General features: G+C 32.5%; 3 protein-coding genes and 1 non-coding gene across 6 annotated transcripts; 3 read left to right on the top strand and 1 right to left on the bottom strand.

Annotated features, from left to right (window-relative positions):
- Positions 1-941: 941 nt before the first annotated feature.
- On the top strand, positions 942-1,991 carry LOC107915337 (pathogenesis-related protein STH-2). The gene is made up of 2 exons (XM_016844503.2): positions 942-1,400; positions 1,478-1,991. The coding sequence occupies exons 1-2, from the start codon at positions 1,220-1,222 to the stop codon at positions 1,774-1,776; spliced, it is 480 nt and encodes a 159-aa protein (XP_016699992.1). The 5' UTR covers positions 942-1,219; the 3' UTR covers positions 1,777-1,991.
- A 27,683-nt stretch (positions 1,992-29,674) lies between these two features.
- Positions 29,675-30,377, bottom strand: LOC121228104 (pentatricopeptide repeat-containing protein At2g17525, mitochondrial-like). The gene is made up of 2 exons (XM_041111245.1): positions 30,137-30,377; positions 29,675-29,970 (listed from the first exon to the last, which is right to left on the bottom strand). The coding sequence occupies exons 1-2, from the start codon at positions 30,375-30,377 to the stop codon at positions 29,675-29,677; spliced, it is 537 nt and encodes a 178-aa protein (XP_040967179.1).
- Positions 30,378-32,122: 1,745 nt separating this feature from the next.
- On the top strand, positions 32,123-32,283 carry LOC121228431 (U1 spliceosomal RNA). Its single transcript, XR_005926007.1, has one exon. It is a non-coding gene; the product is annotated as a U1 spliceosomal RNA (small nuclear RNA).
- A 1,154-nt stretch (positions 32,284-33,437) lies between these two features.
- Positions 33,438-37,575, top strand: LOC121228212 (leucine-rich repeat extensin-like protein 5). Of its 3 annotated transcripts, none has more exons than XM_041111516.1 (4): positions 33,494-33,665; positions 33,819-34,003; positions 35,196-35,480; positions 36,057-37,575. In XM_041111516.1, exons 2-4 carry the CDS (start codon positions 33,839-33,841, stop codon positions 37,263-37,265), a joined length of 1,659 nt encoding a protein of 552 aa, XP_040967450.1. In that variant the 5' UTR covers positions 33,494-33,665; positions 33,819-33,838; the 3' UTR covers positions 37,266-37,575. The 3 variants fall into 3 exon arrangements, with proteins under 3 accessions (XP_040967449.1, XP_040967450.1, XP_040967451.1); XM_041111517.1 differs by having other exon boundaries at positions 33,812-34,003; XM_041111515.1 differs by having other exon boundaries at positions 33,438-34,003.
- Positions 37,576-72,089: the final 34,514 nt, after the last annotated feature.

Raw genomic sequence — 72,089 nt, 5'->3', positions numbered from 1 at the left:
TTTAATTAAAAATCTATTTTCATCCCATTTAGAAATCCAAGTTGACATCTAAAATCTAGTTAGACTACCACATAGGATTACCATTAGAGAGATAACTAAACTTAACGGTAGAGTGATCACTTCGTAACAAAATAGTAACATAAGTGACTAAAACGTAACATTTCAAACATAAGTGACTAAAATGTAATCTGAGGCAAACAAAAGTGACTATTTTTGTAGATTACCTTATTAAAATAATAAAGTAGTTAATTAAAGTTGCATTCATTTTATTATATTGAAAATTCATTGACTTATAAACATTACATCTTAAAAAGAATTGCAACTTTTAGGAATTCCTCGGTTAAATGCCACTTCTCACTATCATCCAACTTTCGAAGGTTCGATTGAAATGGAGTTATTTCTAAATTCAAATGTGATTGATCCTATGAAGCATTAATTGACTGTGGTTTTTAGGGATCATATTGGGATTAATGATAATGATTCTTTGGAGGTTGGTGACCTGGCGAATTCTAAATATGGTATTTCAATTTGAAAACTACGTTGGACAGTTGGGAAAGCAGGCACTGTTATGAGGAAAGGTTGGGTTCTTAATAATACCATTAAATATCGTGGTGAGCGTTTTAAGACTGTTAAAAATACCAAGGTCTCTCTTTCAGATTCAATAAACTCTATGGTAACTTTAATAAATTCCCAAATTCATATCGAGTCTAATAAAGTAGTGGCAATTCCGAATAGCAAACACCAGAGTATTGGAACTGCTTCTGAGCAGTAGAGTTGGAATGATAACTTGGTTATTTTTCTAAGAAGTGTTATTGCAATGTCATTTTCATTATATTAAAAAAAAATACAACTAACCCATTAAATTTTGAATTTAAAAAAAATAATAATTAATGAATGCTGATAAAAATCGTCAATGCATCAAATTAATTTAATTGAATCCTAAGTATATCTGTCAACACAATAGGTTGAACATGAATAAGTAGAACACAATCTGCTACAAAATTTGGAGTCATCAATGGGATGCTTATTTTGACTAGCATCAATTCATTGAAAATTAGATTTAATCCAATTAAAAAATGAGAATAATAAAGTTCTTAAGCTTCAAGTTAAATCTATAAATAGCATGTTAGGCCTCCACTATCCCACATCTCAAACATTCATTTAGTCATCCCTTTCTTCTCTTCCTTCAACTCAAAAACTCCCAAGTAATATTAGAATCATGGGTGTTGTCACTTATAACTATGAGTCTACCTCTCCAGTCGCCCCTGCCAGGCTTTTCAAGGCTTTTTCTCTTGAAGCTGACAAGGTTTGGCCCAAGGCTGCTCCTCAGGCAGTCAAGAGTGTTGAGGTTGAAGCTAATCCTGGCCCTGGAAGTATCGTAAAGATCAACTTTGCTGAAGGTTAGTTCTTTAATTGCTCTTTTCTGTAAATGTGTTTTTATGAGAGTATGTTTGATAACAAGTATTTATTTGTGTAGGCCTTCCATTCCAATATATGAAGCACCAGATTGGAGGACATGACGACAAGAATTTGTCATACAGTTATAGTTTGATCGAAGGTGGACCTTTGGGGGACAAGCTTGAGAAAATCAGCTATGACAACAAGTTTGAGGCAGCTGCAGGTGGAGGAAGCCTTTGCAAGAGCTCGATGAAATTTTACACTGTTGGCGACTATGTGATCACTGAAGATGAGATCAAGGCTCAAATCAAAGGGAGTGAAGGAGTTTACAAGGCTGTTGAAGCTTACCTCTTGGCTAACCCTGATGCCTGCAACTAAGATATATGTTGGTTGCTTTGAATTCTCATAACTTGAATTTAAAGAATGGCGTGCTTTTGGTATTTTCCTTTTTAGTCTTAAAACTTAAACCGTCTTCCGATTGTCTTAATAAAAATGGCTGTGGTGATTGATCTTTGATCATCTTTGATATATGATGAAATAAAATAAATATATAAACTAGGAAAAAATTTACCTAGTATATATTTTATAGTTTACATGAAACAGATTACAAATTGTTCTTCCTTTTGGGTTTTCCCTCTAATTAAATACAACTTGCATTTTCTCTCCCATGAAATATAGTTGTTATTTTATTGCAACATGACTTTTAAGGGTATATAATTTTTATATGTATCCATGGAATGAAAATAAAAAGGCTGAATGCATCATTTGCCTTTGAAGTATTCAATTTTTTCCAATTTTTATATAACTATTTGTTGAGTAATTTTCTGTGTGTCTCGTTAAAGGAAACATTCGAGTATTTATACATAGGACTGACACTCTAGCTATACGTCTCGTGTGTATCCATCTGATAGGATCTGACTAGGTCGTAGGTAAGCGACTCAAAATTTATCTGGGTCTCGAGTCTATGACTATTATTGAGTGACACTATTCAAAATTTAAAATCTATTTTATTATACAATTCACCTGAAAGCATTAACCCCATTTAAAAAATAATGACCTTTTCCTTTTCTAACCAATCAAAAGCGTCACATGACACAAGTAAAACACTTAAAAATATATAAATTTAAAAAAATTATAAAAAATTATAAAATAATGTAAAAACTTATAAAAAAACTATAAAAATTAATTTTAACTTTTTTTTTACAAAAAACAAAGTATCACAAAATACTTTATACTATATCATGGATTGCATTTGAACTTTTTTTACAAAAAATTAATTTGTTATTATACCTTATATGTACACCAAAATAAACATTAACGGTGCAATTTGAACGGAGAGATTATTTTTTTCACTCATCTAAGTACAGAAACTAATTTAACCATTTTTTCAATAAAAAACTAAAATACAATCCATGATATAGTATAAGAAGTTTTATAGTACTTTTACCTACTTGCCTTCGAAAAAAAAAATCTGTTCTCAAAGTTAGTTTGGGCAGCTAGAATTTCTACAAGGCCCAACATATTTTTTATTTTACGGCCTAAAATTGTTTATCCTAAATCCAGGGCCAAATTAAGAAAATATACATAGAAAACATCAAATAATAGAAATAAACATCTTTTAGGTCTAAGTTCATACTAAATTACTAAAAAAGTTATTTTTTAAAAAATTTACAGAAATAAGCTGACTTTTTAAAAATTTACGAGAATGGGCCGATTCATGAGTCTATATAAACACATTGTCTATATATCACAATTTAAGGAAGCAATCTCGTATTGTCTAGAAACTAGCTGCAAACCTATTCATGAGTCTATATATACACATATCTCACGTTCAACATTGCTTAAGAAAATAAGAGATTGCTAGAAGCGTTTTACTAAAATCGGCTCATTCCTGTAAATTTTTGAAAAATCAATCTATTTTTGTAATTTTTTCAAAAATGGTTTTTTTTGGTAATTTAGTCCTAAGCTCAACGCCAAGTATGATTCTCGTTTCCTATTCAAAATCGAATCTACGTGCAAAAACACTATTTAAATTCACATATTCATTGTTTCATATCTAACTAGTTCATACAATAACTACATATATATTTGCAATTTGATCCATATGTTTTATATATGCTTCACACCATATATAAGTTGGTCCAAACTAATGGTAAAACTAACAAAATGATTTAATTGATACAATATTAATATTTTGAGGAATTAATTAGAGTATCTTGAAGTTCAAGGACTAATTTTAAATTTGGGCCACATTTAGGGGTATGTAGTGCAATAATAATTACACTATGAAGACTCAATTAGAATGTTTGAAGTTGATAAAAAACTTTTTAAAAAAATAAAGGGTTGGATTTTATTCTAATTTTTTTCCTTTTTCGTGCAATATCAAGTTACAAATTGAAAGAGGGAAATTACATCAACAAAGTTTGAACCCTAATTATTAAGATATCAATAAAGAGATTTGAGGTAATTATTTTTAAATATGTTTAATTTTAAACAAATTTTTGAAACTCAAATTTCAATCCAGATAAAAATTTGAGTTATCTATCTACAAATAATCAATCCTTACCAAAATTTATAAAACATAAATAAACATATACGATGTTAATAGTAAGCATAAACTCAACCTTAATATGATACAATCCAGTTCAAGAACACTTCTAAAAGCAATATATATATATATATATAATTAATTAAGAGGAAGAGTGGAGGAAGTCTGCACCGATAAAGAAATGAAGATGGGATTCCATTTTGGCTTCACCTCAATCCTGTAGGAGGGGTTGAAGATAAGATAATAATGGGCAAGCCAAACATAATTTTAAGCAAATAAATTTATAATTTGTCCTTATTATTATTTTCTGCGTGAACAATTACATGCCTCAACGTTTAGCTTTATGGAGAAAATTTGGGGCTCATTTTAAGCGCACGGTACCTAAAAATGGTAATATACATTATATAAAAATATGAAATTGACATGTCGTGGGTGTTATTCGGGTTTTCGTTCTTTGTATATTGTATTAATTGAATTGTACATTATAATTAATCGAGCATATATATATATATATTATAGTTATAATTGTAATGCTTTTGTATTAATAGAAGTTTTTAAAAAATAAATTTAAATTTAATTCAGGTGAAAATAAATAAATATACTAAATATTATTTGGGTAAGTTACAAAAAATGTCACTAAACTATTAATAAGTTTACATTTTGATTATTCAACTTGAAAAAAGTTACAAAATGGTCGCTGAACTATTCAAAAGTTTTCATTTAAGTCATTGAACCATTCGAAAGATTTTATTTAAGTCATTGGGCTATTAAGTATTTTTTCTTTTTTTAAATTCCAGTTAGTGAGCTTCAAGTGACTATTCGATAATCGGTATAGTGTACATATCTTGGATCCAAGTCGAGCTAGCAACCAATGTCAGTGATCGAAGAAGAAATTCTTTGGATTTTGGTTCGCAGATTTTTTATGTTTAAAATTGTTTTATGAAACAAAAAAAAAACTAATTTGTAGAAGAGAATGGAAAGGAAAACTTTTGAATAATTCACGACCATTTTGTAATTTTTTTAAGCTAAATGATTAAAACATAAAGTTACTAATAGTGTAGTGACTTTAGATAAAATTTACCCATATTATTTTTAAAAAAAAACAATGAGACAAACTAATTTGAGAATTTTGAAATTCTAAGTCCTATGGTGCATAATATCATGTATGAATTCAAATTTATTTCAACTTAGAGTAATATATGTATGGGTAAACTACATATATGGTCATTTTTGTTTATCTCAGATTACAATTTAATTATTTATGTTTAAAATATTACATTTTAGTCACTTATATTATTATAATGTAACATTTTAGTCACTAAACCGTTATATGTACGAGTTTTGTTTAGAAATAATGATCATTCATTATATCTACTTAAATAAAATGTTTTATTATAATTTTACGTGTAACATTAAAATAATAATTATTATATAAGTGCAGTGGATAAATTCGAAATTGGGTTGTATCAAATTATTGGAGCTTTATTAATTTGCTTTTTGATCTTTCAATTCAAAAAGACCCCTAAATTTGATCAATCACTATTGAGGGTCAACTATAAAGTTAATTCAAAAGCTGCTATCACTTCAGTGAAAAAAAAACATTGCATCTTCTCTCCTTTTTTCTTTTCATTCCCAAATCAAAATTTCCATCATTTTCTAATTTAATCCCTACAAGTGTTTAAACTGGATGATAACAACAAATCAACTCACTATTAAACCAAATTTGTAATTATTTGTTTAACGTGGAAATTAGATCAAGATGCCCCAAATTCAATTCCGTCCATGGATTGAAAAATGAATTAAAATTGAACACCAATTGCAAGAGATTCCAGCTAATTTTTGGAATTAAATTAACTTTTTTTTATGACAGTTGGGTCCCTTTCTGTTGATATAGATACTTTTAAGCAAACCCATAAAAAAACCAGAATTTTATAGTGTATAGATTAAATGTTTAAGGGTGAAATTTTCAGTGATTGCTTCCATAAGTTTTTTTTTTAAATAGTTGAATAAGGATATGGTTTTGGCCCCAAAAAAGGTAAAATTGTCATTTAGTCTCTTCAAAATTTTATGAAATTACATGTTAGTATAATATTAAAATTGTACTTTGAACTCTCTCTCTTAAAGAATATGATTTATTCATGATTCCTTAAAGTAATTTTCTGACTTTACCTTTGACTTTATCCTGATTTACAGTATAAAATAAGTGAATAATGACATGTTTAAAATAAAACATATAGCAACTAAGTTAAATATTACTTGAAAACAAAAGAAATAAAAAAAAACATGGTACACTATTTAAATAGTTCTTAGTTGAGCACTTTAAAAAAAATTAATTTTTATTTAATTCTTTTGAAAGGTTTAATATTTATTTAACTATTTTAAAAGGTAACACAATTTGAGCATTTAACCTTATTATGTTAAAATGAGCGAGGGAATCAATATCATTATTTTTTGCACAGCCGGTTTGGTATTGCAAGTAGTGGCGGAAGGTGGCGATAGCCGATGGATGAGGCCATCAGCGGGCAAGAGTAAATGTAACTTGGGCTATTTTTGCTAGTGATGAATATATGGGATGGGTTGTTGTGGTGTGTAATGGTGAAGGTAATTTTGTCCTGTGTATATCTGATTTTATGAAAAGTAGATTAGACCCTTTTGTAGTTCGAGATTTAGGCAACCTATGAGTGCTTATTTTGGTTCCAAGATGATATTATCCTCCAAATTGATAGTTAATATCTTTAGTTAATTTTCTCTTTGGATCTTGTGAATGCTTCTAATTCAGGCATTTTAATCAAAGATTGTCACCACATTGTCTCTAGATTTTAATTTCTATCTTTTTGTTGGATTTGTAGGAATGCTAATAAAGTAGTTCACTCGTTAGAACGGGTGACTTTATTGCAAGCAAACTACTTTAATTGTGTTCTTCGTCTTGTTTCTAATATTGATATTATTTCCACTGATAAGTTTAGTAGCATTGATGATAATGCAAGGAGTTAGATTTGAGTGTAATGGGTAGGCCTATCAACCGAGGTTAAATATACTTCTTGTTTTATCTCTCTTTTATTTACTCTCTCTTTGATATTTTCCTACATAAATAATTGATTGAGTAATGTTAAAAGTTAATCAAATTGTAATTTCGTAAGTATATTTAAGATATTTATAAATTTAATAATTTTTTTATATATATTTTATTGATTAATTCTTTGGCCAGAGAATGGAACCCATATCATTCTTTTTTTGATACAATGAGTAACAACTATGTGGTTGTAAATGATGACGTGTATATATGCAAAAGAGCTGAGAAAGTTACCCATTCCACGTTGATCACCGAAAGGAGCGCCTTCAAGAAAACAAATCAACATCCCAATCAACACGGAAAGCGACCAATCATACTACCAATGCCACATAACAATAATAATAATAATAATAATAATAAAGGGTAAACTATAAAAATAGTAACTTTTCTTTCACTTGGATTACATTTTAGTCACTAGGTATTAATTATCATAAACGATGTAACGGTAGGCTAACGCCGCACATTAAATCATTATTTCAAATGAAAATTTTAGATTAAATTATACAATTGATTTCTTTTTTTTTGAGCAATTTAATTTTTTTCTTTTACGTTAAGAGAGATGGAGAAGGGAAGGAAAATAGAGGGAGAAGCAGAAGAGAATGAAAAATAAAGAAAGAAAAAGGAAAAGTTAAAATAACATAAAAGAAAAAAATAAATTGCTTAAAATGAAAAAATATAGGGACTAATTGTATAATTTAACCTAAAATTTTTGTTTGAAATGATGATTTAAAGTGTCATTTTAGCTTACCGTTACACTATTAACAGAAATTAACGGCTTAGTGACTAAAATGTTACAACACATTAATGTAAGTGACTAAAACGTAACATTTCAAATATAAGTGACTAAAGTATAACCTAAGAGAAATAAAAGTAATTGTTTTGATAGTTTACCTTAAAAATAATGTGAAAGCTGGAAAAGTAGTTAGAATGGTGTGACAAACTTGTAAAATTCCTTTCTTTTGGGATTTTATAGTCTTTAAGTAGAAAAAAGTAGTTGATTGCATTTATGATTTTTGAGCTGCAATCTATTTTATTTTATATTATCGAATTCAAATATATATTTCTTAAAGCTAAATTCAAATATCTAAATTTATTAATTTTGAAATTAAAATAGATTCAATATTGTTAGGTTTCATCGATATTTTTTAGTAGTTTCACACTGAACAATTAGATAGGATTCGCACTAAAAACTCTAGTGAAAACCCTTATTAATTAGCAACTTGCTTGACAAGTAGGTTCGTTTATTAACTACCATATCAGGTCTTAACCATTATGTCTCATTTAAGATGACTCGAGTTACATCATAGTATCACCTTATCTAGGCCTATAGCGCCAGACCACTTGCCTCTAATCCACTAATACTGACTCACCACATGATTCTTTAGGATAGAGGATGACCAATTATCTCAATCCTTCCCACCAGATCTCAACTTCCTTCTCATTCTTCCTTTCACAACTCCAACCTTTTTATTCATCTGCCCTTTGTCCCATTTTAAATAGAATGAACCGATCATCTTCGTCTCTCACTTTATATATCAACAAATATTATTTGAGTCAAAATGATTCAAATATGAACTTTTAAAAAATTCAATTAAATAATATAAAGATATCTATTTTTTACCTTCTATTACCATCCATTCATTTAAATGGATTGATGATGGTGAGTGGGGAATGGAATATAGTTTGATGATGTGGATGTAAAGTGTGAACCAAATTACATATATTAATGTATAAAAGAGCAGTAATACAACAATGGTTTTGCAAGTAAGTAATGTAGCTTAAAAAAAGTGGGCTTATTCAGCAAATCATAAGCTAAAATGGATGTTGAAGTGTCAAAGTCCAAAGTGGGATGAAAAAACAAACCAAAACCCCTAAAGCAGCTTCAATAGTTTTTCATTAGACTTGGATATGAAGATTAGGTTGCCAACAAATTTCCTATCTTTAGCTCATCTCTCACTTGGCTTTGCCTATGGTAGTTAAGCACGAGATGCAAATTCAACCATATCACTATTTGTTGCGAGTATTAGCTTAACAAATTTGGGTTAAATTTTTATTTCTAAATTTAGGTTCAATAAGAGATTCTTTAATATTCGGTAATCATATTGATTCTTGATTAAATTTTGAATTGAATCGAGTTAAACCCTTAAATGAGAAAAAAAAAAAAACTCTCCCAACATTAATTTTTTTTTTATTTATAAAATTCGAATCTAAAATCTTACTTAAATTTGGGTTGGATTTTCATTTCTAAATTTGGGTTTATATTATTTTCAAAGATATAATATTCAATAATTACATTGATTACTGATTAAATTTGAAATCGGATTGAATTAAACCCTTACATGGAAGGCAAAATCCTCTCAATTTTATTCTTTTATCTATAAAACTCGAACCCAAAATCTTTCTTAAAAACACAAATCGGCATTGTCCAAATTCAAACATGAAATTAATGTGAACCAAGACTTATAAAAAATCAATAGATAACATTAAGCAATCAATTTTGGAGAAAAGGAACTCAATTTAGGTAAGTGGTGCATATGAAAACAAGGGGCTTTTTTTTCACATGATTAGTACTAATAAACACTGAAAAACATCATAGTTCATATCTTCCTCTTCTTCCTTATAAGGATGTAGTAAAGGCCAAAAAGGTCAAAATAATAAAAATTCTTCATCAAGTTAAAAAAAATTGAAGCTTTTTTCTTTTATCGGTGAGCAGTGACCAAAGTCTCAATGAACCTTAACCCATCAAACCTCGGTGCAAATTTCTCGGTTGGAGCTGGTTTCTTGTTTGCAGAATTTTCATGCTCTTTCTTCTCCTGCACCATGACTAATTTTTTTTCTTGAGAATTAATTAAGAGGGACGAGAAAAAAAAAGAGATTAATAACAAAGAAATAATTTAAAAATCTGAAAGATCAGAAGTTTAATTTTCAAATTATGCTAATATAGAAGCCAAATTAAGACAAAATATTGAAAATAGTAAAGTTAGTTATTGAAATCATGAATTCTTGTCATTATTTTCTTGGCAACCAAACAGTGGCGGGAAAATATTAGTAAAAGAAATAAGAAAAACCCAGTAAAGAAGGGTAAAAGAATAAAAAGACCCAGAGTTGAGTTAAAGGAATTTACCTCACTGGAAAGCTGAAAATTGGAGTTACAAGTGAAACTGGAGGAAGCAGAAGCAGAGGCAGCGACGACAGAGGCAGCGAAGAGCCCTGATTTCTTCATGGTTGACGATAAGCTAAAGCAATTTGATCCAAAGAATTATGGAGAAGCTGAAAGAAAATAATAATAATAATAATAATAATAATAAAAGAGTAAAGATTCTTGAATGGGAAATTTGAAGAAAAAAACTGAAAAAGTGAGAAATTTTTTGCGGAAAAATTGGTGTTTGACGGCAAATATATATAGTGGAAGGGACTGCCATTGCCGATTGGTTAATGCAATTTTCCAACATTTACGCGGCAAACTCACCCACCTTCCCTTTCTTTTAGATATTGCAATTACTTTCTTACCCCTACTTTTATTATTATTTAAAATTTTTATACCTATTTTTTTTATTTTTTTAAGATTGTTTTTGGTTTAAATGTTTTAAAAAAATCTAGTGAAATAATTAAAAAAATAGTAAAATTACTAATTAAAAAAAAACTAAATTCAAATCTTCAAATGATGACAAGCTGTTAAATAGTGGTTACATGGTAGTTGACTACAAGGTTGACCAGAAGGTTGACATGAAAATATTCTAAAAAAAATTATAGCCAATTGTGAAAATCACTGAAAGTTGTCGAAAATTATAAGCATATTATATAAATTATAAAATATTATTTAAAATTCAAAACTTGTTAAAAATAATTAGAAACTGTTATAATATTATAAAAAAATAAAAAAAATAATACTACTGTTTGTTATCTCACCACGTTAGGCTACATTATATCTTAGTGTATTCTTATCAAATTTCCCCACATCATCTCTCTTCGACCAAAATTATTACTTGCAATTTACTTAACTCATCTTCACTCAAACCATTCCTTCTACACTTAACATAAATCTAAACACCATCAAACTTCAAGCTCCCATTTGCTTATTACCAAAATCAAGAAGTCTAGATTTGCAAAATAACCACAAATATCTATAATTTTTAAGAAAATTTATATTTTTTATAGTTTTAATAATTTTTTATACTTTTTATAATTTTTTTCTATAATTTCATATATTTTATATTTTCTAAGTTTATAATATTTTAACAAATTTCTATAATTTTATACAAATTTTATAATATTTTAATAGTTTTTAAAGCTTAATCTCGTAAAATAATTTAAAATTTTGATTTTGGTTTAGTAATGTAATTAAAAAATAAACCCACCATGTTAATGTCCACATTATTATTTTTTCATATTAAACATCACATTAGCGGTCATGTTATCACTTACCAGAGTTCATTAAGTCTTTGACAAATTTTATAATTTAAATTTAGTATTTAATTTTTTAATTAAGTTTTTTTAAAGAAATAATTTAATTTGCGATTCATGATGTTGGACATTTTCTAAATATTTTTAGGTGGGATGCTTCTAACTTTTTATCAATACGTGTAATTAATTTGGCTGTCTACTTGCACTTTTGGTAAATCATACTTTCTTAATTCACTTTATTACCTTTCTTTTCAAAAAGTTAAAGAAAGAAACAAATGTTATTAATTCATAGTTTATAATTTTCTAATATTATTTCTCATTAATGCAATCTCATTTTTAAATTTTATAGACGACATCACTGAAAGGAAAAATCATAAATTCTGTAAGAATTTTTTTATAAATTGTAAAATAAACATGAAGAATATATTAGTTTTACAATAAGTATTTTATTGATAAGGTAAAATTATTGTCTTCTTTCATTATTATTGACTCTAATGTGAAAGTGCCTCTAGATGCTTGAACAAGCAAAAATATGGTTACCGAAAACTTTTACGGCATAGTGCATGGTCCAAATTTTAACATGCACAAAAATACTTTAACAGTTACTATTTCACTTGTTTAGGCATCAAGAGTCACCTTTCAACTTTTTTTTTTTAAGTTAAAAGATAAAACTTTGAAGGCACATTGCTCACGACACCCAACAAGAATAATACTTTTACATTATTAAATAATATTTTAATACATTAAACCCTAAATCTCATAATAAAATGTAAAATGTATTTTATATTCATTATATATTGTTGTCGTATAAATGTATCATAGTACAAGTAAACAAATATATTTAAAATAATTTAAGATGTTATGAGTAGAATAACTATAACTATAAGTAATCTTTGCAAAGTGTAATTAGATTGATAATTAGAATATATTAACATAATTTGAGGAAATTTGGAGAGAACTCACGTATCTTGATTTTAGAAAATTAAAAAGAATGATAAAATGTCAAAATAAAATAAGTTTAAAAAGAAAATCTATACGAGAGTCAACTTTAAGATTCTCATAAAATAAGATAATTTATTTTATTATTTTCATTTAAAGAAAAACGTGAAAAATGGCAGTTTCGTAATAGAAAGATGAAATCAAGTATGTTATTTGCATCCACGTTGATGTTTTCAAGATAATGTCCTGATAGGCTGATGATTTCGAGAAACAGTCAATTATTGCAAGACACGTGTATGGTCCAGATCATATTGCAGAATCCTCCAAAGTTATCCCAATTCGCACGGCAGTTATTGAGTAAAATTCCACTACAGTCCCTAAAAATATCTATTTTTCTGACGTTTAAAATACAAGAAAAAGACTTGTAAACGAAAATCCGTAGATTGAGTTTGGTATCTGGAAGGGGTATTGTTGTACAATCGCAAATGCATGATACCCGAGTTCATGATTTTTCATGAGAGCGGTTATAATTACAGACAGAAAAGGTCATTCAACCACTGCGTCCCTGACACGTGTCCTGCAACTAGTTTTGTCAACCCATTTATTTATATGTATCTTGTATTACCCTTTTTCTTTACAAATGTATCAATATTAAAAATAAAAATTTCAATTAACAAATAACATCTAGGTTAAAACACAGGGTAAATTCTATAAATGATCACCATCTTTTATAAGTTTTCATTTTAGACATTCAAATTTTCCTTCTATCATTTCAGGCACTTCGGTTACTATCTATTTTCATTTTAATCACTCTATGATTTTTTTGTTAATAGAAGTTCTAGCTTGTATTTTTATAATTAATAAATAATTTTTAGAATTTCCACGTGTGGAAAATTAACCTTCGAAAAAAAAGTTTTTCTTCACCTCAAACAAAAATGACTTTCAACTTGATGATCTTCTTTGATGACTAGTCACACCAAAACTCTCATATCTTCCTTCTATTTTCAAGTCTCATATTGGTTTTGCGTAAATTGGCCACAAACTCTTCAAATTTCACCTTCAAACTAAGAGGTAATGTCTCCCGATCTCCTTTCTCAATCGTCTGATTGCCTCAGAGGTAATGTCTCCCTATCTCCTTTCTCAATCGTCTGATTGCCTCAGTCTAAGTGTTAAATGTAACACCCCTTACCCGTATCCAACACCGGAATAGGGTACAAGGCATTACCAAAACACATACACTTGTAAACGTATTTAACCGAGTTATAAAATTTCATCAAAATTAAAACTTTCAAAATAATTAACATGTTTCTATAACTTTTTACAATATATCCTCAAAATATTATAATCATAATAATTAGGGCCTGCGAGACCCGATACATACTCATGCAATTTAATGCTTCATTTCCATTTCATTCAATTCGCAATTTCTCATGCTCATAATTTAAATCATATCACTAGCAATTTCCATTTAATTCACGTACAATTCAATGACATCAAATTCAAAACTAATACGTATTTACCATTTAACTCAATGTTTATTGATTATACCATTCAATAACACATTTATGAAATTCTCAATTTAGCAATGAAAATATCACTTTAGTTTGAATAACAACATCGTCCTGATATAAATACACTACCACTTATCCATTTACTTTAATTCTTTTGGGCGCATTTGTCACTTACCATCCTTAATCAAATTAGGGAACGGTCACGGAAAATTGAGTACTTCACTTTCACTTTGCCATAGTATAACTATGGTCTTACGTATGATCACTTATCACTTATCCCTGATCAGATAAGTGTAGCCACCTATCACTTTGTTTCTTGATCAGATAAGTGTAGCCACTTATCACTTTGTCTCTTGATCAGATAAGTGTAGCTAAAGCTATCACTTATCACTTTTCACTTGTCACTTGATCAGATAAGTGTAGCCGAAGCTATCACTTATCACTTTGTCACTTGATCAAATAAGTATAGCCGAAGCTATTACTTATCACTTTCCACTTGTCACTTGATCAGATAAGTGTAGCTAAAGCTACCACTTATCACTTTGTCACTTGATCAGAAGTACTCAAATCCGGCGTTCCGCTCAATTTGATCATTTATTCATATATCAGGCTTACCAACATGTGTTAATTCATAAACCATTCATGGTATTATTTCATGCCAAATCATATACTGAATATACCATACACACATACTATGAAACTTTATTTTCACACATGAGCTTAAACCATGACCAATAATGCACAAAAATAAGCATCATTCATATTTCATCGTTTATGAGTTATAATCAAACATATGACCATTTATACACGAATCATTCATGTATTTCCCCATTTTCCTCCTCCTCCTCTCCATTCCATATCCTTAATGTGTATAACACACTTAAACAACATTAACCATAATTTCAATATTCACTAACATGTATATTCAAAGTTGTTTATCCGAGTCAGAGTCACTAAATTATTTTTATCCGGAGCTACAGAGCTCCAAATTAAGATCCGTTAATTTTCCCTGAAACTAGACTCACATATCTTCATACCATAAAATTTTCATAATTTTTGGTTCAGCCAAATAGTACAGTTTATTCTTTAAAGTTTCCCCTGTTTCGCTGTCTGACAGTTCCGACCACTCTTCACTAAAAATTAATTATCTCATTGTACAGAATTCGGATGATGTTTTAGCTTGTTTCTTCTAAAAATAGACTCATTAAGGATTCTAACCATATAGACTATAACTCATAATAATTTTTTTACAATTTTTAATGATTTTCCAAAGTCAGAACAGGGGAACCCGAATTCATTCTGACCTTGTCTCACAAAATCTATTATATCTCATGATTTACAATTCCATTGCTCACATCATTTCTTTTATAAGAAACTAGACTCAATAAGTTTGAGTTTCATATTTTATTCATCCTCTAATTCAATCTCTACAATTTTTGGTGATTTTTCAAAGTTACACTACTGCTGCTGTCCAAAACTGCTTTAGTGCAAAATGTTGATTTCCATTTTGCCCCAAATTTCACAGTTTATACAATTCGGTCCTTTCTCAATTAACCCCTAAATTAATCTAATTTTCTCAATTAGTACTTTACTAGACATTATAAGTTGTTACACAACTATTGAAATTCAGAATTTCCACATATAACTCTATCTTCAAACTCTTTTACTATTAGGTCCCAAACATTCACTTTCTATTCAATTCTTTCAATAAAATCAGCATATGAACAATTTAAAGCTCTAATTTCATGCTAAATCATCATATACTTCCAGCACATATTCATATCAACTTTCAACTTCTTTCATAAAATCAAAAACTAATGGATTTAACAAGTGGGCCTAGTTGTAAAAGTCATAAAAATACAAAAATTTCAAGAAATAGTCAAGAATTGAACTTACTTGTAATAAAAATATGAAGAACCAGCTTGAAGAAGCCCTTCCATGGTGTTTTAGCTGATGAGAATTCAGAAAAATGAAGAGAAATCTGGATAATTCCACTTGGGTCCTAACTTTATTAAGCAAAATTTGCAATTTTCCAATTTTGCCCTTAATTCTCCTTACTTTCTTGCTGATTTCATGCCTCTGCCGTCCAGCCCAAATAGACCTTGGGTCTATTTTCCTTTTAAGCCCTCTTCCTTTTATCATTTAAGCTATTTAATCATTTCCCAAAATTTTGCATTTGTTACAATTTAGTCCTTTTTGTTCAATTAATTATCGGAACTTTAAAATTTCTTAACGAAACTTTAATACTAACTTTTTAACACTCCATAAATATTTATAAAAATATTTATGGCTCAGTTTAAAATCCCCGAGGTCTTGATACCTCATTTCGATTCTAATTATTTTAATATTTATTTCTAGTGCACTATTCACTATTTCAAAAATTTTCCTAACTTCATATTTAACTTATACTTACTAAATTAATAATATTTTCTACCCATTTGTCGAATTTAGTGATCTCGAATCACCGTTCCGACACCTTTGAAAATTCAAGCCATTACATTTTTTTTTCGTCGGATTTGTGGTCCCCAAACCACTGTTCCGACTAAGCCTAAAATCGAGCTATTACATTAAACCCCCATCTAGATTTGGAAGGAGACCACCTGTAACGACCCGAAGTTTACGAGTATCGAAAATTCGTATTTTGGGTTACTGTTTTCGTAAAACGGATTATAAATATTTATTAGAAATATTTACGAAGTTAGTTGTGAGGTTAATTAGATTTTGGCTAGGTGAATTAGCTTGAATTAAGGTTAATTTAGTGTAAGGACTAGATTGAATATAGGGTAAAAGTTGAATTATAGAATCAAGAAAAGTTGAAGGACTAAATTAGCAATTAAGCCATAGGTGCCAAATGTATGGTAAAAATTAAATACATGTGTAATAATATTATACATACATTTGTAATACATGTATGTATTTTCTTATTATTTAAGTTAATTCACTAAAATATAATATAATAATATAATAAAACATAACATAAAATAAAAAAATAAAAAAAAACAAAGATAAAGAACATAAACAGAATAGCAAACGAAAACAGAGGAAAAAGAAAAGAAAGAAAGACGGGAAAATTTGGGTTTTAAGGTTTCAAGCTTAAGTGGTAAGTCAATATAGCCATTTTTCTTGTAATTTTGATGTTTTTGGAATCCTAAAACAAAATATTACTTGATTTATCTGGAAATTTTGAAAGCTAGTTGATCTTTAGATGTGGGTTATGGTGAATTAATTGAGGAATTAGGGTTTGAATTGATAGAATTTCAAGTTAGAATTGAGAAAATGATTGAATTGTAAAGTAAATCATAAGTTTTATATAGTAGGGACTAAATTGAAAGAAATTCAAAATTAAGGTTTTATGGTGAAATTAGAGAGTTAAATTTAGTTTTAAGTGATAAATTGAATGAAAAATAAAGAATAAATTGTAAAGAAATAAAGTTAGTATTGGTTAGTGATTAAATTGAAAACTATGCAAGAGTTGAGTATAAATTGAAATGTTCAATTTCAAATTGTAGTGTATTGATAAATTTTAATTGTTTTAATTCTGTAACTATCGTTGAGTCGGAAAATACGGTTTGTATTTCTATAATTCGAAAACTAAAATTATTTGTTGTATTTATTATTATGTATGGTAAGTGAAATTGAGGTGAGTTTGATATATTGACATTGAATTGAATTATTTTGTGAAAGTATGTGTATGATTGAAAAGTGTATTGAATTGGAATTGATTGAAACTGTATATTGATTGGAAATTGAATTATGTATTGAAATACCCTATTAACAATGTCGGGCTAAGTCGGATATAGTTGGCATGCCATAGGATTAGAAGTGTTCAGAGATACTTCGACTTCGAGTCGATGAGGCACTATGTGTCGTATTATTATTGATTCGGATAAATCCGATGAGGTACTGAATATCGTATTGTTTTACTTCATCATGGCTGATGAGGCACTGAGTGTCGTACTGGTGTGTTTGGGTTGGATCCGCGTATCCGTCAGTGTCCAAGTCGTGTTAATAGAGATATATGAATGATATTGAATAAGAAAGGAATATTAATATTGAAATTGAAATTGATAAATTTATTGTGAAATGCTATTAAATAGTAATTGTGAGATTGAAATAGAAATACGATGATTGAAAGTGATATTAATAATGAGTTTATAAAATTGATTATTTATTATGATTATTATTATGTATGATTATGTATATAAATATTATAAATTTTTGTTTAATAAGTATTCGGATTATAGAAATACCACTGAGTGTATGATTATGTATTCTCTGAGCATTCAACTAAGTCCCGATTTGTTTTAAATATATATATTGGGCCCCGAGGACCTGTAAAAGGGACAATATGATTAAATTATAACGTGCGGGCAAATTAATTTATTTAATGTTTGTAATTGATTTGAATTGCCCGGTAATGCTCCATAACCCTATTCCAGCGACGGATAAGGGTTGGTGTTACACCACTGTAGACTCCGATTCTATTAGATGAATCTCTTCTTTTCTCTTTATATTTTAACATCACCCATTTAATTGTAATTCAAAGGCTTTTTAATGCGGCCAAATTCTCCATATTTTTGGAGAGGGAAGAAAGTGATCCTGTGTATAATGATTTAGGAACATTGATTTTCTAAATTCTTATAATCACTATGTGGTGTGGTATGTTATAATGGGGGTAAATGTGGGGACATTAAGGATTGAACCTAAGCTGTCATGCCACAATACAAATACTCTTGTCAGTAGATCAGGAAGTTATTGACACTTACACATATATTTTACATACGATGAGATTTGAATATGTCATCTTAAAGTTGTCAAAATTTTAATATTATTATTAAGAAAAGGTCTCATTCGCACATTATAAATATAATTGAATTTAATTATCTACTAAAAGTTAAGTTGAATTTAAAGAGTGGGCATTAAATAATATTTAAATTCAATTATATCCATAACTAAATATTTAGTGCTTATTTAGATTTATTTATATTTTTAAAAAAAGTTTTAACATTTTTTTAATTTATATATTTAGTGTTTACACTCTAATATTAGACATTTATATTTCTTCTTTGTTATATCAATTTTTATGTTATTTTAATTTTATACCAATGAAATATTACATCTCTGTTTTTTTTTTTAAATACCAACATATGGGAAGGTTTTAAAAGATAATATTGTCGAAAGATATTTCGATTTTATTGTCTAATAATATAATTTGATTTTATTACATTATTATTGTCTAATATTTGTCACTCATCATTAGAGATATAAAGCATTTATAAAGTATTAACAAATGTTGAATCTAAGTTATATTGTACTTTTACAATAATTTCAGTAGTTAGAGATGATATTGTTAGAAAAAGTAATCATATACCCTAAAAGGATTAACTTTCATGGATCGTAAAACAAATATAAATGATATATTAAGTATTTTAGATTATGTTATTAAAGTTGAAACTTTAATTTTTTAAATATTTTAAGTTTGAATTTTATCTGTGTAAATTATATGTTGATCCAGGGGTGAAACCAAGGGGGTTGGTATGGACCCCACCCCCTTAAAATGAATTTTTTTTATTTAGGCATTTTTGAAATTTTTAAAATTTTAAATTAATAAAGATAAAATTATACTTTATCCCCTAAAAATAAAAAAAATTGATTTAATCTTTAAAAAATATAAAGATAAAGGTTATTAAAATGATAAAATTATAATTAAATTTTGACCCTCTTAAAAATTTTTCTCTTAAAAATTTTTCTGACTTTATCTCTACGTGGATCTCTCCTAACTTATCATGATTTAGATTTCATACATATAACTATAAATCATGTCCTAATTTATTCAAACGTAGAATATTTTATGGGTCTTGCCCATAATGAATTGTCACTATAGTAGTGTACAAATAACTAATGATTTTTTTATCCAACAAATAAATCCATTTATTAAGAAAGGCAGATTACAATAGGAATGGACCCAGAGTCTAAAAACTACAAAGTGAAAGCCTAAAAACACACATCAAGGAAACCTAATAATCCTCTGTTGCTGCCGCCACATTCCAAGGAGGGGGGAGAGAACGTCGAGAACCGTGAGCGGCACCGAAACTGGCGGAGTCCTACTCCAGATGAGGTTGAGACGGGTTAATTTAAAAGAAGTAATAAGAATTGATAACCACATAAGAAAATATAAAAGCACATATGTCCACTAATGTCGGCCAATGACGATTAAAAAGAATGTATTTAAAAAAAAAATTGTGGAGAATAATTTAAGACTTAAATACATATAAATGCTGATTTTTTTTAAAATTATTTGAATAGACCGATTTTTGAAAAAAATTACAGAAATAGACCGATTTTATAAAAATAGATTCGGATAGAAGTATTTTCAAGTGAAATGCAGAAAAATGCTTTTAGTTAGATGCATTTTCAACGTATTGACAAACTGGATACGTTTTCTGTCACATCAACACTAAAAGTGGTAGCACTAATATTTTTTTCTTATTTCTCGGTGTCACCTATTAATGTGGAAATAAAATTTACAAAACAAATCTTTTTATAGACTCAAAGTCTCATTTCTCTTGTTTTCTTAAGCGATATGAGATATGAATATATATAAACTCATAATCCATTTGTAATTTGTTCCTAATCAATGTAGAATTGCTTACTTTTTTTTATCGAAATGAGGATATTCATCACTAATAATAATGATTAATTTTTTAATTGCGAGTGTTCTTTAAAGAATTAAAAAATTGATCATAAAATATGTTTTATTCTCATGAACAAAAATCAAACTTTCGTAATAGTGTGATTAAGAGAGGAAATGAATAATATAGTTTGTGGTTAATGATTAGCAAAACCTTAATTATGTAAAGGGTATTAGCAGAATTATTGTGAAGGTAATGTTGGCCCATCGCACATGTGATGTGGTTTGATTAGACGATCCAATTGCTGGCAACGGTTGTTGGGTTGTCTAGAGAGACCGACTTGCAATCGTCCTTCACTATCATAATAATTAAAGCCTCATAATAATTAAATTTTACTAGTAATTGTATCATGAAAACAACGCATTTAAGATACGTTTAAAAAATAATATTTAATAATAATGAAAATAAAAGTATCAAATTAATAACACATATTTAATACGTACACAATATTTAATTTAATTATGAAAAATAAATTAGAGGATAGATTTGTACATTACTCTCAAAAAGCTAGTGTAATATGTATTTAAATCATTTCGTTTTTAGAATTATTTCTTATTGAATCTTTTAGAGTCCAAAAAAATGAACTTATTAAGTTGTAACACTTATATTTAACCAAGCTAGCAATAGTTTAACTGATTGAAGATATTTTTAGCTAATTCAATCCACTTACCTTTAGTGAAACTCTTATATAATATTATACCACGACTCATTTTCACTTTCACATGCTTCAAGAAAATTTATCATTCTCATGGCATTCTTTCTTTCCTCCTTTCGAATTTATTGAGTATTTTTTGTTACAATCTATAATTAAATTCTAGTTTTTTGTTTTATAATGAAAGAGCTTGTTAAATCATGAATATATGCTATACAACGAAATATCTTTAAAGACGATATCCAACATGCCTCAAACTATTCAACTTGTATTCTTAATTCATTAAATTGATGAATACTTACAACAATACTAACTTATAATTTTATATATTTTAAAGAATTGAAACTATAGTTTCCAATTTTTAGGAGCTAATTAAGGCGCTTGCCACCACCCACCGCGCCTGACCTACTCCTTTTAACCCTCACATCCAAACCACAAGTTTAAGTGCTACTAATAGCAAAGATGTAACTATAAAATGAAAGGTTGCGCCCATTCCAACAATGCATCCCAAATGTCAACTCTCTAACTCACATTGCATTTATGTATAATCTACCCTACACATAAGACACAGAATAAGTGGTCTATAGTTTCTGTTTGAACTTACTTTATTCCTTAGCATTGCAAATCGGTCCTTACTAATGCAGTTTGTTTAACACAGCCATCCAAGCATGTCATAATATATTCCTTCAAAAAAATCATGTCACGAGATGTTAAAAGGACACCATAGCAGTTGGTACCATTGGTCCCTCTCCTGTTTGTGTCTGACTAACATTTCATTTACCTACTATAACACCAAAAGCTTTGGAATCCAAGTCTGTATATTTAGATAGTTTTCCCGTTAGTATTTTTGTTAATTTTACTTGTTTACGTCAATATCAAACCTACAAAAATTTATTTATTTGTTTACTCCAATATGAAAAAAATGTGAAACAAGAAAGAGAGTTAAAGTTTAAGATGCTCACTTGTATGTTGGAAATCTATAAGTTCCAAGTTTTGGTTTAGCAATTCTACCATCTTCAAGATATAATGAACAGATGTTGGTTTAGAGAAATATGTTTTGAATTGATTTTCATTAATTTAGGAAACAAAGTTATACAATCTTTAGGTTAAATGGACTTGAATTTCGTAACTATTATCACATTAGAGACTAATTTTTTTTTTAAAGTTAGACCCTGAATTTAGGCCCTAAATTTGGAAATTGTTTTCTATTTGAGACTTGAATTTTTTTTACCCAAGTTAGTACATGATATTTACTTAAAAACCTTAAAGTTCAAGCCTAATATGGGAATAATTGCAAGTTCAATGGCTAGCTTGGACAAAAAAGTTTAAGCCCTTATGTGAAAACAATTGCCTAAATTAAGACTTAACATGAAAATAATTGTCAAATTCAAGCCTTAAATAGTGATTCAATCTTAAATAATTGGAAAGAAAATGTATAGAAGATTTTAGTGAAAATATCAACTAATTAATTGGAAAAAAATAACGGATGAAATTTATCTGAACTTTCTCTCACATAAAGTGACAATCATTCTCAATACCCTTTTGGATGGCCAATTATCTCTAGCCAGTGAGGTGAGCTTAAAATTTAAACACATAAACCCTATTTTTTTTAATAGCTCATCTCAACTCATAAATAATAAGATAATGCGCATTAACGCACTCAAATCCATGTCTTCCTGCATTGACAACAATGTCCATACTAATCGAGCTAAGACTCAATTAACTAAAAAGAACAAAATGCATAAAATTACTCAATATTTTAATTTAAAAATAAAAATATTAACTAATTAAAATTTATTAAATATATATATCGTGATCTATTATTATAATAATAAGGTTACGTTTGGTTCGCTGTATTGGATTAGCGGTGTATTGGGTTGGATTAGAGGTGTAATGGAATAGAGGTGTAATAGCAAATCAACTGTTTGGTTGAATGTAATGGAATAGAGGCGTAATAGTAAAACTGTGTTTGGTTGAATGTAATAGAGGTGTAATAGCATAATGGAGAAAACTAAAATGACCAGAATACCCTTAGCATAAATTTGTTTTGGTAAATGATTATTGTTATTGTTATTTAAATTTTAATAAGATTATTTATTATCAAAATAAATAATTTAATCATATTTAAACATAATTATTATTTAATATATTTTAATTAAAATATATAATTTAATAAAATTCTTAATAATTAGCAGAAATTTGTTTTGGTAAATTATTTTATTTAAATTTTAATAAGATTAATATCAATAATAAATAATTTAATCATATTTAAACATAATTATTATAAATATATTTTAATTAAAATATATAATTTAATAAAATTCTGCTTAATTAATATTCTTATATGAATTTACTCAAACCATATTATTAAATATGATACTGTAAAATATAAAATAACATAATTATTGTTAAATATAATATAATTAAAATATATTATTTAATAAAATTCTTAATAATTAATATTCTTATATGAATTTACTCAAATCATAATATATGATTATAACTAATATGATTTAATTAAATATATGATTTAATAAAATTTAAAATTATTATAACTAATATGATTATAGTTTATGAATTTGTATAATTTAAAATAATAATTATTACATATAATTTAATAATAATATATAATTTCATAAAATTCTTGATAATAAAAATTTTCTTATATGAATTTATACAATTTAAAATAATTAATATTAATATAATTATATAGTGATATATAATTTCATAAAATTCTTAATAATAAAATGTTCTTATATGAATTTACTAAAATCAATATATAACTTGAGAATTATATTATGCATAAACATAATTAACTTATATTAAGAAAAGGTTAGATGAAAATGAAATTGTACATTAAAATCCATATGTTATATAGTTTTACAACATCAAAAAGTTTGAACATTGATATTTAATGGTAAGAAAGAAATCTCCTAACCCATTCCAATCGGGCAACTGAAGGTAAACTAAAGAAAACGATCATTTGAGTTGGATGGTCGGGAATTTTACTCAATGCATCATGTCGTTGATCGTCGGTTAAACCTTCAATTGACCATAAGGCTGAATATAAATTTGAAGCTCTCTCTTCCATATGTTGTTCTGACTTCTGCTGAACTACCACCTCGGAGGCAAAACTCCTACTGATTTGATCGCCAACGGCCTGGATTTTCTCCCCGAACAAAGTGGCAACCTCATTAAATGAAGAAAACATATTATCACGAGCATCAGATTTCTTCTTTCTCTTGTTTGAAGATGAGGAACCCCCTTGGTCTCGATCTCCTCGTGGATCCGTACCAGAAACATCCATGTCATCTAAAGAGACGTCAGCTTCGCAGTCATAGAATGTGTTTCTCTCTTCATTCAGATCTGTAGTACGTTCATCATCAGCGTGTATTTCTTCAAGAACATCAGCAGCTGTTTGAGCATCTCTCCCAGTTGCTCGATCTCTTGCGTATATGGTAGTAAGCTGGTCATAGTAAGGGAAAGTACGAAATCTGAATTGGGCGGCTTCTTTGTGACTCTAAAAAAATGAGGAAATCATATTAGTCGTAAGTTTGGTAAAAATAATATAATAAAGACTTGAAATAATCTTACCTTTAAATAGGACTCCCAAACCGCATCTTCAGCAACAACGAGCTGCCTATGCTCGTCCCAACCAAAACCGCTATTGTTTTGGCCATTAAGCATGTCGTAGACGATTGACCACTCCCTTTTAAGTAACCTAATCCTTGATTCAATATTAGGTTTCGCCTTCAACATTGCATTTGGTAAAACCGTTTGTAGCTTTCTTTCCAACTCGTTCAAATAACCGGCTTTGAACCCGGTATCAGCATTAAATGTTCCAACATTGTGCAGGTCCACATGCTGGAAACTAATGCTGCATCTTCCTCGGGAACCCATTTTCTTTTGCTTCCTCGAGAAGCTTGAGCATTTGATTCTGGAACACCTGACATAATGATCTTAAGAACAAAAAAAAAAATTATATTAATTACTATTTTAATATCATGATTCAAAAGGTCAACACTTTATAAAATCTAGTAATTAAGTTGAATATCATGAATCAAAAGTTCCATAGCACAAAAAATTTAAAATTATAACACAAGCTGAATTAGAAGAAATTATATTATAATTTCTGTATTTTAGTACAATACAAAAATAAATACAAAAGTTTCACAAAAGTTTCACAAACTAATTTCTAGATGCTTGCCATTCATCGAACATTTGGTTGGCTAGTTCCATCCTCCAAGTAGCCCAAGCATCCGATGGATGAATATTTGTGATATTCGGTTCATCGTCATCCACCACATTAATTGTAGGTAATCCTTCTCCCACCTCCGCTTCAATGGGATCACTACTCATATGGGTTCGAATAAAATTATGGAGCAAACAACATGCAATAATAATTCTATTGTGCACCCTTACAGGATAGAACGATGGACTCCTAAGTATTCCCCATCTAAGTTTTAATAAGCCAAAGCATCTTTCAATGACATTACGTGCTGAGGCATGTTTCATATTAAAAAACTCTTGCGGAGAACTTGGCTGATAACCCTGACGCCACTCGTTCAAATGATATCGTTGTCCTCTAAATGGTGCAAGAAATCCCTCACAATTTGTGTATCCAGCATCAACTAGATAATAACAACCTATAGGATAAGTTTCATATTAAAAAATGATTAATTCAGCACACAAAGTGTGATCTTAATGAATAAATCAAAGTCCTATAACTATACACTTTACCATGAGGAACTTTTAATCCATGTCTTCTACTAATGGCATCTCGAAGAACTCGTCCATCAGCAACTGAACCTTCCCAACCAGGAAGAACATAAACAAATTGCATCTCAGGTGTACAAACACCTAGCATATTTGTTGCTATGTCACCTTTTCGCGTCCGATATCTAGGTTTATCAACTGTTGGAACCCTAATCTTGATGTGGGTTCCATCAAGAGCACCTAAGCAATTCTATATCACATGATATAAAACCTTGAGTTAGAATACTAATTTAAATCTAAATCAAGTAAATGTTGTTGAAGCTATATATAAAACTTAGTCCTATACCTTAAACCATTTCCACCTTGTGTCAGAAGAATCGGCTGTAATTGGCTCCGGGTTTTTAAATAACACATCTTGCAAGCGTATGACAGCATTTAAAACACTATGAAATGCTCTGCTAACAGTTTCCCCGGACCTTCTAAAGTGATGCTTGATAACTCGATTTTTCAGGTGATGGGAGATGATATGTAAAAACATTGCTACTTGCTCGTCAACAAGCATGAACCTTGTCGACTTCAATCCCCCTATCGATTCTAACATCTCACATAATTTAAAAAAGGCAGCTCTATTCATCCTAACTTGTTCAATACAGGTCTCGTCACTAGCATATACAAGCCTATTCACATAATCCCGTTTTGCATAAAAATCTACGGTATAGGACCTAATCCTTGGTCTATGTAGGCTAAGGCTGGCACCCATTCTAAATAAGAACCAAACCGCGATTCTACAGATTTCCAACCATATTGTCACAGCAATACTAATTCTTTTACGCCTCACACTTTGTGCAATTAAAGGCAGACGAGCCATTACTGCAACATTTTAAAATTAGAACACACTATCAAAGAATTGAAGTTGCAATTACACATTATCGAATAAAAATAAACAGCACAAATTTAGAACACACGAAGCAAAAAATTAGACGACTAAATGATATCGTTGCAACTTTAATTTCATTTCTTTATCAATCACCCAAATAATAATGAAAGAGTATATTTAATTACTGATGATTAGTTTAATTAAGGTTTTATAACTTTTATAACATTTTAAATGGTAATTTCATTTTGTAAAAATATAATTAACTTTGAAGAGGACTTATTTTTTACAAGAATTGTTACTTAGCTGTCTAGTATGAAGTTTAAAATACATGTTTAGCATTTTTTCATCAAAAATTATTATTATTAAAATTTCAGAATTCTATAGAATTTATTAATTTAACAGCCAAATTTGACTTTTTAAGTAAAATTTGTATAATTTTATTTATCATAATATATATACGTTAATTTTAAAAACTTCCTTACACTTTCACAATTATAATTTATGTATTATAGGGAAATCATATTATGAATGAGGAATATTTTATGTATAATGTAATTGACTTAAAATCTAAGATAGAATTAGACAATATATTATGTGCATAAAAGGTTAATTATAATCCATGAGCATTTAATTTCTTCAAAAACTTATATTAAATTTTAATATTTTATGTATAATTGAGGTAAAATTAATTTTGTTTAATAATGAAATTGAAGTTTTAAAACTAGATAATAACATTTTAAATGGTAATATAATTTCATAAAAAATATATAACTTTTATCTCATTTACATGTACAAATTTATCTCATAAAAGATGTGTAGGCATAATGCTCTTTAAACAAAATGTTACCTAATAGTAAAAACATATAACTTGGCTGATAAATTCAAAAAGAACAATGGTCATGCAGCAATAACCATAACCATACAAACAAAAGCTTTAATGAGCATTACAAACATACAAACAAAACCATATTCATTTGGGAAACAACAGAACCTACTACATCAATACTAACCTGTAATGCTCAAATCTGGGACGACTGCGATGTGGAAGTGTTGGAAAAATGTTACCTGTAATGAGAAAAGTGCTCGGATCAACCTTTTTTTTTTTGGGAAAATATTTATGCCATAAACCAGAAAAAAAAAAAGAACACCTTAAACAACTTAACCCAACTTTTAGGGGACAATAACAAAATCTAAATCGAAAAAGCCAATCAAAACAAAGAATCAGTGCACAAACCAACCAAACAATGCAGCAGCAAAACAGAACAATCCACTACTGTACAGAAAAAACAAAGCAAAATCTGCAAACAGTTTCCTGTTTATTCTTTCTCCAACTCATAGCAAAGAATGACAAAAAATGGAAAGGGAGTGTCTTTTGTAAGCTTTCTTAATTTAAATGAAGTCCGCAAGGCAAAATTTCAATGTATATATGTATATAATATGGTATTGGGATACACTTAATTGAGAATACTAATTATGGCATTGGGATACACTTAATTGAGAATCCATCAATCGATGATTTCGACACTATCGTTGAACCTCGACCGATTAATCCAAAGGATAATCACATATCCTTCCAGGTATAGCAAAATGAAACCAAGTTGAATCTTTCAGAAACCAAGCAGCACTAACAAGTTTCTGTTTGAAATAGCAGTGTACTGATGTTGGCCTTGTCATGAGGAGGCTGCAAGACATGGGAATGTAGTAGGGAATCCTGGTCGATAATTCTGCTAGAGGCAACCATTGCACCCATTCCCTATTCACCAATCATACATCTTAAATATTCTTCTAAGCACATATTTAATACATCTGTTTGGCCATCTGTTTGGGAATGGTACGCTGTGGATAGATGCAGCTTGGTCCCCAATCTTTTGAATAGCTCGTGCCAGAAGTTACTTACGAAAATTTTATCCCTATCAAACACAATTATTTCAAGTATGCCATGCAGCTTGTAAATGTGCATCAGATACTCTTGGGCCACAGTGATTGTAGTGAATGGATGTGAGGGAGGTAAGAACTATCCACACTTGGTGAGTTTGTCTACTATCACTAAATTAGTATTCTTACCTCGGGAATTGGCTAAGCCTTCCATAAAATCCATGCTAATTGCAGCCCAAGCTCGAGTAGGAATAGATAGAGGTTGTAGTAAACTAGGAGAAGCTAATAGATCAACTTTTCACTTCTGACATACATGACACTCTCAAACCCATTATTTTATATCCTTAGATAACCCTTCCAATACAACTACCCATATATTCTAACTCTAGTGGCATGTGCACCCGAGTGGCCTCCTAATGAGCCACTATGAAAATATTCAAAAAATTCCCTCTTAAGGTTGACATGGTCACCTACAACTACCTTCCCTTTTCTCCTTAATACCTGGCCATTCTAAGTGTATTTTGGGTGCCTTTGAGGTTGTTGCTGAAGATCAAGACATAATTTTTGTGGCTTTTGGTCAACCAAAACAGACTCTGTCACTCTCCCCCATAAATCTAACTACAAGATACTTTTAATACATTGCATCAACTATTCCTCAAGTTCTTAGGACTTCCTAGGTAAGGCATTACACAACCGAGCTTTGTGTACCATTATTGTATGTGATACAGTAATCATACCCCTAATATTTTAACTACCCATTTTTGCTGAAATGGAGTGTTTGCTTGTCAATCAGCTAAAAACTTCAAAACCTAATGGTCTATTCTTATCTAGAATCTCCTTCCAACTAGGTAAGTATGCCATTTCTGAACTGCCATTAGGACTATAAGCATTTCCTTGTCATAAATGGAAAGTGCTTAATGTCTAATTCCAAATGCCTTGCTAAAAAATGCCATTGGCCTGCCCTTTTGATGCAACACTGCCCCTAACCCTTAACCACAGGCATCAGTGTCGATACAAAATTCCTCATTTAAGTTTGGTAGACACAAGACTGGTGTCTGACAGACTAGTTGCTTCAACAATTCAAAAGCTATTTGTTCAGTTTCAGCCCAATTCCAATTAGTGTTCTTCTTAAGTAAATTGGTCAAAGATCTAACCATCATCCCATAGTTTCTTATAAATCTCATATAGTAACCAGATAAGCCAAGAAATCCCCTCATCTTTTTTATAAATTTAGGAGTGGGCCAGTTTGAAACTCCTACTTTTGCAGCATCTATAGTCACTGTTCCTGTAGATATAATGTGGCCAAGATACTCAATTTAGTGAGTGCCAAAGGTTCATTTGATTTGTTTAGCAAATAGATTATTGTCTCTCAAGAGCTATAACACCTCCCCCAAGTGAACTAAATGCTCAGTCCAGCTGCTAGAGTATACTAATATATCATCAAAGAACACCATGATTGATTTCCTCATCAAATTTACCCAACAGATTAAAACTGCTTAAAAGAGCTGTATAAGTAACAACATTAGGCTTTAAAGCTCCTGAATTCATACAATTTTCGAAAAACCGAACTGCAACTTCAGGTTTCCCAATCTTACAAAAACCAACAATCACTGAACTACAAACAAAATTATCAAAAGGGTATCTAACATTATCACCTGTCATCAACTCCAACACCTCAATTGCTCTATCCATATTCCCTTGAGATACAAAACCATGAATCAACGAGCAAAAAGTAAAAGAAGAAGGCAATGTACCAGAATCACTCAAGCAGTCCTTTAACAACAAAAGACCCTTCTCTGGGTTGTTTCGGATGACAACAAAAAGAAATCAAACCCGTTAAAACCAAACCTGTTCTAACACTAAATTCACATTTTTTATCATCACTCATAAACATATATGAATAGAAAGTAAAGCAAAAATTAACAAAAAGATTCAATCAAACGCAGCATAAAATCCAGTAGGAAAAAAGAGAAAAGAAACTGTAAAAATAAAAATAAAACCCAGTAACATCAAAGCTATCCCAACACTAAATTCACTGTGTTCATAATCACATAAGCAAAATTAACAAAAAAAACAATGAAACAGAGAAGAAAGAAAAAAACGGAGGAAAAAAAAAAAGCCAAAGGACTGAATGAAACGGGAGAATACCTTGATTGAGAGGATCAAAGAAGGGAAATTAGTGGTAGATCCTTCGATGTAATTCAATCCAGATGAAGAGAAAGGACGGCGAAAATGATTAGGGAGAGGGTCGGGTAGGGAGGGAGGGTAAAACAGGGAGATGAGGAGGGAGGCCGGAAGTAATAGCTAATACACCGAAAAGGGAAGGGATTGGAAAACACGGGAATTTGGGGATTAGGGGCGTAACCGATTACGCGCGTAATACCTATTACAGCGAACCAAACGCCGGAATAGGGGCGTAATGTAATACGCACGTAATCGGGGCGTAATGGATTGGGTATTACGGCGAACCAAACAAGGTGTAAGGTTTTATAGAATTTTGTGATCCAAGTATACCCTATGATACTTGTTATTTTTGGTCACTAATGTTTACATGTTTTGTCAAAATAGATCTAATTGTATTTTTGAGTCGTTTTGGCTATCGGTTTTTATTCTTTTTTTCAAATTGCTTTTTTCAATAGATTTGATGAAAGCATCGTTAAAAAAGTTAATGGGATATGTGAAATTTCATATGTGGAATATTTTTAATGAGATATAATTTATTACTTAGGTAACCCAATAAGATAATTACATGTGAAAAATAATAAAATAAATAAATCACACATAAAATTAAAAAAAAACTCTTAATTTAAAGAAAATAAAAGTAATTATCTAAAAAAATTTCAAAATAAATAATTAATAAATCAAATGTATGGAAACCCTTTTTCACCGAATGTCCATCTCCCCAAGAGAAATCCGTTCCTTCTTCACCAAACCATTATTTTTCTTCCTGTTATTCGCTTCACTGGTTAACACTTTAAATCCACCGTTTTCTTCAAACTTAGTTCAACTTAAACTTTAACCTTACAAAATATATCCATGAACTTGGAATGAAATGTATGTATAGTAATATATTAAATTTTGTATATTTTTAATTAAATATAAATATTTATTGAATAACATTCAAATTAGTTTGCTCAAATATTTTATGTATGCTTATAGTGCATTTTCAATAATTAAAGCAGAGGAAAACTATTATATTAAGTAGATCCTGCTTTTTAAAGGATTTATTTACCATCTTTTTTGTTTAAAATATATGTTAGCTATTTTGTTACCAATTTCATGGAAACACTGTCGTTTTTTGTCCTTCTCCCCCGTTTTTCTTTTCTACCTTGATTTCTTAATGAAAAGCGATTGGCAGGCAATCCCACATCGACAATTGAATAGAGTTTACAAAGCGCTGAACTTTATAAATATGAATCAAGATGCAACTGATGAACATACTTACCTGGACGGGGTCAATGAGCGATCAATAAGGTTCATGGCCTAGGGTAGTGACCTCCATTGCACTTGGGAGGGGTGCTGCTTTAAGGTCTCCCCAAGTGGGAGAGCCTACGTCATAATTTGTGGCAGCGGGAGCCTGCGTTCGCGCGGCCCCTACCATCTTCAGTTTCAAGTCTTTCTACATTATCTCTATTAATTGATTCTATCAAGGAACTACCTGATCTGGGATTAGTTGAATGGTTGCCAATCATGAATCCCCTGCAATATAGGCAAAAGTGCTTGTCGTTATGGTTTAGTTGTAGGCATGATGCACTAAGCAAATGTATAAAGGTGCACCGGGTTCTAATTTCTCAATTTCCTAGCTTTAATTTGGTTTGGTAGTCAAGATGTTTGCTGTCGCAAATAAAAATCAACCTCAGCTCTTCCAAATACAAATACGTCAACTTACTAGTGACACATATGTTAAAAGGCCACACAACAAATCTTTTCAACTAAATGATTACTTGATTAGTCTGGAAAAAATGAAACGAGACCCACATCAGACACAAAAACAAAAAGAAGTGCGACATATGGAGTTACCAATCAAATGGAAAAGGTTTTAAGCAACTGGTATACATCAGCTCAACCTTCGTGGTATTTATTTCACTAAATCATGGACCTCATTTACTAATGACATGCTTAACATGTAGAATTTTTTTATACATTTTGCAAAGGTAGGTGCCGAGCTTCTGTTATGTATGATAAATGTGTAATTTTATCAAATCTATTCAAGTCTAATCTTTATATGATCACAAGATTCATCAATCTAATTGTTGTTTTACTAAAAGATTATCTTGGCCTTTATCAAATAACAAATTTTAAAAGTAGTTGTGACTATCCTTGCATAAATATTCCTCCATCATCATTAGAGGCAGAACCATATCTTTATGCCAAAACTCTGTTGAACTGCCTATGTAAAATCGACTCTTGACATGATCACATTTTCTTCACCATCTAATCTGTCATTTTCTCCTTTTTGTTTTTGTCTCAATAATAGATATATATATGATATATACATGAAATTCTTAATTCGTTTGGTGAGTAATAGTCGTTGGAGTAGGAAGCAAGACTAGAAAGAAAAAAATTAATTTATAATATGAGAAATAAATAGAAAAAATAAAAAACAAATAGCTAATGAAGCATCATCATATAAGACAATTCCAAAAGATAATATGAGATAAGAATGACTGTTGACAATAGAAAAAGAAAACAAAAAGGGGTAATCATATATTTGGATATCATTCGTGTTTCAACAATTTAATAATATATTATAAAATAATTATGGTTTAGGTAATATATTTATATACGCGTGTTGAAAGGCGCGAGATCCAAATAATAAATGTGGAAACAAAAGGAAGGATCATATCATCATCCTCCACCTTTTATCAAAGCCCAAAATCACCCATTTTTAAAACGTTTTCTCAACTCTTCCACCCTTTACATCAAATTCAACTCATCCTTCAAAGAAATTTCCTTCCTTTTTCTTTCCTTTCTATACAAGTTAGTTCAAGCTTCAATCCCAATCTTTGTTTTTTTCTTTTTTCTATCCTTTTCTGTTTACGGGGTATAAATAAAGGGTGCAAAAATCTTGATTTTATTTCCCTCTTCCGAGAAACACTAATTTTACTGTTTCGATCTGTGGAAAGTTTTCAGTTTTTCTTTTTCAGGAGAATATGGCATCTGGGTTATCGGGTCGGGGCAACTCGAGTGGTTCCAAAGGGTTCGATTTTGGGTCCGATGATATTCTTTGCTCGTATGAGGACTACGGGAACCAGGAATCGTCAAATGGTAGCCACGCCGAAGCTGCACTCGGTACCAGTACCACCAGCTCTTCCACGGTATATATTGTTGCTATTTTTTTTTTAATTTGTAGGGTTTTCTTTCTTTTTTTTTGGGAGGGGGTTTTGATCTGATTAGGGTTTTATCGACAGGGTTGATTTTGAAAAAGAGAAAGGCTTAACAATGTAAAAATGCTTCGTTTTGTGACATTTTTTTTTAAATTTGGTTAACTGTTTGATCGATAGTTGACTTTAAAATAGCACAGATTAGAACATTTTATCTTGATTTGGGGTGTAAGTATGAGAAAACGTATAGGCTTGTATTGAAAATAATTGTAACCAAAAGGAAGATTTGAGTGTATAGATGTGAACTTCCATATTCTCTAATTTTTCCCCTTCTATGGCTGGAGCTATTTTCTTTCTCTTTTTTATTTTTTGTGGGTTTTTTTGGTCATTTGATAATAAATTATATGTGCGTATAGATATATATCGCTGGACCCCTTTTTTAAGAGGACAATAAATTAGTGGTTCTTTTGCATTGCTTACACCCTTTCTATAAAAAAAATTACAAATTGTTTCCCTATTGCAGGGAGTAACACCTGAAGTTCAGTCTTCAATGGAGTGGAGAAAAACTTTATTGTACTTAGTGATGTATATTATAAGTTATATCACATTTTGTGGTATATGTGTAGCATTTTTTTGTTTGAGTTTTTTTTTATTCAAATAAAACCTTAATCACATGCTACATTCATGAAAAATCAGCAATGGATATGTGTGTTTTGTAGCTGTCGGTGGAGAGGGAGCTTAAGTCCATTATTTTGTGTTTTTATTGCCCATAGTATATATCTTTATTGCATTTCAATCCTGGATCATAAGCATTTGCCTAGACAAAAAATGACCAAACCTAGAAAGGTGACATGTAGTTCTTGGTCCTAAGCATTTGTCATTGTAGTTCCCTAGAGAAACAATGACTAAATCTGGGACAGGTCACATGCAGATGCAGTTTCATGGGAGTTCCACAAACTAAAGTTTAGACGCAAAAAGTTCTCATATTTAGAGCCTTGGATGTTTCTCTTCATCATGTTACTATATTGTCTTTGGGGTTATGTTACATATCCTGACTGTTCTAGGGAAAATTGAGCTAAACTTATTCATCATCTTTGATCACTGTGTTGCCAAACTAGTGGTATGTACTGATGCTTACCATTTCAAGAGTAAATTTTTAATCATGTTGTTGCACTGAACTCTACAGGATTTTCACAAAGGCAGAGTGGCACGGTCAATATTTCCAGCTAATGCATACAGTCAACCAGATGATTCGTTGTACTCAGATGTGACTGCTACTGTTGAAAAAACCATGAAAAAATATGCGGACAACCTCATGCGCTTTCTTGAGGGAATAAGTTCACGACTGTCACAGTTGGAGTTATATTGCTACAATCTTGATAAATCGATTGGAGAAATGCGATCTGATTTAATTCGTGATAATGAAGATGCAGATTCAAAGCTTAAATCTATTGAGAAACATCTCCAAGAGGTGAGTATCCTGGGAACATTGTTATGTTTTTATTATAAGATGGATTTCACCAATCTGTTGGCTATAAGGTACGCAACTTTTGTACCTGACATTATTAGTTTTTACTCTTTGAAGCCTTGAGATGCTTTTATGTTCCTTATTTGACTTTTCAGCAAACATCTATTTCTCAATCTAGTATCTAAAATGCAGCAGCATGCAAGAGAAGTACCTTAAATATGGATCAGAAAAGATCTGGTAGTTTATTGTGGTCCTGCTGTTATATTCAAGGGATAACTTTAGTTTCTGCTCTTGGCATTACAATTTGATCATATTTTTAATTTTCTGTGGGTATAAAATATAGATATTAGGCTCGGATTCAGGTTTATTCTGCGTGCTTTCAGAGTTTTCATGGTTGAATACCCTGGAGAGAAGCCACTCTTAAATTACTTTCTTGATCTATTTTCATGGCATATTAAAGAAAGACTGTGCATTAGAGAATCAAGTTACTTTTTCTTCTTGTCTTGCTGAGTAATGCATAGGTCATCATGTATTGGAACCATTCCATTCTTGGAACTTAGTATTCATTGCACATTGTAGGTCCACAGGTCTGTGCAGATACTGAGAGATAAGCAGGAGCTAGCTGAGACTCAAAAGGAGTTGGCTAAATTACAACTTGCGCAAAAGGAGTCTTCTTCTTCCAGCCATTCACAATCCACTGAGGAGAGAGCATCACCACCTGCCTCTGATTCTAAAAAGACTGACCACACATCCGAGATGCAAAACCAGCAATTAGCTCTTGCCCTGCCTCATCAAGTTGCACCACCACAGCAGCCTGTGGTACCACACTCTCAAGCCCCACCTCAGAACTTGACTCAACAATCCTATTATATACCTTCAAACCAGTTATCCAACCCCCATGCTCCTGCTCCAGTCCATGTCCCAGCCCCGACTCCTACCCCTGCCCCGCCTTCACTACCAGCCCCAGCAACAACTCCACACACTCAGAGTCAATATTTACCTCCTGATCCGCAATACCAAGCTCCTCACATACAAGATGTCTCTAGGATGCCACCACAGCCTAGACAGAGCCATCAGGTACCACCTGTCCAATCATTCCCTCAGTATCAGCAGCAGTGGCCACAACAAGTACCACAGCAAGTACAACAGCAGCAGCAATCATCGATGCAAACACAGATGAGGCCTCCATCAACACCAGCTTACCCTCCCTACCCTCCTACACAATCATCAAACCCGTCTCCTCCAGAGGCATTAGCACACAGCACCCCCATGCAGGTTCCATATTCTGGAGTTCCTCAACCTCTGTCTAGTTGTGTCGATACCATTCCTTATGGGTACAGAGTGCCTGGCAGAACAGCTCCCCAGCCAATCAAGGGCACTTTTGAAGCACAACCAAGGGATGGGTATCAGGTGCCTGTCTCCCATCCCCCCCTTCCTCCAGGAAGTGCATACATGATGTATGATAGCGAAGGGGGTAGAGCACATCACCCACCCCAACAGCCTCACTTCTCACAGGGTGGGTATCCCCCTGCCAATGTCTCTCTTCAGACTCCTCAACCTGGTCCTAGCCCTAATGTTATGATGAGGAACAGTAGCCATTCCCAGTATGTTCGCAACCATCCTTACAGTGATCTGATTGAGAAATTAGTGAGCATGGGATTCAGGGGTGACCATATTGCGAGTGTGATTCAGAGGATGGAGGAGAGTGGGCAGGCGGTGGATTTTAATGCCGTGCTGGATAGGCTGAATGTGCAATCCTCTGGTGGTACTCAGAGAGGGGGATGGTAAATGCCACTGCTTGGTTGAATCGACCTTGAATGGTACTTGAATAAAAAAGGTGGGTTTTTCTAATGTATATGTTGGGAGGGATATGAGTATTTGTATGTTACCTCCTGCTAGAAATTGTATGTGACCCTGTTGTATCCTAGTACTCGTGGTGATGCTCTTGGATTTCACACTTGAATTCTAGTAACCCTTTCACCGCAAACTGTCTTAAAGCCGGCTGTCAGTTTGATAGATCAACTGCTATATTTGTCAGTCCAAGCTTTATTTCCCTTGAAACAATCTGTTGTGTGGATAAAAAATGGAATTTACCAGAGATGCCAGGTGGAAGTTGAGATTTCACTCTTTTAAGTTAATTATTAAATAATGAGTTCTTTAAAAATTATTTAAAATTTTACAAAATAATAAAAAGTTCAAACAATTTTAAAAAACAAATTTAACAAAAACTAAACATATATATATAATTCAAAAGAAAAATATAGACTGTGACTAGCATTAATGATCGTGGATCAATGTCGCCTTACAGTCGAAATTTGTCGAGGTTGATAGTCTGTAACTTTTGATTTTATTTATTTATTTATAAATTTACATTTTCAATATACTTATTAATTTTTAAATAAATTTTTATTTTTATTTAATTTTCTAGAATTTAGCTAAAAATTTTAATTTTTATATTATTGAATTTTGTATAATTTTGTGAAATTTTAAATAATTGGTATATACACTTGAAATCTACATGGATAGATTCAATTAATGACACGTATAACGTCTCTAGAAATAATCAAGGCAAACCCGACAGCCTATACAGCTATCATGCATTGGGAAGCAAATAAATAAAGGAGCATATACAAGAAAAGGACATCACCCTTCTTCCACTCCCTTCTCTCTTCTTTACCTAAGGACAACATGCTATGGAATGTCGATTTTTCGTCAACTTTCATCACAAAGCATCAACCAACCAAATCTAGACCACAAGATCAACAGAAAGAATAAAGGCAGGATCACCTTCAATGGCGGCCCAAACACTGAAAGGTACTTCTTCAACCCAAAATTGAGTGCCTTTACTGTTCAACCAAACACTTGTCAATTGGTGAGCCACCTCGTTTGCCACGTAGAACTTATAGTTGATCGTTCTTCCTTTGTTGATATGAGGCTTTACATTAGTTGTTGCATCGCCTTCCAACATAATCCTCTAAAAACCCGTCACCAAAGCGAAACCGAGAGCTTGAACACTAGCTAGATGTTTTCGTTCTTCCTGGCACACGAACCCATCGCCATACCATCATTATCCCTAATAACCACTCCCGTACTTGAGATTATCTAGCAGCAAAATTGAATCCGGGTGCCTTCCATTGTTCATAGATTTCACCTGGACTAGCATTAGAAGGGAGATGGAGCGTTTCCAGTTCTTGTAAATGCCTCCGTAAAAACGTAATAATGTCATGTTCCTTTTGCTTTATACCCTCATGATCTAATATATTCCTGGCATACCAAATTCCCAAAATCGCTACAATAATCGTATTGCATTTCAGTTCAGCATATCGTTCAAAGAGTAATTCTATCCACTCCATCATACTCTAATTTGCATGAGCTGCTGGCCAAGTAATCCCAAGCGAACCACGAACGTTTCTGGCAAAAACAGTCTCGCACAACATGTTGGACTGAACGTTTCTGGCAAAAACAGTCTCGCACAACATGTTGGACTGTCTCAACATTAACATCTTGGACATATATTCGAGGCAACAACCCTCATAGCACGTAGGTTGGATAGTATAGGAGTGAAATTCAAGAAAAATTTCCTACTTGTAATTTTAATCTTATCTAGGACCGTAAGTTTCCAAAGCTTTTTGTAAAAATTGATAGTACTAGGGAGCAAGTTGCCATGGTTTGTGGAATTTGGAGCTTGTTTCCCTGATTGTAACATCTGATATCCATTGTGTACTGTATAGTCCCCTATTTTGTCTAGGCCACAAAAAGTCATGTCCTTCTGGTCAGAGTGCAGCAGTAGAGTGCACTTGATCCAGTCACAGTCAACAGCATCAAACAAGGTAACCGATATATCTTGTTTCCATTCCTTAGTATTGCTGTCAATTAAATCTGCAACCTAGTAAACTTCATTGCTGATTCGTGGTGATTGAATTTTTGCAGTTCCTTCACCCGGTAGTCAAGCATCGTCCCAAATTAAAATACCTTGTTCGAAACCAATCCTTCTCTGCGTGCACACCATATTCCCCTCCAATTGAGGGAAGGGCAAGCCTAGATTGCAAAAAGTTCCCAGTGGGAAAATACTTTGCTTTAAGCAATCTCGCAACCAAAGAAGTAGGATTAGTAATGATGCGCCACCCTTGCTTAAACTTAACTAAATCATGAGATCTCTTTTAGTTCTGGAATCGCAAAGATTACCCCACATGTACCAATGAATCCCCCTTTTCATCTCCAACTTTTTACATAAAGAACTGAGCAATAAGAAACATAACATAGCAGAAGGCAAAGCCTGCAAAACTGACTTGATAAAAACAATTTTACCTCCTTGAGAAAGGAAACATGAACTCCAATTGTTAATTTGATCCCTCATTTGATCTTTTAGTCCTTGAAACACCTCATTTTTTAGGGCTTGACGTCATATGAATCCCAAATGCTAGAGAAATCATATCCTTGTCATGAAACAAGACATTCGAACGGTAATAAATTAAAGATCTCTCAAAGTTAACCTTTTGGTCAGACCATGCCTCATACCCTGCAATGATCCTTTTCACAACTTCCGTAGCAAACTGGTAGCCTCCATGAGTAAAAAGTGGGTGAGACTAGGCCATTGTCGGCAAAACCTTGTTCTAGTCAACGACCCTTCTTGTTGTGCTCAAAGGGTGCCTTCCCTTAGACATTTAGTTGGTTTAAAGGTCTCAGTGCTCTCTCTATTCAGCAAAACCAAATAAGAGACGACATGCAATGGTTACCAGATTTACCCAGCCCACATCAAACCTGATTTTCAATAACATCTTCTCAATAAAGTGTCATTTTACTTGTAGGTTTTACTCAAGGAAGATTAGTTAAATAAAATTTCACAGTTAAATGAACTGAGTTGCATCATTAGGATGGATTATGATACAAAAAGATAAGTAATTAAATTTGCCTGTAGTCTTGAGGACTCAAAATGAACGATTAATTCAAAGGAATATTACTTTTCCTATTGAGTTCAACCGACGTGATGTTTTTTCTTGGAGATTGGAGCAGACGACTTTAAAAAAAGATAAAGACATAGGTGTGAATGTTTGGATTGATAATATATCAAAAATGACTCAAGTTGAAATTATCCTGGATTTATTTATGGGCTTTTTCACTTGTGATATTTATCGTATGGCTTATCACGTGATTCATATTTTGATATATTAAAAGCTTGTGCTTAGTTAGTATCAAAGTCGAAAATTGTTATGTTAGGAATATGATTTATGTATGACATGACTTCGCTTACAATAGTGAAATCATAGTTTGATTAAAGAGTAAATATTGTCTTTTCACTAGCATTGCATGGATTATGAAAAAGGAACGTGGTCACGGATCATTCGTCTAGAACCAAAGTTTGGTATTACTATTTATTAGTAGTAATCTTTTTCATCATGGAAGATGCAGTGGTGTTCATGAGATAATTATTAACATATTAGGTAAATAGATTTAATTCAAAATGATTAAGGATATTGTATGACGGTAACACATTAATGACAAGATTATTGGATAAAACATAAGTATAAATTGCTCTCGTAATGATATATATAGGGAGATTAGTCATGGTATTTTTAGTGGATAAACTCTATGATTAAATAATGTTGTGATTAATAAATGAAGAGTCAAAATTTAATTAAAACTTATTTAACCCCTAATTATATATATCATATCGGTCCTTTTGCTAGTTTAACACAACTTTGTTAGGATTACAAATTAAAATCGATATGATAAATAAATGTAAATGACAAAAGAGAAATAGATTGCATAAATTACTATGCACAATGAATGCATTTTCTTGGAAGGAATAAAAAATGACTGAGAAATTAATTTAATTTCTTTGAATTATTTGATTGATTGTAATTAAACAATTGAGTTCAAAATAGAAATTAAATTATTTAAGTCATTGTAGTTAATAGGATAGTGAAATTTATTTACTAATAGATTTTATTATGGTAAAATTGACATGACTTTGATGGAATTTGTGACACCCCAATTCTCAAAAGTTGACTGAGGCGTTACATAAAAAGCAGACTTAGACTTAGTTTCAAAGCACAAAAATTGAATTGGGTGTTAACTCGGAAAATAAATTTCGAAAACACAAGTAACCAAATTGATATATGTTGTAATGTATACGCAAATGAATTTAAAACTTTCAGTTGAAAATCTTTCTTTTGAAAATGCAATATTACTAGTAGTAGTTTATAAATAGTTTGGCGTATACAAGCAAAAAACACTTCACAAAAACACAATTAATAAAATTCATCCAATCCTTTAATGGGTAACATTATAATAAAATTGTAGCTAAACAAAAGGTACCTTATTATAGATTCAGATTCAAAACAGAAATACACTCACCTTCAAAGACCATATGTATGTTACAAAACTAACATAGGCAAAGCTCACTGTAGCAGTCGCTCTTTCTAGTTGAGTCCTTTCTATAAGACTATGATGAAGTTCCACCTGAAATAGGGAAAAGAAAAAGAGGAATATGTTCATAAGAACTTAATGAGTTCCAAAAAAAAAAGAGACTCAATCCTTTAGATGAATTACAAAAGCGAGGATAATATCACAACTACATATATATACACTTAACTAATAAATTAATACCCTATACACAAAGACATTTGGGTGCCACTTAACTAATAAATTAATACCCTATACACAAAGACATTTGGGTGCATACTCTCAACAAATGGCAGACACTTAACCATAGCAGATAGCATTGCCAGGCGGACTCTAACATTAGGCGTATACATTCTTCCTTATATCCACAAAGAACTTTAAACTTAATAGAGTTGATATTTTCCTCATTAAACACAATCTTTTTTAACACATACCTTTTTGCATCTCAAAAATCTCATCAGGCTAATTCATATCAACCTTCAAAATCTTGTTTCCATTAAGGCAGATTTTATATGCTAGTCACCAACACTTAATAATTACGTTACTTTTTCAACCCAACAAACATGGATCAAAACGTACTACTTAACATTCAGCCTTTCTTTTCTATCTGAAAATATACATATCATACAACATATACATAGTCATATTTGCTTACTATTTTCTTATCCTTCATTGGGTCAAACCTTGAATCCTTATTCTTATTTTAGAACAAATATCACATTTCTTATCATTTCGAACCCATGTGTGTTCATGTGAGTTCAAGGTTCTTTGCATAGTTAACAACTAACATTTCCTACCATAAGCAGCACCCATCTCGCTAGGCTAGTTAGCAACTAACATGCCATACCAAAAATCTAGCACTCGTGCCAACTTGAAGCTCCAATAGCTAATCTCAATTAATTCAACCACCTACTGGTTAAAGTCTAATCTACCATTACACAAAAAAGTAATTGAAGCTCCAGTAGCTAATCTTAACTTGTTACAACCACCCACCCAAAACCTTGCATATAAAGATTCAATCTCTCACAAAAAAGTCTACTAATAAAGTGTAAAAAATACAAGGAAAATTAACAAAGATAATCAAATCAGCACATTTATAACACCCCTAACCTGTATTTGTCGCCGAACAGGATTACAGAGCATTACCGGAGTTTACAGAAAATTTATAGATAATCCATGTCAATTACTAATCATTTTTTGAGATTATTCAAGGCCCAATATGAGTGTTAGAATTGAGTTGGGACTTAATCGGAGGCTTTATAAATTTTTTGTAAAATTTTAAAAATTTTCCAAGATACAGGGCTACACGCCCATGTGGTCCAAGGGACACGCGTATGTGACCCTAAGACACGCCTATGTTGCAGGCCATGTGGTTAGTTAAATTTTCAAAATTAAGTGTAGGTTTCACACAGCTAAGACACAAGCCCGTGTTCTAGGCCATGTAGCACATAAGGCTGAGACACATGCCCGTGTCTCTGCTCGTGTGCTCAATTCTGAGCATTTTGTTTCTTGAATTTAAGATGCAGGGACACATGGCCTAATCACACGCCCATGTACCAGGCCGTGTGTCACACACGGTCTAGACACACGCCCGTGTGTCTACCTGTGTTGACAAAATAAAGCCATTTCTAGCTTCATTTCTTACCCAAAGTTTTACCATTATCCTGCACCAAAACTTTCATTAAAATACCAACCAATCCAAGCATTGATTTTAAGCAATTTCTAACATCTAATATGATATAACATTGCATCCATACATGTTTAAAATCTTACCTTGTTTTAAGTCTATATAGGTAAATATAATTTAATCAACCATACTTAAAATATAAGTAGTTATCATAGTATAACTTTATCAACATACCAAAACAAACCATTTTTAGCCATTCTAATGGCTAGGTTACAAACATCATTTTTAAGCCAACAATGGCCAAGTTAACCTATACATGCCATTATACCAAAATAAGCTTGTGGATAGTGTGATGATGCTCCAACCGATCACCAACCTTCGCGAGCTACCGAGCACTATAAAATAGAGAAAATAAAACCTACTAAGCATTATATGCTCAGTAAGTTCGTATAACAGGAATTAAACTTACCAATCTCATTTATTAAATCTAAGCATACAATACATGTTTTTCCATCAACTTGGCATATTACCTAAACACATGCATTCAATCAAACGTGTTAATCACATAATTCTCATATACATTAAGTAAACATAAATGAGCTCATCATGCTATATTCTTTCAAAACATTATTCATTTCATCTCATAACTTTCATATCATGTTAAGTATTTTATCTGTTGAATCATTAAAATTCTAATGGATACTCTGGTAGTAGACTCAATGTGTACAATTCAATAACCCGTCAATTCATATTCAAGAGTACCCATTTGGGCACTCAATTAGATAGCACACTTTCGAGCCACATATCATAAAACAGGATTACCAGTCTGGGCTAAATCCTTTCTATAACATATGCTCAGAAGAGCTCAATTAGGATTACTAGTCTAGGCTAAATCCTATTTGTAACATATGCTCGAGAGGGTTTATATCAAAATTACCCGTCCGGGCTAAATCCTATCTGTAATGAGGTCAATAGGATTACTTGTCCGAGCTAAATCCCGTCAGCAACAAATTCAGGACCTCATTCAATAAGGAAAATCACATTTATTCATCGAAATCTAATATTCAAACGGAACTTAACCCTTTTAAACCGTTTCAAACATGTATTCATTTCTTTATTATAACATCCAAGCAATTTAAATAAATATAAGTCACATTCTATACAAATACAACATTCAATTCAACATATTTACATGCTCAATCAAGTTACACGAACTTACCTCGATACTTGTTCACGTATATAAATCTACTAATTCGAAACTTTTTCTTTTCTATGATCTAGCCTCGAATTGTGTTATCCAGGTCTATATAAATGAATTTAATCATCAATTTATATCACATTCATTATTTATTTGGACTCAATTTACATCCTCGAAAAAATTACCATTTTGCCCTGATAAACCGTAAATTATACATATTTTGACTCCATGTTTAATGCATTTTATGGATAATTTCTCATTAGAATTAGTGAATTCGATGCTCCTATTGCTTTAATTTCATGTTTTATATTTAGGAGAGAATATGAGAGCGAAATGAACGAGAAACGGGCTAAAAACAGAGAAAATGGGTCAAAGTATGAGATCAACACGGCCTGGACCTCCTCACACGGGCAGACCACACGGCCGTGTCAATTTGGCAGGCTCGAACACAGCCTGAAGTAATCGCACACGGGCGTGTCACACGGGCGTGTCCCTGCCGAGCCCAAGCTGAGTCCAATTCGGAAAAGGCCACTTTTGAGGGCTCATAGGCATTCCAAAGCCTATAAATACACACTAGAAGAGGAGAAAAGGGAGACGGAGAATAGGGGGTAAGGAATTACTCCAAGGAAGCTGGATTCATCATTAAGACTGAAGATATCTCCTAAATTTCCCTTCAGGAGTTTTGGGTTTTCTTTATGTTTTGTATTCTTTATTCTTCTGAGATGTTTTCTTATTTAGTTATGAACTAAAACCCTTAAATACCTAGGGGGAATGAAACTTAAGACGAATCTTGTTATCATTTTCTGAATCATATGATAAATCTTTAACTTGTTCTTAATTATGTGTTCTTAATTCTTGTTTTGATATCCCAGGATACTGATTCAAGACATGCTCTTATTTAGAGGAGGAATAGGCCCTGCCTAAGAGTTCTTTTGTCATAATTAAGCGGAGTTGATTGCGCGCCTAGAAATAGGGTAACAAGATTTTGCCGAATTAGGGTGAAACCTAATAAAGGGATCCATAGATCGAGTTAATGCAACCCTAGAGTGTTAATTAAAGAAAATTCTTGGTTATTCAATCTAGGGATTAGACGTTATTAGTCTTAAATAGGGATAATAACATAACTTAGGGATCTCTACGGAACAAGTTGAATGAATAAATCATCCGATTCGGAGCCAGAATAATAAGTAAAGTCTAGGTGGATTTTTCCTTAAGTATTGTCTTCATTCAATCGATTTTCCCAAAAGCAATTCCCCAATTCTTTTCTCTATGAGTTCTTAGTTTAGATAATTAGTTAATTAAAACAAAACTTCTTTATTCTTAGGCCAGATAATAAAAAGACAGTCATTACTAGTACTTTTAGTTCTTTTGGGTTCGACAATCTGGTCTTGCTAAAACTATACTACTGTTCGATAGGTACACTTGCCTACATCGCGATAATAGTTAGTCCAAGAACAAGTAATTATAAATATTTAAAACCTATTACGAAACCTCGCGATCATGCCCCTAAACTTTTCATAAATTCCAATCTCGTCCCTAGGCTCAGAAAATGAAATTCATGTAATTTAATCCTTATTCCAAGCCTAACCGAAATTTCAATATACAATTTACAACACATATTCTATAAATTTTAGAATTTTTCTTCAATTTTCACAACTTTATGAATTAGTCCCTAAATAATGTTTTCATCAAAAATCACTTTGTAAAAGTTGTTTATCTATCAACAACTTTTCATTTTCTGCCATAAATTTCTAATTTTCAGCATATTCATCCATGACATGACTTCTATACTTTGATAACTTTATAAATTAATCCCTCAAATAGATAGATTAGACTATCCCAGTTTCAAAAATATCAAAATTACTAAAATGTGACAATAAAACTTACCCAATTAAGCCAAGAAAGATTTTTTTTCTCTTTCCTAGGGTTTCCATGTATTTTGGGGAAGAAGATGACATATAATAAAATGTTAATTTCTTTTTAATTATTTATCATCTTTTAATTATTTCTATTTTCAATTTAGTCCTTGCTTTTTTCTTATTTTTCCATGGATGAATCATCAAAAATATTTACTAACTTTTGATTAATAGTCTAATTATCATATAAGGACCTTTAATTTTGAATTCTATAGCTATTTAATCCTTTTTGCTACTAGAATTTAACTTTTGCATTTTATTCAATTTGGTTCTTCTCGTAATTAAGCACATAATCGATAAAATTTTCTTATAAGAATTTTTACATGACATCTCTATCATAATACAAATCATGCTATAAAATTAAAATAAATTTTATTTTCGGCTCGAATTTGTGGTCCCGAAATCACTATTCCGATTTTATTGAAAATGGGCTGTTACAACATAACTCCCTTAAGTCGATGCATCTTCCATGCGAATTGGTTGCCTATTTATAGCCTTAATATGATTGCCTATTCGACCATCTTTGTCGAATATAAACTCTTCTTATTTAATATAATAATCAGAATAAATAGCCTCCAATCGTATCTCAAGATAAAGTAAAGTTAATCTCCCTAAAATCATGCATAAAATGCGACTTTAAAATTGAGAAATTTCTCAGCAAAAACCCAAGTCGAAAAAACTTCTTCAATACACTTAAATTCTTCAAAATAAACACAGTTTCGATTCCAGGAGGCCCATTTGCTTATTAAAATAACGTCCAATAAGGCTCACATGCAAAAGGTCAACATATAAAAATGTTAAAGTTGTCTCGTGTACTGATCAAGCCATTAAACAAATATTGCTAGACAACTTTGGGTCTAACAGGGTCCTCGAGCACCCTCGCTCGGGGCTTTTCCCCCTTATTATTCATACATGCATGCAACCAGTAAGGAAAGTAAAAGAAAGAAGATATCAGAAAGAAAAGTCGCCACCTTCGATGCTGATCTTTCTCCTATTTTAATTGGTATTTTTTAAATCTGATCTTTCTCTATTTTTTTTGGTGTTTTTCATATATTAATTTTTGATTGACCTCCTTTCTTTTTTTGTAGGTTCTATACAGTTCCTTAAGGTTGTTCAATCACAAATGATGTATTTTATTAGTCAACAAATCTAGCTTTTGATCTGTTATTGTGTAAAACAAATATTATCATTTGTTTTTTACTGTTGTGATGATTTTTGTTAGTCACACTGGCTTCCATCAGTGTTCAACGGCCAAGAAAGACTAGGATTCAAAAACCATGGTCACAATTGAAAAACAAGTTGGGCTATTGAGCCCTAAAGAATGGGCTAAAAAAAGGTTTTAGACAAAATAAAAAACTAAATAGGCTTAAACCAAATGGACTCGGCATTTTTTAAAGAATGGGGCTGAAATTTTGAATTGATCTTTTAAAACATGTAAGTTGCAAATCAAATTGGGCCCCCAACTAAACTGACACTTCAAAAGAATCTGAATTCAAAAGTATTTAGAGATAATCATGGCTTTGAAAAATAAAATAAATGATTTTTTTATAAAATATTATTAAAAAATTAATTAAAGACAAAAATAGGATGAAGATAAATTAATTACGAAAATGGGGTGTTTGTTACTGTGCCTCCTGGTGTCACTTGATACATTGGCAGCACCAACCCACTTTTTATCCAATACATTGGCAGCACCAACCCACTTTTTATCCAATCACTAAGCAATCATGACGTTTTTAAAAAATATTTATTTATTAGTGCCTCCATTGTGTTAAGTAACACTAGAGTGTATTTCTAAAAATACTTGTGAAGATACAGGTATACACAGTGAGAGAAAAAATGAAAAAAAGAATATTGGTGTCGTTGGTGTATCACACAGCACTGCTTATTTTTGTTTTAAGTAAGGCCAATTAGAAAAAAAAAGAAAATGAAAATGAAAAGATGCTTGGGTAACCTAGGCGTGACCAATTGACCTACGTAATGTCTGTCGCTGATTTGACCAATTGGTCATGCCTCGGTTGTGCCGAAGTAGCCCAATTGACCTACCTAATCTATCTCTCTCTCCCTCTCTCCCTCTCCTTCGCTCTATTTCCTTTTTTTTGTTTTGTTTGTAGAGACAAATATTATATGTTATGTGGTCAAATTGCTTGTCTTGCTCGTTAAGAATACGATGAATTTGCCTTTGCTTAACATTAGCTTCAGTGGGGTATTTAGAGAAGCTCGCAGGACTCGCCCCTTAAAATGAAAAAATGTTCATTTAAACTTTTTAGAAATTTCAGCCATTGTTAACTGGAAGCCAACAAAGAATTTGTCTGATGTCCGAAGTTTAATGGGACTAGCTAGTTATTATCAGAGATTTGTAAAATTTTTTCGATGATAGCTTCTTCGATGACCCGATTGTTGCAGAGAGATGTGAAATTTGAGTGGACTGATAAATACCAGCATAATTTTGGTAGATTAAAAGCTTTGTTAATATAAGCTCTAGTGTTAGTTTAGCTAGAATCGGGTAAGGAATTTACAGTTTACAGTGTTGCGTCATTACATAGTTTAGGTTGTGTTTTGATGCAATATGGTAAAGTGGTAGCTTATGCCTTACGACAACTAAAACCACATGAAAAGAACTACCGACATATGATATTGAATTGGCAACCATAATATTTGCTTTGAAAACTTAGCGGCATTACTTGTTTGGTGAAAAATGTCACATATTCATTGATCATAAAAGTATGAAATATTTGATGTCACAAAAAGATTTGAATTTGAGACAACATAGATGGCTTGAGTTATTGAAATATTATGATCTTGTTATTGACTACTATCCGAGAAAGGCCAACATAGTGGCAGATGCCTTGAGCAGAAAATCCTTGCATACTCTGCGAACAATGAATACTCGATTATCATTGTCTGATGATGGTTCACTCATAGCTAAGTTAAAAGCTAGACCAATGTTTTTGCAACAGATCTCTGAAGCTTAGAAAAATGATAGTAAGTTGCAAGCAAGACGGCTACAAAGCGAATCGACTCCTGACTCAGAATTTCAGATTGGGGCTGATGGTTGTTTTTCATTCAGAGGTAGAGTATGTGTATTGAAAGATTTAGAACTAGTACAGAAGATCTTGAATGAAGCTCATAACGGTAGCATGCCTATTTATCCTGGAAGTAATAAAATATATAATGATCTGAAAAAGATATACTGGTGGCCGGGATATATAAATGCTTGATATGTCAACAAGTAAAAGCTGAACATCAGTTGCCTTCTGGACTATTGCAGTCGGTTACGGTATTGGAATAGAAATAAGAAAGAATTACTATGGACTTTGTAACGGGATTGCCCCTGTCTCCAAAGAAGAAAGATGCCATTAGGGTAATTGTTGATTGGTTGACAAAGTCTGCACATTTTATCTCGGTACGTATGGATTTTTTCTTGGATAGATTGACTGAGTTATATGTTTCAGATACAGTCAGATTGCATAGAGTGCCTGTTCCATTATCTCAGAAAGAGGTCCTCGGTTTACATCTCGATTCTGGAGCAACTTGCAAAAAGCTCTAGGTATTCAGTTACACTTTAGCACTGCATTTCACCCCTAAACAGATGGTCAATCTGAACGGGTAATACAGATATTGGAAGATATGCTTTGGTGTTGTGTACTTGAGTTTGAAGGTAACTGGGAAAGGTATTTGTCTCTAGTTGAATTTGCTTTCAATAACAGTTATCAGTCTAGTATTAAAATGGCACCGTCTGAAGCCTTTTATGGTCGCAAATGGAGAACTCCATTATACTGGACAAATATCAGTGAGAAAAAGCTACATAGAGTTGACTTGGTCCGAGAGACCGAAGAAAAAGTGAAGGTAATTCGAGCCAGCCTGAAAGCAGCTTCTGATCGACAAAAGCCTTATACTGATCTAAAAAGAAAAGAAATAGAATTTTATGTTGGTGACAAGGTATTCTTGAAAGTGTCACCTTTGAAGAAAGTACTCTGATTCGGTCGTAAAGGGAAATTGAGTCCACGGTTCATTGGGCCCTATGAAATTATAGAAAAATTGGACCAGTTGTATATCAGTTAGCTTTACCGCTAGAGCTCGAACGGATTCATAATGTTTTTCATGTATCTATGTTACGGCACTATCAATCTGATCCTTCACATGTTATCTCTCCGTCAGAGGTAAAGATCCAGCATGATATGACATATGGTGAGGAACCAATCAAAATCTTAGCTGGGGAAACAAAAGAGTTAAGAAATAAAAAAGGTAGCCTTGGTAAAATTTTTTTGGCAAAGACATGGTAAAGAGGAAGCTACTTGGGAACCGGAGGATACAATGAGGAAGCAATACCTGAATACTTTTACTAGTAAGATTTTCGAGGACGAAAATCTCTAAAGGGGAGAATTGTAATAGCCCATTTTTCAGTGAAATGAGAATAGTGGGCTCGGGACCACAAATATGAAGTAAAAATATTTATTTTATTATTTCCTTAAGGTTTACAATATGATAGAATAATTGTGTGAAAATTTCGTTAAGAAATTTATCAATTGAGTGTCCAATTTGATTAGAAGGACTAAATTGTAATAGGTGCAAAACTTGAATTCTATAAGTTAAAGGTTTTAATTGTTATGAAACCTTAAATTGGAGGTCCTTAAATGGTAATTAGACCGTTATTCTTCATAATGAACAAAAATGTACATGGCTAGGAAAAAATTGAAGGTTTTGCATTAAGGGCATTTTGGTCATTTGGTAAATAAAAATAAAATAAATCAAATAAAAGTGTCCATCTTCTCAATTTCATCCCCCCTTAGCTAAATTTGAAGAGTCTCCATAGCTAGGGTTTTGGCCAAGCTTTCAAGCTTGGTTCTAAGTCTACTCTTGTCCCATTTTTAACGATTTTTATATTTTTGTGATCGTTGTAACTTGATTTAGCTATTTCAAGGATTAATTTGAAAGAAAGACAAAGTCTAAAATTTTACCCATGATGAATATGTTTGTATTTTTATGTTTGAGGGTAGAAAATGAAAGATTATTTATAACTGAACAACTTTTACAAGACAATTTTTGATGAAAACTTGATTAGGGACTAAAATGAAAAGTTGTAAAATTTGAAGAAAATTATAAAATTTTAGGTATACATGAGCTTTAAAATTTGTAATGGGGCTTTGGTTAGGCTTGGAATAGGGAGTAATTTGCACATGTTTCATTTTCCGAGCCCAGGGACATTTTTTTTGGAAAAGTAAGGGGCAAAATGATATTTTGCCTAGGACGTAAATTAAGTCCGTTTATGTGTGAAATGTATGAAATTGATGATTAAATTCATTTATATAGATCTGAAAAACACAAACTCGAGGCTAGATCGAGGAAAAGAAAAGATTTCGGAATAGTAATCTTTTACGTGAACAAGTGTCGAGGTAAGTTCATGTAACTTAATCGGGCTTGTAATTAAGTTAATTAATTGTTGTATTACGTGTAATGTGATTTATGTTGATGTGCTTTACTTGTATGCTATGATGAAAAATGAATGTAAGCTTGAAATGGTGATAAAGATGTTAGTCCCGATTGGATGTTGAATTCCGATGATTGTGTGTGCTTTCCCGAAACAAGTAGGGTCCTGCATTTGTTGCGAACGGAATTTAGCTCGGACGAGTAATGCCAATGACCTTGTCATATTAAGGATTTAGCCCGGACGGGTAATCCTAATATAATACCTCTCGAGTATGCATTAAGATTAGGGTTTAGCCTGGACTGGTTACCCTAATCGAGCCTTTGAGCATACGCCACATAAAGGATTTAGCTTGGACTGGCAATCTTGTTAAGCGATATGTGACTCGAGAGAGTGTTTCCTGGTTAAGTGCCTTAAGGGGTATCTCTGAATAAGAAATTGATGAATTGTTGAATCGTACACTTCGAGTGTACTACTTGAGCATTCATTGGAATTCAACGATTCAACAGACATAAAACTCTTGACATGGCACAAGAACTTTGAGATGAATTGATAATGACTTGAAAGAATATTACTTTTATGAGCTCATCTATGTTGCTTAATTTATATGAAGATTTTAGTGACTAATATGTTTGATTGAATGTATGTGCTTAGGCAAATTTAGTCAAATGGATAGAAACACGATATTGTATTTTTAGATTTAATAATCAAGATTGGTAAATTTAATTTATATACGAACTTACTAAGCATGTAATGCTTACTCCTTTTATTTTTCCCGATAGTGCTCAAAAGCTCGTGAAGGTTGGAAGATCGTTGGAGCATCGTCACACTATCATTTAACATTTTGGGTATCTTTAGTGAAATCATTTTGGCATAATTTCATGTATAGAGAAATTTGGTCAATAGTGGCTTGAAATGTTATTTTGTGACCTAGCCATTGGAATAGCTAGTGATGGTTCATTTTGGGTATGGTTTAGTAAGCTATTATGATATATATATACATGTGTTATGCTAAGTTCATGTGATCAAATGTTGTAAATGCCTAAGTTAAGCTAATGTGAGTTTTTAACCATATATGAATGGAATGGTATGCCTTGATGAATGATGGAATTTCCAAATACTTGAAATGGTTGAAATTGGTTGAGTGTTTTATGTACAGGTTTTTGGGTGAATTTGGGTAAGAAATGAAGCTAGGAAATGGCTTCATTTTGTCCATACAGGCAGACACACAGGCGCGTGTCTAGATTGTATGTGACACACGGCTTGGTAACATGGGCATGTGGTTAGGCCGTGTGTCCTCTGCATCCTAATTTTGAGAAACAGAATGCTCAAAATTGGGCACACGGGCAAAGACACGGACGTGTGACTTACCCGTGTGTGTCACACGGCCTAGAACACGTGCGTGTGTGTTGGCCGTGTGAAACCTGCACCTAATTCGATTTAAATTAATTAACCGCACGACCTAACACACGGACATTTGACTTGGCCATGTGATTTGAATTTGTTCATTAGTTACAAGTCAGAGAGTTACACGGGGTAGGGACATAGGAGTGTGTGACCACACGGGCGTGTCCCATATTCATACGGGCGTGTGACCCTTGTATAGTGAAAAAATTATTAAAGTTCCCAGTTTCATCCCGAACCAATTCCAAAGCATGTTTTGAGCCTTGCAGGCTCGTATTAGGGACTTTATGATTAATTACAAATAGTTTTAATTTGGACGCAAATTTATAACTCGGAATTGTATGATTTTTTGTGATGTAAGTCTGGTAATGCCCCGGAACCTTGTTCCAGTGAAGGATACGGATAGGGATTTTACGTATAGGCTATATTAGATGTAGGGATGCAGTATAGCAATGTTACAAGAAAAACTTGTCGGCTTGGCTTTAAGATGGTGTTAAAAGCGATTTTTGCTGCTGGCTGGATCGTGACTTTTGCTGCTTGTTATGTAAGGATCTGGTTGCAGAGGAACCATGATAGAAGGTGGACTGCTGAGGCTAGTAAGAGGATCGTCTTTTTTCTACTAGTTGCATGTGTTTATGTCTTGCCAGAGTTATTGGCATTAGCTTTATTTGTTCTTCCTTGGGTTAGGAACTTTATAGATGAGACCAATTGGAAAATATTTTACTTGTTGACATGGTGGTTTTAGTGTAAGAGTTTTGTTGGTCGTGGATTGAGGGAAGGGCTAATTGATAATATTAAGTATACTCTGTTCTGAGTATTGGTCTTAGCTACGAAATTTTCAGTTAGTTATTTCTTGCAGATTAAATCCATGATTAAACCGACCAAACAATTGTTGGGTCTTAACAATGTGGATTATGAGGGCCTGGTGGCAGTATCAAGTTGGCTATCGGTTTGTTATGGCTGCCTGTGGTGTTTTTTTACTTGATGGACACAAATTTGGTATTCAATTTATTCCTCCTTTGTGGAAGCAAGAGTGGGGTTATTGCAGCATTTAGGTGAGATTAGAAACATCCAATAGTTAAAGCTTAGGTTTCAGTTATTTTCCAGTGCAATGCAGTTCAATCTGATGCCAGAAGAACAACTGTTGGATGCCAGACCAACATTTAAGAGCAAGTTTCATGATGTTATTACCAGGTTGAAGCTGTTGTGACGATTTTTATTAGTCAGTCTGGCTTTGATAAGTGTTCAACGGCCAAGAATGATTAGTATTCAATAACAATGGCCACAATTGAAAAACAAATTGGGCTATCGAGCCCTGAAGAATGGGTTAAAAAAGGGTTTTGGACCAAATAAAAAATAAAATGGGCTTAAACCAAATGGACTTGCCATTTTTAAAAGTAGGCTTGAAATTTTTAATTGAGCCTTTAAAACATGTAAGTTGCAAATCAAATTGGGCCTCCAACTAAACTGACACTTCAAAAGAATCTGTATTCAAAAGTATTTAGAGATAATCATGGCTTTGAAAAACAAAATAAAGGATTTTTTTATAAAAATATTATTAAAAAATTAATTAAATACAAAAATGGGATGAAGATAAATTAATTACAAAAATGGGGTGTTTGTTACTGTGCCTCCTAGTGTCGATTGATACATTGGCGACACCAACCCACTTTTTATCCAATCACTAAGCAATCATGACGTTTTTAGAAAATATTTACTTATTGGTGCCTCCATTGTGTCAAGTAACACTGGTGTGTATTTCTAAAAATACTTGTGAAGATACAGGTATTCATGGTGAGAGAAAAAATGAAAAAAATATTGGTGCCGTTGGTGTATCAAGCAGCACTGCTTATTTTTTTTAAGTAAGGCTTATTAGAAAAAAAAAGAAAAAAAGTAAAAGAAAAGATGCTTCGGTAACCTAGGCGTGACCAATTGACCCACCTAATGTCTGCAGCTGATGTGACCAATCGGCCACGCCTAGGTTGTACCGAGGCACCCCAATTGACCTACCTAATCTCTCTCTCTCTTCCTCTTTCCCTCTCCCTCTCCCTCTCCCTCTCCCTCTCCCTCTCCCTCTCCCTCTCCCTCTCTCTATTTCCTTCTATTGTTTTGTTTGTAGAGACAAATATTATATGTTATGTGGTCAAATTTCTTGTCTTGCACGTTAAGAATATGGTGAATTTACCTTTGCTTAGCATTAGCTTCAGTGGGGTATTTAGAGGAGCTCGCAGGAATCGCCCCTTAAAATGAAAAATTGTTCATCTAAACTTTTTAGAAATTTTAAAATTTTAAAATATTAAAGATAAAATTACACTTTGACTTCTTAAAAAATAATAAAATTTTAATTTAATTATTTAACCAATTAAAAATTAAATTCTAATTTCGACACCTCTAAAAATATCTTCTGACTTTGATTAGCTTCCCTTTCATTTATGAATAAGTACAATTTGTGTTGTTATATAAATTCAAAATATTAGGATTAAATAAATAAATAAATAAATAAATAAGAATAAAAGATGAGGGTAGGACCATTGTGAAATAATTTGTAGTTTGCTTGACGTCTTCTTCACCTTCAAAGTTGGAATTTTTTTATATTTTGGTTTAAGACAATTGAAAAGGGGTGTCCCTTTCAATTTCCCCCTTTAGGAAAGTGTGTTTGCAGTTCAATGTCTGAAAATACACCCATAACGAAACAAACTATTAAACAAACTAATCTAACCAAACAAAGAAACTATTAAATGATTTTTAAAACAATCAAATGAATTAAATGTAACTTATAATTTACTCAAATTATATTAAATGAATTTATTTAATGACAAAGCTTATAACCTTATTGTAATTTGTCTATTTGATTTAATAAACAAATAAAAACTATAAAGTTTTTTAGGAAAAAAATTAAAATATTCTTAAATAATAACATTGAGTTGTTTTGTTTTTTGAATTTAAAAATTCAGGTCCAATTATTAACACCACTAAAATTCTTTCGTTAAATTTGTTGATGTAACATTCTATTTTTTTTTAAAAAGCACTCACTCAATATTTCTGTCACAAAAAATTTAACGAGGTTAACAATTCTTTAAATTTACGTAAGCATTTGAATTAGAACAAAATATTTCACTAATTAATAACATTATAAATGTTAGATATCAAATTATATTAAAAATTAAAAATAACGATCAAATCTCAAAATTGAGCATAGTATAAAGACCGAAATTAGAATTTGTCAATTTTTATATAACTTACAAACAAAAGGACCAGAATCGAAATTTAACCGAGAGTAAAAAAATGGACAATAACAAAAGAAGGATTAAATTGATAAAAAAAAATTGAATGAGAATGAAGTTAATTTAACTTTACCACAGATCTTGTTAGTATAGATGAGGACAAAAAACGAAATATAAATTAACCTTAATTTAAAAAAAAAGAAAAAAAAAGCGTTAGAAAGCCGCTTAATACGCATGTTTACAATTTATTACCAGTAGCATATTCCTTTTCAATAAAATGAAAAGAAAAAACTGAAGTCGCTACCTTTTCTCCTGCAACTGAATCTCCAAAGCCCTAATTTCAAAATTTCCATTTTTTATTTGATACAATACCTCGTCGTTACCATCACAGGTCTAAGTCGGGCCAAACCTGGACCACTCCACCTGAAGATGAACCGTACAACATAATACTTCTGTCCACAACCTCATCATTGATCATCCTTCTCTCTGTTTTCCCGAAAAATGAGCTGTTACTTTTGCTCTACGCGTCGTTGGAGATCTACAAATGCCACCTCATGGACAATGGTATCCTGCTATGGACCTCCTAGACTGATAGGCTCTCTTCTTCTGTTTCCAACACGACAATGTCAAGAACTAGAGGGAACGCCTCTTCCTCCACTTGGCTAACTCTCAGATGCGACTATCCCCTCCGTCGGAGAATATTGACACTCTCGACGCCAGTTTACTTCGTACGTTCTATTGAAAACTCCTCAAAAACTACACTATTGGTGCTCTAATTTAGGAAAGAAATCGAACCTATGGATCTCCAAAAGCCGCCACTCTAATTTTGATCACCGCCATGAATTACTGTACGTGGGGCTTTATTTGTTGATTTGGGGCGAATATGTAAACCTCTGATTCATGCCTGATAAACCATAATATATACATATTTTTACCCCATGCTTGGCATATTTTTGGAAGGATTATCATAAGATTTAATGAATTTGATGCTCCTAATCCTTTAATTTCATGTTTTATACATAAGAGAGCTTAGGATAGCAAAAAGAGCAAGAAACAGGCCAAAAACGGACAAGTTGGGCTGAATTTAGTGTCCCACACGGCCTAGGAACTTCCACACGGGTAATCCACATGCCTGTGTGTCACACACGGGTAGGCCACACGCCCGTGTGTCATGGCCGTGTCAACTTTAAACCAAGTCAGAATTACACACGACCTGAACACCATCACACGGGCGTGCCACACGGTCGTGTCCCTATCGAGTCCAAGTCTAATTCTACTCGGAAAAGGCTAATTTGGAGGGTTTTGAAGTATTCAAAAGTCTATATAAATACCCTAGAAGAAGATTAAAGGGGATACGCAGAGTAGCAGGTAGAAAATACTCAATGACAGCCATCGGAATCAGCCGGAAGCAGGATTTACTCCAAGACTGAAGATCTTCATTCAATTTCCTTAGAAGTTCTTTGGGTTCTTTATGTTTTGTTGTTTTCCCAATCTTGAGATGTTTTCCATTATTATGAACTAAACTCCCTAAATACCTAAGGGAGATAAAACCTAGGACGGATCTTATTACTATTTGAATTATATGATAAATACTTGTCTTATTCTTAATTATGAGTTTTAATCATTGCTTTAATATTTCAGGATATTAATTCAGGTTTTGATGCGCTTATTCAGTGGAGCAAAAGTCCCTGTTTAAGAGTAGATCCTCCATAATTAAGCGGAGTTGCGTGCAATCTTAGAGATAGGACGACATAAATCTTCTGGATTAGAGTCAAATCTAATAAGGGAATCCATAGATCGAGTTAATGTGACAATAGGGGTTTTAATTAGAAAGAGATTTCGATTACTCAACCTAGAGTCAGTTGTTCTTAGTCTCGAGAGAGATATTAACATAAATCAGGGATTTGTACGGATTAAGTCAAGTGAATAAATCGTCTAATTCAGAAGAGATAAGTGAAGTCTAGGTGGATTCTTCCTTGGGTATTGTCTTCTCCATCGATTTTCTAAAAAGTATTTTCCAATTTTTTATCTCTGTCGTAATTTCTACGATATTTTCGGTCTCACCATAGCTATACTACTGTTCGATAGGTGCGCTTACCTTGGTCAAATTTTTAGTTAGTTTAGCGACCATCAATGCTTGAATGTGTATGCTACATATTCTATCACATGGCTATGGGATTAAAAAAGATTTTAGAAGATTACATCAATGAAAACACTGGCCAGCCCGTTATGTCATCGTTATCAGGAGAAAAATGCATTTTACACTGCGTGGTGAAGTCGATATATGAGACTGTAAAGGCAGAAGTTGAGAATAGCAAGAATAGAACGACGCCGCATACTACTTGGAGGAATTATGATGACTTGAATGAGTATTTTTGGAGTAAGAGATGTTTTAAGAAACTCAAGTGGCCGATTGATGTGGGCAGCAAATTTTTTGTTAGTTCTAGCAGAAGTAAACATGTTGGGAGAACTGAATTCGTTGAACGAAGGTCTTTTTGGGTGATGTTGTTTTTGTTTCTTTAGGCTGCCATTATTGGAGCATGAGAAGACAAGGGGTATCCGTGGCAGGCATTGACAAGTAACGATGTTCGAGTTAAGGTTTTGACAGTATTTATTTCTTAGAGTGGGATGAGACTTTTACAGTGTAACAACCCATTTTTCAGTGAAATCAGAACAGTGGGTTTGAAACCACAAATCTGAGGTAAAAATATTTATTTTATTATTTCTTTAAAGTTTACAGTATGATAGAGTAATTATGTGAAAATTTCGTTAAGAAATTTTATCGATTGAGTGTCCAATTTGATTAGAAGGACTAAATTGCAATAGGTGCAAAACTTGAATTCTATAAGTTAAAGGTGTCTAATTGTTATGAAAATTTAAATTGGAGGTCCTTAAATGGTAATTAGACCATTATACTTCATAATGGACAAAAATGGACATGGCTAGGAAAAAATTGAAGGTTTTGCATTAAGGGCATTTTGGTCATTTGGTAAATAAAGACAAAATAAATCAAATAAAAGTGTCCATATTCTCAATTTAGTCCCCCGTTAGCTGAATTTGAAGAGTTTCCATAGCTAGGGTTTTTTCCAAGCTTTCAAGTTCGATTGTAAGTTTGTTCTTGTCCCGTTTTTAACGATTTTTATATATTTGATATCGTTGTAACTTGATTTAACTATTTCAAGGACTAATTTGAAAGAAAGACAAAGTCTAAAACTTTACCCATGATGAATTTGTTTGTATTTTGATGTTTGAGGGTAGAAAATAAAAGATTATTGATAGATGAATAACTTTTACAAGTTAATTTTTTATGAAAACTTGATTAGGGACTAAAATGAAAAGTTGTAAAATTTGAAGAAACTTTTAAAATTCTAGGTATACATGTTCTGTAAAATTTGTAATGGGGCTTTGGTTGGGTTTGGAATAGGGAGTAATTTGCCCAAGTTTCATTTTCCAAGCCTAGGGACGAAAATAGAATTTTTGGAAAAGTTAGGGGCAAAATGGTAATTTTACGTAGGACGTGAATTGAGTCCGTTTATGTATGAAATGTATGAAATTGATGATTACATTCATTTATATAGACCCGAAAAACACAAACTCGAGGATAGATCGAGGAAAAGAAAAGATTTTTAGAATAGTAATCTTTTACACGAACAAACGTCGAGGTAAGTTTGTGTAACTTAATTGGACTTGTAATTATGTTAATTAATTGTTGTATTGCATGTAATCTGATTTATGTTGATATGCTTCACTCGTATGCTATGATGAAAAATGAAAATAAGGTTGAAATGGTGATAATGGGGTTAGTCCTGATTGGATGTTGAATGCCGATGATTATGTGCACTTTCCCGAAACAAGTGGGGTCATGCATTTATTGCAGATAGAATTTAGCTCGGAATAATAATCCCAATGAGCTTGTCATATTAAGGATTTATCCCAGACGGGTAATCATAATATAATACCTCTCGAGTATGCGTTAAGATTAAGGTTTAACCTGGACAGGTATCCGTAATCGAGCCTTTGAGCATACGCTATAGAAAGAATTTAGCCTAGACTGGTAATCCTGTTAAACGATATGTGACTCGAGAGAGTTTTTCTTGGTTAAGTGCCCTAAGGGGTATCTTTGAATAAGAAATTGATGAATTGTTGAATCATACACTTCAAGTGTACTACTTGAGCATTCATTGGAATTCAATGATTCAACAGACATAAAACTCTTGACATGGCACAAGAACTTTAAGATGAATTGATAATGACTTGAAAGAACATTGCTTGATGAGCTCATCCATGTTACATGATTTATATGAAGATTTTAGTTACTAACATGTTTGATTGAATGTATGTGTTTAGGCAAATTTAGTCAAATGGATGGAAACACGATATTGTATGTTTAGATTTAATAATTAAGATTGGTAAATTTAATTTTCTTTATACGAACTTACTAACCATGTAATGCTTACTCCTTTTATTTTTCCTTATTTTATAGTGCTCGAAGCTCGTGAAGGTTGGAAGATCGTTGGAGCACCTTCACACTATCGTCTAGCATTTTGGGTATATTTAGTGAAATCATTTTGGTATAATGGCATGTATAGGGAAACTTGGTCAATAGTGGCTTGAAATGTTATTTTGTACCCTAGCCATTGGAATGGCTAGTGATGGTTCATTTTGGGTATGATTTAGTAAGCTGTTATGATATATATATACATGTGTTATGCTAAGTTCATGTGATCAAATGTTTTTAATGCCTAAGTTAAGCTAAGGTGAGTTTGTAACCATGTATGCATGAAATGGTATGCCTTGATGAATGATGGAATTGCCAAATTTGAATGCTTGAAATGGTTGAAATTGGTTGAGTGTTTTATGTGCAGGTTTTTGGGTGAATTTGGGTGAGAAATGAAGCTAGGAAATGACTTCATTTTGTCCACAGGGCAGACGTCTAGTAACATAGGTATGTGGTTAAGCCGTGTGTTCCCTGTACCTTAATTTTAAGAAACAGAATGCTCAGAATTGGGCATACGAGCAGAGACACGGGCATGTGTCTCAGTCGTGTGTGCCACACGGCCTAGAACACGGGCATGTGTCTTGGTCATGTGAAACCTGCACCTACTTCGAATTAAATTAATTAACCACTCGACCTAGCACATTGGCATGTAACTTGACCGTGTGATCTCAATTTGTTCATGAGTTACACAGGGTCGGGACACGGGCATGTGTGACCACACGGCCTGACCACATGGGTGTGTCCCATATTCACACGGGCGTGTGACCCCTGTATAGTGGAAAAATTTTTAAAGTTCTCGGTTTCTTCCCGAACCACTTCTAAAGCATGTTTGAGCCTCGTAGGCTCGTATTAGGGACTTTATGATTAATTATAAATGATTTTTAATTTGGACGCAAATTTATAACTTAGAATTGTATGATTGTTTGTGATGTAAGTCTGGTAATGCCCCAGAACCCTGTTCTGAAGACGAATACAGATAAAGGTGTTACATTTAGTGGTATCAGAGTTACGATTTAGCTGATTCTCAGATTTGACGTAGTAAACACGAGTTTAACTATACATGCCATTATATAAATTGTGATAGTGTGATGACTCCTGATTATTTTAAATATGTTCTTCATATAGTAATGTCTTTCAACCGAGCTAGAGCTAAATCCGAGGGAGTTGAGAGCAATGTTTCAGCTTCAATGCAAAGAGTCGCGTCTGCGTCTGGTAGTGAAAGGCCTGTGTCTGAAGGTTGAAGTGAAGAGGCAAAACAAGCCTTCTTTCAAATGATGAATGAGTGGTTTACTCAATACTTGAGAACAAGCCCTGCTATACAACGACCTCCCCCACCTGCTCCCAAACAGATTCTTGAGGTACCACAAGATGCTGAACCTATTTGGATTGGTAGACCTTCGATAGATAAAATCCGTAAAGATGGGGCGAAAGAATTTAGGATTACTGTAGATGATGATCCGGAAAGGGCCGAGTTCTGGCTTGTAAACACTATCGGGGCTTTTGATGAGTTATTCTGCACACCTGCCGAGTGCCTGAAATGTGCAGTATCTCTACTGAAGGATACGGCTTATCATTTGTGGAATACCATAACCTCAGTTGTACTGAGAGAGAATGTCACATGAGAATTCTTCCAGACTGAATTTAGAAAGAAATATGTTAGTCAGAGGTTCATGGATTAGAAAGAGAAAGAATTTCTGGAACTCAAGCAGGGAAGCATAACTGTATCTAAATATGAACAGGAATTTGTTTGATTGAGTAAGTATGCCAAGTAATGGGTTTTAATCGAGGATGAAATGTGTAAACATTTTAAAGAGGGGCTAATTGAAGATATCGAGTTATTGATTCGAATTCTTGAGATAAGAGAATTCGCGGCGTTAGCCGACCGAGCACACAAAGTTGAGGAACTGAGTAAAGAAAAGAAACAAGCCGAAAGACTGGCTCGGGTTTCTGGAAAAAGAGCTATGAATAAGTCATAATCATTTGCTTTTAAGAAATTAAAGAAGTATTATGATAGTGTGACCACTTCTAGGAGATATTCTGAAGGGAGAGAGCTCTCAACAATCTAACTCGAGGTCTTGAACTCCATTTGTAACCAGTGTGGGTAGTGTCAGAAATCCCAAATCGAAATGAAAACATTATAACAAATTTCATCATGGGGAATGTCGGTCTAGATGTGGAGCTTGTTTCAGATGTGGTTCACTTGACCATTTTCTTATGGACTGTCTCGAAAGAGTTGAAAATGAGATAGAACCAGCTCCAAAGCCGAGCAATCCTATTGCGAGAGACAGACCACCCAGTTACCCCGATAATGTTAGTGGTTGTCGAGGTACTACCAAGGATATCGTAGCTAGATCTGAGGCACGAGCACCTGCGAGGACATATGCTATTTGTGCTAGAGAAGATGCCTCTGCGTCAAATGTCATTACTGGTACATTTTCTCTACTTGATACTAATATTACTACATTGATTGACCCTGGTTCCACACATTTATATATATGCACGAACCTAGTGTCTGTTAAAAAATTACCTGTTGAATTCACTGAATTTGTGGTTAAAGTTTCAAACCCCCTGAGCCAGTGTGTTATGGTGGAAAAAGTTTGTAAGAACTGTCCATTGGTGGTAAAAGGTTATTGTTTTTTGGTTGATTTAATGTTATTGCCATTTGATGAGTTTGTTGTGATCTTAGTAATGGATTGGTTAACCCAATGTGATGCAGTGGTAAAATGTAAGTAGAAATATATTGTATTGAAATGCCAAAATAAAGAATTGCTTTATGTTGAATCTGATAAACTAGATGGATTACCTAATGTGATTTCAGCAATATCAGCATAGAAATATGTCAGAAAGGGGTATGATGATTATCTTATGTATGTGATGAATACAAAAGTAACGGAGTCAAAGATTCAATCAGTGCCAGTAGTATGCGAATTTCCTGATGTGTTCCCAAAAGAATTACCGGGTTTGCCACTGGATAGAGAAGTGAAATTCTCTATAGACCTTGTTCTGGGAACCACACCGATATCCATAGCACCTTACAGAATGACTCCCATTGAGTTGAAAGAGTTGAAAGTACAACTGCAAAAATTGATTGACAAGGGTTTTGCTCGACCTAATTTCTCACCTTAGGGTGCATTGATTCTGTTCGTAAAGAAGAAAGATAGATCGTTGAGGCTGTACATTGATTACAGATAGCTTAACAGTGTTACAATAAAGAACAAGTATCCATTACCTTGTATTGATGACTTGTTAGACCAGTTAAAGTGTTTCACTGTATTTTCAAAGATTGATCTCCGTTCTGGTTACTACCAACTACGGGTGAAAGAATCGAATGTGCCAAAGACAACTTTTAGAACCAGGTATGGACATTATGAGTTTCTTGTGATGCCATTTGGCTTGACAAATGCACCTGCAGTGTTTATGGACTTGATGAACAGAAATTTCAGCTAGTATTTAGACAGGTTCGTGGTGGTATTTATAGATGATATTTTGGTTTACTCTCGAAAAGAAAATGAGCATGCTGAGCATTTGAGAATAGTGTTGCAAACTTTACGAGAGAAACAACTGTACGCCAAATTCAGTAAGTGTGAATGTTGGCTAAGGGAAGTTAGCTTCTTTGGGCATGTAGTGTCTGCTGAAGGTGTCCGAGTAGAACCGAATAAAATTTTAGCCATTGTTAACTGGAAGCCACCAAAGAATGTGTCTGAAGTCTGAAGTATTCTGGGACTAGTTGGTTATTATTAGAGATTTGTAAAAATTTTTCGATGATAGCTTCTCCGATGACCCGATTGTTGCAGAGAGATGTGAAATTTGAGTGGACTAATAAATGCCTACAGAATTTTGATAGATTAAAAGCTTTGTTAACAGAAGCTCTAGTATTAGTTTAGCCAGAATTGGGTAAGAAATTTACAGTTTACAGTGATACGTCATTACATGGTTTAGGTTGTGTTTTGATGTAAGATGGTAAAGTGGTAGCTTATACCTCACGACAACTAAAACCATATGAAAAGAACTACCCGACTCATGATCTTGAATTGGCAGCCATAATGTTTACATTGAAAATCTAGCGACATTACTTGTTTGGTGAAAAATGTCATATATTCATTGATCATAAAAGTTTGAAATATTTGATGTCACAGAAAGATTTGAATTTGAGACAACGTAGATGGCTAGAGTTATTGAAATATTATGATCTTGTTATTGACTACCATCTAAGAAAGGCCAATGTAGTTACCTTGAGTAGAAAATCCTTGCATACTTTGCGAGAAATGAATACCTGATTATAATTGTCTGATGATGGTTCACTCATAGATAAGTTAAAAGCTAGACCAATGTTTTTGCAACAGATCTCTGAAGCTCAGAAAAATGATAGTAAGTTGCAAGCAAGACGGGTACAAAGCGAATCGACTCCTGACTCAGAATTTCAGATCGGGGCTGATGGTTGTTTGTTATTCAGAGGCAGAGTATGTGTACCGAAATATTTAAAACTAGTACAGAAGATCTTGAATGAAGCTCATAACGGTAACATGTCTATTTATCCTGGTCGTAATAAAATATATAACGATCTGAAAAAGATGTACTGGTGGTTGGGAATGAAACGAGATATTTCTAAGTTTATATCTAAATGCTTGATATGTCAACAAGTAAAAGCTGAACATCAATTTCCTTCTGGACTATTATAGCCGGTTACGATACCAGAATGGAAATGAGAAAGAATTACTATAGACTTTGTAACGGGATTGCCCCTGTCTCCAAAGAAGAAAGATGCCATTAGGGTAATTGTTGATTGGTTAACAAATTTTGCACATTTTATCCTGGCATGTATGGATTTTTTCTTGGATAGATTGGCTGAGTTATATGTTTTGGAGATAGTTAGATTGCATGGAGTGCTTGTCTCCATCATCTCAAATAGAGATCCTCGGTTTACATCTTGATTCTGGAGCAAATTGCAAAAAGCTCTGGGTATTCAGTTACACTTTAGGATTGCATTTCACCCCCAAACAGATGGTCAATCTGAATGGGTAATATAGATCTTGGAAGATACGCTTCGGTGTTGTGTATTTGAGTTTGAAGGTAATTGGGAAAGGTATTTGTCTCTTGTTAAATTTGCTTACATTAACAGTTATCAGTATAGTATTAAAATGGCACCATATGAAGCCTTGTAAGGTCGCAAATGTAGAACTCCATTATATTGGACAAAACTCAGTGAGAAAACGCTACACGAATTTGACTTGGTCCGAGATACCGAAGAAAAAGTGAAGGTAATTCGAGACATCCTGAAAGCAGCCTCTGATCAACAAAAGTCTTATGCTGATTTGAAAAGAAAAGAAATAGAATTTTAGGTTGGTGACAAGGTATTCTTGAAAGTGTCACCTTGGAAGAAAGTACTTTGATTCAGTCATAAAGGGAAATTGAGTCCATGATTCATTGGACCCTATGAAATTATAGAAAAAATTGGACTGGTTGCATATCAGTTAGCTTTACCACTAGAGCTCGAACGGATTCATAATGTTTTTCATGTATCTATGTTATGACAGTATCAATCTGACCCTTCGCATGTTACCACTCCGACAGAGGTAGAGGTCCAGCCTGATATGACATATGGTGAGGAACCAATCAAAATCTTAGCTCGGGAAACAAAAGAGTTAAGAAATAAAAAGGTAGCCTTGGTAAAATTTTTTGGCAAAAACATGGTATAGAGGAAGCTATTTGGGAATCGGAGGATACTATGAGGAAGAAATACTCGAATATTTTTACTGGTAAGATTTTCGAGAACGAAAATCCCTAAAAGGGAAAAGTTGTAACAATTCATTTTTAAGTGAAATCAGAACAGTGGGTTCGGGACCACAAATTCGAAGTAAAAATATTTATTTTATTATTTCATTAAGGTTTAAAATATGATAGAATAGTTGTGTGAAAATTTCGTTAAGAAATTTTATCGATTGAGTGTCCAATTTGATTAGAAGGACTAAATTGCAATATATGCAAAACTTGAATTCTATAAGTTAAAGGTGTCTAATTGTTATGAAACTTTAAATTGAAGGTCTTTAAATGGTAATTAGACTGTTATACTTCATAATGAACAAAAATGGACATGACTAGGAAAATTTTGAAGGTTTTTCATTAAGGGCATTTTGGTCATTTGGTAAATAAAAACAAAATAAATCAGATAAAAGTAACCATCTTCTCAATTTAGTCCCCCATTAGCTGAATTTGAAGAGTCTCCATAGCTAGGGTTTTGGCCAAGCTTTCAAGCTTGATTGTAAGTCCGTTCTTGTCCCGTTTTTAACGATTTTTATATTTTTGAGATCATTGTAACTTGATTTAGCTATTTCAAGGATTAATTTGAAAGAAAGACAAATGCTAAAATTTTACCCATGATGAATATGTTTTTATTTCGATGTTTGAGGGTAGAAAATGAAAGATTATTTTTAGATGAACAACTTTTATAAGGTAATTTTATTGAAAACTTGATTAGGGACTAAAATGAAAAGTTGTAAAATTTGAAGAAATTCTAAAATTTTAGCTATACATGTGCTTTAAAATTTGTAATAGGGCTTTGGTTAGGCTTGGAATAGGGAGTAATTTGCACAAGTTTCATTTTCCGAGCCTAAGGACAAAATTAGAATTTTTGGAAAAGTTAAGAGCAAAATGGTAATTTTGCCTAGGATGTAAATTGAGTTCGTTAATGTATGAAATGTATGAAATTGATGATTAAATTCATTTATATAGATCCAAAAAACACAAACTCGAGGCTAGATCGAGGAAAAGAAAAGATTTCAGAATAGTAATCTTTTATGCGAACAGGTGTCGATGTAAGTTCGTGTAACTTAATCGGACTTGTAATTATGTTAATTAATTGTTGTATTGCATGTAATGTGATTTATGTTGATGTGCTTCCCTTGTATGCTGTGACGAAAAATGAAAATAAGCTTGAAATGGTGATAAAGGGGTTAGTCCCGATTGGATGTTGAATTCTGATGATTGTGTGTGCTTTCCCGAAACAAGTAGGGTCCTGTATTTGTTGCGGACGGGATTTAGCTCGTACGAGTAATCCCAATGACCTTGTCATATTAAGGATTTAGCCTAGAAGGGTAATCCTAATATAATACCTCTCGAGTATGCGTTAAGATTAGGGTTTAGCCTGGATTGATAACCCTAATCGAGCCTTTGAGTATACGTTATATAAAAGATTTAGCCTGGACTGGTAATCCTGTTGAACGATACGTGACTCGAAAGAGTGTTTCTTGGTTAAGTGCCCTAAGGGATATCTCTGAATAAGAAATTGATGAATTTTTGAATCGTACACTTCGAGTGTACTATTTGAGCATTCATTGGAGTTCAACGATTCAACGGATATAAAACTCTTGACATGGCACAAGAACTTTGAGATGAATTGGTAATGACTTGAAAGAATATTGCTTGATGAGCTCATCTATGTTATTTGATTTATATGAAGATTTTAGTGACTAATATGTTTGATTGAATGTATGTGCTTAGGAAAATTTAGTCAAAAGGATAGAAACACGATATTGTATGTTTAGATTTAATAATCAAGATTGGTAAATTTAATTTTCTTTATACGAACTTACTAACCATGTAATGTTTACTCCTTTTATTTTTCCTTGTTTTATAGTACTCGGAAGCTCGTGAAGGTTGGAAGATAGTTGGAGCACCGTCACACTATCGTCTAGCGTTTTTGGTATATTTAGTGAAATCATTTTGGTATAATGGCATGTATAGGGAAACTTGGTCAATAGTGGCTTGAAATGTTATTTTGTAACCTAGCCATTGGAATAGCTAGTGATGGTTCATTTTGGGTATGATTTAGTAAGCTATTATGATATATATATACATGTGTTATGCTAAGTTCATGTGATCAAATGTTGTAAATGCCTAAGTTAAGCTAAGATGAGTTTGTAACCATGTATCCATGAAATGGTATGCCTTGATAAATGATGGAATTGCCAAATTTGAATGCTTGAAATCGTTGGAATTGGTTGAGTGTTTTATGTGAAGGTTTTTGGGTGAGAAATGAAGCTAGGAAATGGCTTCATTTTGTCCACGCGGGTATGTGTCTCAGCCGTGTATGCCACACGACCTAGAACACGGGCGTGTGTCTTGGCCGTGTGAAACCTGCACCTAATTCGATTTGAATTAATTAACCACACGACCTAGCACACGGGCATTTGACTTGGCCATGTGATCTCAATTTATTCATTAGTTACAAGTTAGAGAGTTACACGTTGTAGAGACACAGGCGTGTGTGACCACACGACCTGCCCACACGGGCGTGTCCCATATTCGTATGGGTGTGTGACCTCTGTATAGTGGAAAAATTTCTAAAGTTCTCGGTTTCGTCTCGAACCACTTCCAAAGCATGTTTTGAGCCTTGTAGGCTCGTATTAGGAACTTTATGATTAATTGCAAATGGTTTTAATTTGGACGCAAATATATAACTGGGAATTGTATGATTGTTTGTGATGTAAGTCTGGTAATGCCCCGAAACCTTGTTCCGACGATTGATACGGATAGGGGTGTTACATACAGGATATATTAGATATAGGGATGCAGTATAGCCGTGTTTCGAGAGACACCTGCGGGCTTGGCTTTAGGATGGTGTTAAAAGAAATTCTTGCTGCTGGCTGGATCTTGACTTTTGCTGCTTGTTATGTAAGGATCAGGCCGCAGAGGAGCCATGATAGAAGGTGGAGTGCTGAGGCTGGTAAGAGGGTGGTCTTTTTTCTACTAGTTGCATGTGTTTATGTCTTGCCAGAGTTATTGGCATTAGCTTTATTTGTTCTTCCTTGGGTTAGGAACTTTATAGATGAGACCAATTGGAAAATATTTTACTTGTTGACATGGTGGTTTCAGTGTAAGAGTTTTGTTGGTCGGAGATTGAGGGAAGGGCTAGTTGATAATATTAAGTATACTCTGCTCTCGGTATTGGTCTTAGCTACGAAATTTTCATTTAGTTATTTCTTGTTGATTAAGCCCATGATTAAACTAACCAAACAATTGTTGGGTCTTAACAATGTGGATTATGAGTGGCCTGTAGTGTTTATTTACTTGTTGGACATTCAAATTTGGTATTCAATTTATTCCTCCTTTGTGGGAGCAGGAATGGGGTTATTGCAGCATTTAGGTGAGATTAGAAACATCCAACAGTTAAAGCTTAGGTTTCAGTTCTTTGCCAGTGCAATGCAGTTCAATCTGATTCCAGAATAATAGTTATTGGATGCCAAACCAACATTTAAGAGCAAGTTTCATGATGTTATTAGCAGGCTGAAGCTGTTGTGATGATTTTTATTAGTCACACTGGCTTCTATAAGTGTTAAACGGCCAAGAAAGACTACGATTCAAAAACAATGGCCACAATTGAAAAACAAGTTGGGCTATCGAGCTCTGAAGAATGGGTTAAAAAAGGGTTTTGGACCAAATAAAAAATGAAATGGGCTTAAACCAAATGGACTTGCCATTTTTAAAAGTGGGCTTGAAATTTTGAATTGAGCCTTTAAAACATGTAAGTTGCAAATCAAATTGGGCCTCCACTTAAACTGACACTTTAAAAGAATCTAAATTCAAAAGTATTTAGAGATAATCATGGCTTTGAAAAACAAAATAAAGGATTTTTTTATAAAAATATTATTAAAAAATTAATTAAATACAAAAATGGGATGAAGATAAATTAATTACGAAAATGGGGTGTTTGTTACTGTGCCTTCTGGTGTCGCTTGATATATTGGCGGCACCAACCCACTTTTTATCTAATCACTAAGCAATCATGACGTTTTTAGAAAATATTTACTTATTGGTGCCTCTATTGTGTCAAGTAACGCTGGTCTGTATTTCTAAAAATACTTGTGAAGATACAGGTATACACGGTGAAAGAAAAAATGAAAACAAAATTGGTGTCATTGGTGTATCAAACTGCTTATTTTTGTTTTAAGTAAGGCCTATTAGGAAAAAAAAAGAAAAAAAAAGAAAAAGAAAATATGCTTTGGTAAGCTAGGCATGACCAATTGACCTACCTAATGTCTACTGCTAATGTGACCAATTGGTCACGCCCTGGTTGTACCGAGGCACCCCAATTGACCTACCTAATCTCTCTCTCTCTCTCTCTCGCTCGCTGTCCCTCTCCCTTTCTCTCTCTCTCTCTCTCTCTCTCCCTCCCTCCCTCCCTCTATTTCCTTTTATTGTTTTGTTTGTAGAGACCAATATTATATGTTATGTGGTGAAATTGTTTGTCTTGCACATTAAGAATATGATGAATTTACCTTTGCTTAGCATTAGCTTCAGTGGGGTATTTAGAGGAGCTCACAGGACTCGCCCCTTAAAATGAAAAATTGTTCATCTAAACTTTTTAGAAATTTTAAAATTTTAAAATATTAAAGATAAAATTACAATTTAATTTCTTAAAAAATAATAAAATTTTAATTTAATTATTTAACCAATTAAAAATTAAAATTTAATTTCGACACCTTTAAAAATATTTGCTGATTTTGATTTATGAATAAACACAATCTGTGTTGTTATATAGATTCAAAATATTAGGATTAAATAAATAAATAAATATAAATAAGAATAAAAGATGAAGGTAGGACCATTGTGAAATAATTTGTAGTTTGCTTGACGTCTTCTTCACCTTCAAAATTGGAATTTTTGTATATTTTGGTTTAAGGCAATTGAAAAAGGGGTGTCCCTTTCAATTTCCCCTTTTAGGAAAGTGTGTTTGCAGTTCAATATCTGAAAATACACCCATAACCGAAAGTACCTTTATTTTTATTATCATGAAAGAGTTTAAAAATAGAAATGTTATCTCATATTAATTTTTGTGAATTTTTATCTTGAATATATAATATTTAAATTCTTTTTATATGACATGTAAAATAAATAGTGTCATATTAATATGAAG

This window comes from Gossypium hirsutum, chromosome A04, assembly GCF_007990345.1.
Source record: "Gossypium hirsutum isolate 1008001.06 chromosome A04, Gossypium_hirsutum_v2.1, whole genome shotgun sequence".
Lineage (NCBI taxonomy): Eukaryota > Viridiplantae > Streptophyta > Magnoliopsida > Malvales > Malvaceae > Gossypium > Gossypium hirsutum.
The sequence above is the reverse complement of the archived record's forward strand: the minus strand, read 5'-3'. Positions and strand labels throughout refer to the sequence as shown.

Excerpts from the sequence above, each read along its gene's own strand:
- LOC107915337 (XM_016844503.2), top strand. The coding sequence starts at position 1,220 with ATGGGTGTTGTCACTTATAACTATGAGTCTACCTCTCCAGTCGCCCCT. Across the intron at positions 1,401-1,477 it reads AAAGATCAACTTTGCTGAAG|GCCTTCCATTCCAATATATG; the intron begins GTTAGTTCTTTA and ends TTATTTGTGTAG.
- LOC121228104 (XM_041111245.1), bottom strand. The coding sequence starts at position 30,377 with ATGGATAGAGCAATTGAGGTGTTGGAGTTGATGACAGGTGATAATGTT. Across the intron at positions 29,971-30,136 it reads TGATGAGGAAATCAATCATG|GAACAGTGACTATAGATGCT; the intron begins GTGTTCTTTGAT and ends TTATATCTACAG.
- LOC121228212 (XM_041111515.1), top strand. The coding sequence starts at position 33,839 with ATGGCATCTGGGTTATCGGGTCGGGGCAACTCGAGTGGTTCCAAAGGG. Across the intron at positions 34,004-35,195 it reads GTACCACCAGCTCTTCCACG|GATTTTCACAAAGGCAGAGT; the intron begins GTATATATTGTT and ends TGAACTCTACAG. Across the intron at positions 35,481-36,056 it reads TTGAGAAACATCTCCAAGAG|GTCCACAGGTCTGTGCAGAT; the intron begins GTGAGTATCCTG and ends TGCACATTGTAG.